At 43.2% G+C, this 71,564-nt stretch overlaps 4 protein-coding genes and 1 pseudogene across 8 annotated transcripts in view; 2 read left to right on the top strand and 3 right to left on the bottom strand.

Annotated features, from left to right (window-relative positions):
* LOC109891408 (serine incorporator 3) overlaps positions 1-10,350 on the top strand; it is a 46,107-nt gene extending 35,757 nt beyond the window's left edge. For all 3 annotated transcript variants that reach the window (XM_031825669.1, XM_031825668.1, XM_020483909.2), the window contains exons 8-12: positions 1,442-1,611; positions 4,979-5,069; positions 5,860-6,061; positions 6,962-7,189; positions 7,835-10,350. In XM_031825669.1, coding sequence (XP_031681529.1) covers positions 1,442-1,611; positions 4,979-5,069; positions 5,860-6,061; positions 6,962-7,189; positions 7,835-7,973 — 830 coding nt within the window. In that variant the 3' untranslated portion in view covers positions 7,974-10,350. The remainder of the gene's footprint in view (positions 1-1,441; positions 1,612-4,978; positions 5,070-5,859; positions 6,062-6,961; positions 7,190-7,834) is intronic.
* Positions 10,351-18,020: 7,670 nt separating this feature from the next.
* LOC109891407 (uncharacterized) lies at positions 18,021-27,256 on the bottom strand. The gene is made up of 8 exons (XM_031825667.1): positions 27,130-27,256; positions 26,344-27,084; positions 25,203-25,544; positions 24,419-24,763; positions 23,981-24,091; positions 21,296-21,637; positions 20,696-21,013; positions 18,021-20,154 (listed from the first exon to the last, which is right to left on the bottom strand). The coding sequence occupies exons 2-8, from the start codon at positions 26,405-26,407 to the stop codon at positions 19,835-19,837; spliced, it is 1,842 nt and encodes a 613-aa protein (XP_031681527.1). The 5' UTR covers positions 26,408-27,084; positions 27,130-27,256; the 3' UTR covers positions 18,021-19,834.
* Positions 27,257-27,797: 541 nt separating this feature from the next.
* LOC109891406 (EKC/KEOPS complex subunit TP53RK) lies at positions 27,798-34,782 on the bottom strand. Of its 2 annotated transcripts, none has more exons than XM_031825666.1 (2): positions 34,677-34,782; positions 27,798-28,388 (listed from the first exon to the last, which is right to left on the bottom strand). In XM_031825666.1, the coding sequence occupies exons 1-2, from the start codon at positions 34,693-34,695 to the stop codon at positions 27,895-27,897; spliced, it is 513 nt and encodes a 170-aa protein (XP_031681526.1). In that variant the 5' UTR covers positions 34,696-34,782; the 3' UTR covers positions 27,798-27,894. The 2 variants fall into 2 exon arrangements, with proteins under 2 accessions (XP_031681526.1, XP_020339494.1); XM_020483905.2 differs by lacking the exon at positions 34,677-34,782 and adding an exon at positions 33,887-34,139.
* Positions 34,783-37,984: 3,202 nt separating this feature from the next.
* On the top strand, positions 37,985-39,297 carry LOC109891650 (solute carrier family 2, facilitated glucose transporter member 10-like; annotated as a pseudogene).
* Positions 39,298-41,427: 2,130 nt separating this feature from the next.
* On the bottom strand, positions 41,428-54,229 carry LOC109891405 (casein kinase II subunit alpha). 2 transcript variants are annotated; one of them, XM_020483902.2, is made up of 13 exons: positions 54,082-54,229; positions 51,597-51,733; positions 51,315-51,426; positions 51,074-51,175; positions 50,928-50,978; positions 49,315-49,374; positions 48,920-49,003; positions 48,489-48,599; positions 48,067-48,168; positions 47,590-47,690; positions 47,319-47,467; positions 44,602-44,691; positions 41,428-42,904 (listed from the first exon to the last, which is right to left on the bottom strand). In XM_020483902.2, exons 2-13 carry the CDS (start codon positions 51,695-51,697, stop codon positions 42,786-42,788), a joined length of 1,182 nt encoding a protein of 393 aa, XP_020339491.1. In that variant the 5' UTR covers positions 51,698-51,733; positions 54,082-54,229; the 3' UTR covers positions 41,428-42,785. The 2 variants fall into 2 exon arrangements, with proteins under 2 accessions (XP_020339491.1, XP_020339490.1); XM_020483901.2 differs by having other exon boundaries at positions 51,597-51,872; positions 54,082-54,224.
* Between the last annotated feature and the right edge of the window lie 17,335 nt (positions 54,230-71,564).

Below are 71,564 nucleotides of genomic sequence, written 5' to 3'. Positions count from 1 at the left end.
GTCTGCATGCTACGTGTTGCTTGTCCTATGTTTCTCTGTCTGCATGCTACGTGTTGCTTGTCCTATGTTCCTCTGTCTGCGTGCTATGTGTTGCTTGTCCTATGTTTCTCTGTCTGCATGCTACGTGTTGCTTGTCCTATGTTCCTCTGTCTGCATGCTACGTGTTGCTTGTCCTATGTTCCTCTGTCTGCGTGCTACGTGTTGCTTGTCCTATGTTCCTCTGTCTGCATGCTACGTGTTGCTTGTCCTATGTTCCTCTGTCTGCATGCTACGTGTTGCTTGTCCTATGTTCCTCTGTCTACGTGCTACATGTTGCTTGTCCTATGTTCCTCTGTCTGCGTGCTACGTGTTGCTTGGTTTATGTTTCTCTGTCTGCGTACTAAGTGTTGCTTGTCCTATGTTTCTCTGTCTGCGTGCTACGTGTTGCTTGTCCTATGTTCCTCTGTCTACGTGCTACATGTTGCTTGTCCTATGTTCCTCTGTCTGCATGCTACGTGTTGCTTGTCCTATGTTCCTCTGTCTACGTGCTACATGTTGCTTGTCCTATGTTCCTCTGTCTGCATGCTACGTGTTGCTTGTCCTATGTTTCCCTGTCTACGTGCTACATGTTGCTTGTCCTATGTTCCTCTGTCTGCATGCTACGTGTTGCTTGTCCTATGTTTCCCTGTCTACGTGCTACATGTTGCTTGTCCTATGTTCCTCTGTCTACGTGCTACATGTTGCTTGTCCTATGTTCCTCTGTCTGCATGCTACGTGTTGCTTGTCCTATGTTTCCCTGTCTACGTGCTACATGTTGCTTGTCCTATGTTCCTCTGTCTGCATGCTACGTGTTGCTTGTCCTATGTTTCCCTGTCTACGTGCTACATGTTGCTTGTCCTATGTTCCTCTGTCTACGTGCTACATGTTGCTTGTCCTATGTTCCTCTGGCTGCATGCTACGTGTTGCTTGTCCTATGTTTCCCTGTCTACGTGCTACATGTTGCTTGTCCTATGTTCCTCTGTCTGCATGCTACGTGTTGCTTGTCCTATGTTCCTCTGTCTGCGTGCTACGTGTTGCTTGTCCTATGTTGCTCTGCATGTGCTCACTGCTCATTGTTTGTCTGTATTGTTATTGTAATAGTTTTTAATAACTTGCCCAGGGACTGCGGTTGAAAAATAGCCGCTGCTAAAACCCGCACTTTTACAGAAACGTTGATTCATGTGCACTCTACCTGTAAAAAATTTAATAAACTCAAACTCAAGTCCTGTTTTAGCAAGTATTCACTTGGTACTTTTTAGTAAAGTATGTAATATCAACTCAAGCAGGTAAATACATGGTGAACTGTATCATAAGGTCAGGGGTCAATAGTGCTGACACTATATAATGCTCTATGACAGAATCTGTCCTGCTTTATAAAAACAATGCAACTAGAATCTGATTCTCTCTGTCCTCTTCTGTCCAGCCTTGCTCGCTGTAACTGGACTCAACTACATCATGTCATTTATCGCCGTTGTCCTGATGTACCTGTTCTACACTCAGCCAAAGGGCTGTCTGCTCAACAAGTTCTTCATCAGCTTCAACATGATTCTCTGTGCTGTAGCCTCTGTCGTGTCCATCCTGCCCAGAGTACAGGTAAGCCCTCGTTCAGTGTTCATTAAACGCTCATTTAACGTTCATATTCATCATTTCATTTGTAGGTCAGTTTTTAGCATTTGCCCTTGTAGTGGTTAAGGTTAGCGTTTGGGGAGTGTAGGCTGAACCTTTATCTGCTAAATGTTACTGGTATGCTTTTGACATTTAACTTTAATCATGAGTGTGACCCACCTGTGTATTGATTTCCTGGTGACTGCTGAGGTTAACAGTGACGCCTCTGTGATAAGGATTGAAGTACGTCTTAAAAGACTTGTGTTTAAGAATAAATTCAGGCCCTAATTATAACACGTCTACCAGTGGGTGGCGGCTAGTGACTTCTGTATATTTATTCCTTGGAGGATTTTGAATCCATCCTCCCTTTCCTACCTGGAGAAACCTCCACTGATGCCTACTGAGATGTCACTTTCATCATGTTTTTTATTTATTTATTATATATATATATATATATATACAGTGGGGCAAAAAAGTATTTAGTCAGCCACCAATTGTGCAAGTTCTCCCACTTAAAAAGATGAGAGAGGCCTGTAATTTTCATCATAGGTACACTTCAACTATGACAGACAAAATTAGGGGGAAAAAAATCCAGAAAATCACATTGTAGGATTTTTTATGAATTTATTTGCAAATTATGGTGGAAAATAAGTATTTGGTCACCTACGAACAAGCAAGATTTCTGGCTCTCACATACCTGTAACTTCTTCTTTAAGAGGCTCCTCTGTCCTCCACTCATTACCTGTATTAATGGCACCTGTTTGAACTTGTTATCAGTATAAAAGACACCTGTCCACAACCTCAAACAGTCACACTCCAAACTCCACTATGGCCAAGACCAAAGAGCTGTCAAAGGACACCAGAAACAAAATTGTAGACCTGCACCAGGCTGGGAAGACTGAATCTGCAATAGGTAAGCAGCTTGGTTTGAAGAAATCAACTGTGGGAGCAATTATTAGGAAATGGACGACATACAAGACCACTGATAATCTCCCTCGATCTGGGGCTCCACGCAAGATCTCACCCCGTGGGGTCAAAATCATCACCAGAACCACACGGGGGGACCTAGTGAATGACCTGCAGAGAGCTGGGACCAAAGTAACAAAGCCTACAATCAGTAACACACTACGCCGCCAGGGACTCAAATCCTGCAGTGCCAGACGTGTCCCTCTGCTTAAGCCAGTACATGTCCAGGCCCGTCTGAAGTTTGCTAGAGAGCATTTGGATGATCCAGAAGAAGATTGGGAGAATGTCATATGGTCAGATGAAACCAAAATAAAACGTTTTGGTAAAAACTCAACTCGTCGTGTTTGGAGGACAAAGAATGCTGAGTTGCATCCAAAGAACACCATACCTACTGTGAAGCATGGGGGTGGAAACATCATGCTTTGGGGCTGTTTTTCTGCAAAGGGACCAGGACGACTGATCCGTGTAAAGGAAAGAATGAATTGGGCAATGTATCGTGAGATTTTGAGTGAAAACCTCCTTCCATCAGCAAGGGCATTGAAGATGAAATGTGGCTGGGTCTTTCAGCATGACAATGATCCCAAACACACCGCCCGGGCAACGAAGGAGTGGCTTCGTAACAAACATTTCAAGGTCCTGGAGTGGCCTAGCCAGTCTCCAGTTCTCAACCCCATAGAAAATCTTTGGAGGGAGTTGAAAGTCTGTGTTGCCCAGCAACAGCCCCAAAACATCACTGCTCTAGAGGAGATCTGCATGGAGGAATGGGCCAAAATACCAGCAACAGTGTGTGAAAACCTTGTGAAGACTTACAGAAAACGTTTGACCTCTGTCAATGCCAACAAAGGGTATATAACAAAGTATTGAGATAAACTTTTGTTATTGATCAAATACTTATTTTCCACCATAATTTACAAATAAATTCATAAAAAATCCTACAATGTGATATTCAGGATTTTTTTTCTTCTCATTTTGTCTGTCATAGTTGAAGTGTACCTATGATGAAAATTTCAGGCCTCTCTCATCTTTTTAAGTGGGAGAACTTGCACAATTGGTGGCTGACTAAATCGTTTTTTGCCCTACTGTATATATATATATATATATATTATTTTTAACCCCTTTGCCTAGAAGGCCAGCATCCCAGAGTCACCTCTTCACTGTTGACGTTGAGACTGGTGTTTTGTGGGTACTATTTAATGAAGCTGCCAGTTGAGGACTTGTGAGGCGTCTGTTTCTCAAACTAAACACTCTAATGTAATTGTCCTCTTCATCAGTTGTGCACCAGGGCGCCCCACTCCTTTTTGTATTGTAATCTGTATAATTATAATCTGTATAAAGACAAAAAGGCAATTTTTGTACAAAGGATGAGCCTTTCTTAATAATCTACTGGAGAACTATTTGGGGTTTAAGTATAATTTATCTATGAGTGAAGCTTTTAGTGAGAGGTTTAAAGATTTAATATTTAATAATTTTAGCTCCCCAAACTCATATTCATTATATAAGTAGGCATGTTTAATTTTGTCTGGCTTAGCATTCCAAATCAAATGTTTTTTAGTTTTTTTGCTCATATGATTAAAAAATGTTTAGTCTGGAGTAGGCAGTGGCATTAGTAAGTAAGTGAACAGTGATAGGACCAAAGAGTTAATCAAATCAAATCAAATGTATTTATATAGCCCTTCGTACATCAGCTGATATCTCAAAGTGCTGTACAGAAACCCAGCCTAAAACCCCAAACAGCAAGCAATGCAGGTGTAGAAGCACGGTGGCTAGGAAAAACTCCCTAGAAAGGCCAAAACCTAGGAAGAAACCTAGAGAGGAACCAGGCTATGTGGAGTGGCCAGTCCTCTTCTAGCTGTGCCGGGTGGAGATTATAACAGAACATGGCCAAGATGTTAAAATGTTCATAAATGACCAGCATGGTCGAATAATAATAAGGCAGAACAGTTGAAACTGGAGCAGCAGCACGGCCAGATGGACTGGGGACAGCAAGGAGTCATCATGTCAGGTAGTCCTGGGGCATGGTCCTAGGGCTCACATTAATCAATGTGATTTTTCCATAATTTGACAATGTCATCATGTTCAAGTTTCAACGTTTATTTGCCACGTGCACAGTATACAACAGGTGTAAAACAGTACTGTGAAATACCCAACAATGCAGTGATATTAATATAGAGAAGAGTTTCCCAAACGCGGTCCTGGGGCCTCCCAGGGGTCCCTAGTATTATACAGCTGGTTCAAATAATCATCAAGAATTGGACAAGGGCAAAAACCAAAACCTGCCCCAGGACCGCGTTTGGGAAACTCTGATATCGATCATAATAAAATCATGGAAGAAAATAAACACGTTTTTGGAATCCGTTTGTAAATCACAGTTTTGTTTAATTATTTTTAGAAATTCCAGCCCCGATCCGGTCTACTCCAGTCCTCCTTCATGACTATGTACACCATGTATCTGACCTGGTCGGCCATGACCAACGAGCCTGGTAAGAGACACTGTTATAGCTGCTACCCCAACAGCATGTAACGCTCAATGAGTGAATAGGTGTGGAGTCAGGCGCAGAGAGCAAAGGATGCTGGAAAAACACGCTTTAATGTCCAGAATAAATCACAGGAACAAAAATAGTATACCAAACCAGGTAATACTACAGAACAAACGTAACCTATCGTGAAAAATAAAATGACAGCGAGAAACCCAAATGATAACACTAACCACTCAAACACATACAGAATAACAAGCCCGCACAAACAGAAGCGGGCTGAACGAACTTAAATAACCCCACCCTAACAACCAAACAAGGAACAGGTGAAACCAATTAGACAAAACCAAACGAACACAGAACAAAGGATCGTGGCAGCTAGTAGACTGGCGACGACGACCGCCGAGCGCCACCCGAACAAGAAGGGGAGTCACCTTCGGTAATATTCGTGACACATCATCCTTTACCTGTTCATCTATTGTTCATTATTAATTCATACTTAATTAACCAATAGTTTAAATGCTTCTCTACATGACTAATTACTGGGTACTATCAAATCAATTCTCAATTACAAACACGTACTTGCTTAAACTCTACATTGCCCAAGCAAATTGTAAATTCACCTGTTCAGCTGGAGTCAAACTGAAAAATCACCACCCCCTCTCATGGATTAATGATATGATTATGCTTTACAACTAATTAAAATATATCTATGGAAATGAAAGGGAGAAAAATTTCATCTCAAAGTCTTACATTTTTTTCCCTGTTGGGCAACCACCACCCGGGCCCCCTTTAGACCGTACATGCAACCCCAGCCTGCTGAGCATCTTCCAGCAGACACTGGTGCCCACGCTGGCCCCACTGGAGATCGAGAACCAGACGACTGTGGTGATCATCGGCACTGAAGAGCCCATCCTCTCCTCCCCCTATCTGCAGTGGTGGGACACCCAGAGCATTGTGGGATTGGCCATCTTCATCCTCTGCATCCTCTATTCCAGGTGTGATTGGTCAGCAAGGCAGACTTGGGTACAGCTACAGCACATCGTGGTTTGGGGAATATAAGTCATGTACATTTGTCGGTCCCTCACAGTATTAGTGGATGTGGTGACTCCCTCATTCACATAATTAGAATTTCAGTTTGCAGTTTGAGCACTCTGAAAGCGCTAATGCAATCCACTTTGGTTATATTTTATTAAAGCATTACAATAATTAGAAATACTTATAAATGCTTACCCATGCTTATTGTTAGATTCTAAATAAACAGAGTAAAACAGACAACTAGGAAAAGCTCAAACCAAGTTTATTCCCCCAATGGGTCAGACAGCTGAACAGACAAAAACACATTTACACAAGAACTGGTATTTAAACCTTCCTCGTATGGTGAGACAGCCAATACATCTCTGTTGCTTGGCAGGAAGTTAAGGGATATGGGTAATAAACTGTTCCTTCATGTGACCTGACCTGACCTTAGCCCCCATTCCTCACTAATCCAGAGCTATCCACCCTTATCAGTGACCAAAACCATGTGATTGCCTTTTCATTTACTCAGTAACATTCCAAGCTCCTGGCTCATATCCAACCTCCATTGACCCCACCATATACATTCCTCCTACAGATAACCATTAACGTCTGGTGTGGCAAGTATTTCAAATTACAAACCAACAACTGAAACCAGACTGTTGCCCTTCTCCTCTCCATATGATACCTAATATCTAACAATAACATGTTCTGACAGAATGTTAACTCTCTGCATTCCCCTCTCAGTAACATGAATAAGGATATTTCATATTCAAAGTTAGTCAGAACCCATCATTATAAATGCTTTACATGTTATGTTATAATTGCTAATGAAATTATAGTGCTTATTATAATGCCTATAAATGTGTACTTCCTTGCAGCATCCGCTCGTCCAACACCAGCCAGGTGAACAAGTTAACCATGGCCTCTAACGACACAGTGATCCTGGAGGAGAGTAAAGCAGGCACCCCGGACGAGGAGGGAGGGACGGGACCCAGGCGTGTGGAGGATAACGAGAGGGACACGGTCCAGTACAGCTATTTCTTCTTCCACTTCATGCTCTTCCTCGCTTCGCTCTACATCATGATGACTCTCACCAACTGGTACAGGTCAGTACGGCCAAACTACACAGATGACCAACGTTGTGAAATGCTGTGTCTGAAAACGTTACTAGTTGTCAAGTCTTTGCTTCCTCCGTCCTTGTTTCCTTAATTCCCTTTGAGGATTTGTTCTTGGTACACCTTGGAGAGGATCCAAGGTTCCTCACTCTGAGAACCTCCTCCAATGAGCTTTGAGGATTTGTTCTTGGTACACCTTGGAGAGGATCCAAGGTTCCTCACTCTGAGAACCTCTTCCAATGAGCTTTGAAGGTAATTGAGAAAATAAGGACAGAGGGAGCAAGGATTTGACAGTTAGTGACATTTTCAGACACGGCCATGTTGTCAAGCTTGGTCGTGCACATTTTGAGGTGAAGTTGAACTCCTCTTTTGTGATCCCATTGTGTTCGTCAAAAATAGGGAGGAACCACAATGTTTTGACACGAAAGAGGAAATAACATGAATTACACATTGTGTTCTTTTATAGTTCAACATTTTATATTTCAATGGAGACCACTCCATCTCTCTAAAATGAAAGTGGCCACAAAGCAACGCTGCAACGCAATACTTCTTCCATGGATATTTCTCTTACAGATTCACATCGTAACAATTGTTCAGATATGACTATATATACAAATCTTATTTTTTCCCATGCAGTCCTGATGCAGACTACAATGCCATGACCAGCAAGTGGCCGGCGGTTTGGGTGAAGATCTCCTCCAGTTGGGTGTGCCTTACCCTCTATACCTGGACCGTGGTCGCCCCAATGATACTCACCAACCGGGACTTTAGCTGAGAACGGTTCCACCAACGCAGTATTTTCTTTTCACGTTCCTTATTGTGATTACTGATTTAGTAAAAAAGAACAGCTGAATTTAGCAAAGAGAAATGACAGTCCATCATTACTTTAAGACATGAAGGTCAGTCAATCCAAACATGTCAAGAACTTTGCAGTTGCAAAAACTATCAAGCGCTATGATGAAACTGTCTCTCATGAGGACCGCCACAGGAAAGGATGACCCAGAGTTACCTCTGCTGCAGAGGATAAGTTCATTAGAGTTACCAGCCTCAGAAATGGGCAATTAACTGCACCTCAGATTGCAGCCCAAATAAATTATTCACAGAGTTCAAGTAACAGACACAAATCAACATAAAGTGTTCAGAGGAGACTGTGAATCGGGCCTTTATGGTCGAATTGCTGCAAAGAAACCGCTACTAAAGGACACCAATAATAAGGAGAGATTTGCTTGGGCCAAGAAATATGAGCAATCGACATTTGACGGGTGGAAATCTGTCCTTTGGTCCAAATTAGAGATTTTTGGTTCCAACCGACTGGTACTGTATATTTAGCACTTATAATTACATATATATTGACTACGTCAGATTAATTGCTTCATATGAGTAGAATTATTTGTTTTAATGCATTGATTCTGTCATGACTGTCCACAAGAATCCAAATAGGTCAGATCAGGTTTGCAATGAATAACTTAAATCAGACCCCCTCTCACCCGCAGTGAGTGGGAAGGAAAGAACTAGGGGGGTTAACAACTCATGACCTGTTGTTAATCAAGGAGAGAAGATTCAGGTCCCTCTTCAAATTCACAATGTTCAAAATGTGCCTTTTTTTCAGAGACTTTTCCACGTTCAAATATCAAATACTGGAACAATATTTCTAACATATAACTTGGGAATGTTCACTTTGTTATTTTGTGATGTCATTAAATTGTTATAAAGGAAATAATGTAACTTGGAAAGTATACCCACTGCATATATGACGTGTCCATCCTATGTGTTGTGCATGTAATATGAAAAATGATGAAAGTATTTCTGTTAAGAGAGGGATTTGATTTTTAGGAGCCATTAGAGTTTTACATAAACCATTAGAGTTTTACATAAACTTTGCAGTGACAAGTCATGCATTCATAAGTAAGGCTCAGGTTTTTGCAGATGCAGGAGGTTACGACTGTTCAGAATGATGATATGATACAAGGTTATGATTAATAAGTTGACTGTTTAAGACCTTTTAGAGTTTAATTCAGGAGATGGTAACTCTTTAAACAACCGCTCTTGTGGTGCCTCAGATCCTAATGAGTTAATTGTTACATGATTAATTTAATCGGGTAACAATTAAGCATAGTTAGTTAGATAAATTAGATTAGATAAATAAGTCTTCCGATTAATGTTAAAGTCAAGTCAGGACAATTCTCTTTACCTTTATATTTAAGTCGCTTAGTATGAGACTAGGTGACATGATGTTCAGTAATTGTTTTGCTTCCACTTACAGTATGTCCTCAGTTCTGTATTACAGACGCTTATTTAGTTATAGCCAATTCTGTTCAGTAGTAATTGAGTTTGCATAGGTTTATCCTAACATGATTTAATAGTGTAGTAAGCTGCCATCCCCCTTCCAATGCCTTTCATACTGTATCTGTAAATTGTGTATTATGAATCTTTGAATTGAGAGCAACATGAAAGTGTAGTTATCAGTGTTTGTGGATTGCTTTCCAAAAACATCTATTTCAACAATCTACTTCAAGTGTTTATGCTTCTGCCAAGTATTTGTGTAATCTTTATAATGTTTGTTTAGTGTCTTGGAAATTGATGAATGTAAATGACAATCAAAAGGCTGAAGGCATGCTTTCTGAAGGAACTGAAGCATATTTAGCATGTTTCTATCGTGAGTGAAAATAAAGGTCTACAACCAAAACCCCTACATAGTAGGCCTATGGTTCAGTTCCAAATTGATTATGTGTTATATGCACACACCACAAATTGTTACCAGATATTTGGTGAAAATGACATAATTATGACCACAAATACGAAATATGTTGATGCACCTGATTGGAACATGATGGTTTATAGGTTAACATTGCCATTCTTTGTGTTGTTTTTTTCATTCAAACTGTAGTTGTGATGAGGGTCTGCTTGTGGAACATGCTTCAGTTCCCATTCAAACTGTAGTTGTGATGAGGGTCTGCTTGTGGAACATGCTTCAGTTCCCATTCAAACTGTAGTTGTGATGAGGGTCTGCTTGTGGAACATGCTTCAGTTCCCATTCAAACTGTAGTTGTGATGAGGGTCTGCTTGTGGAACATGCTTCAGTTCCCATTCAAACTGTAGTTGTGATGAGGGTCTGCTTGTGGAACATGCTTCAGTTCCCAGACTCTAAAAAATATTGTATGCTATGTAGGATAAATAAAGAGAATGTTTTGTTACAAAAGTTTGGTGCAAATGTATGTAATATTTCCTGTTGTTTAACAGTAATACTATTTCACCATTTTGCTATCAGACACACTACCATGTGCTATGGCAAGTATGTCTGTATTTCCAAATGTAAAGTGAATAGTGACTTGGTCGCAGAGTTCAATAAATAGTATATAAATATAATATATGCCACTGAGCAGACACATTTATCTAAAGCAACTTATAACAGTGAGTAGGCCTACTTACATTGTCTGTATTGGCAACCTCAGCAGGAATTAAACACAACCCTGGCATTCCGAGCGCCCAACCTTGAACTAACTTAGCCAGACAGGACAACGCAGATCACAGGACTACAGATGTCATTTCCGCCATATTCTGAATAAATGGAACAGTCAACGAAAGGTGCTCAGATTGCAATTGAATAAATTAAATGGTGTTTACAAATATATTTGAAAGAAAATGTTCTGTTGACCATCATTGACATTGCACTTACTCGTTTGCCTTCTGCTGAAAGTATGGGTAGCTGCAGCCCAGTATGGCAACTGGAGTATGGGTGAGAGCGTGTGTCAACAGGAGTGGGTGTATGGAATTCGAATCAGCTAATTGGTCAGATTTGTTGCCACTCAAGCCCGTTTTGCGCAGCCAAGTCTATAAGCCGGCAACCAGTGCACAGGTGTTGTATAGCCATGCCTGAGACCTGATCATATCACAGTCATGTTGTCGGCAGTAGCTAGTGTGGCCATTTTATTCCCTTCCATGATTTGATTTCAAGTAGGATAGCAGCCCACACAATCAATAACTAATATTGATAACCATCTAGACATCACCTTGTACATGCACATACAGTATATTCAATGTGGAGGGCATGAAGGGCAACAAACCCCCGGGACACAGAGCTGTTTGCGCTTGCGTGACAAGCACTACTGTCCAGCAACAGCGTGGGAAGTAGCTACCTAGTATCAAATCACATTTTATTGGTCACATACACGTGGTTAGCAGATGTTATTGGTCACATACACATGGTTAGCAGATGTTATTGGTCACATACACATGGTTAGCAGATGTTATTGGTCACATACACATGGTTAGCAGATGTTATTGGTCACATACACATGGTTAGCAGATGTTATTGGTCACATACACATGGTTAGCAGCTGTTATTGGTCACACACACATGGTTAGCAGCTGTTATTGGTCACATACACATGGTTAGCAGCAGTTATTGGTCACATACACATGGTTAGCAGCTGTTATTGGTCACATACACATGGTTAGCAGATGTTATTGGTCACATACACATGGTTAGCAGATGTTATTGGTCACATACACATGGTTAGCAGATGTTATTGGTCACATACACATGGTTAGCAGATGTTATTGGTCACATACACATGGTTAGCAGATGTTATTGGTCATATACACATGGTTAGCAGATGTTATTGCGAGTGTAGAGAAATGCTTGTATGGTGACAGTCATGGTAAACACATTCATACAACGCATGAACCAACAGTAATACACCAGTCATCAGTACTTTTAATAAAAGAAAATCTAAAATTATTTGTGTTAAACTAACAGTGAAAATGACTCAGACTCATCCTCTGGCTTCAAAGCACAAGTCCCAACTCTGGCAGTATGGTAGTTCAATGTACCGGTAATTGAGTGGTAAGAAACAGGAAAAAAACACCACTCAATTAAAACCAATAGCAGAGCGCTTTAGACACACCCCCTCCTTTCCACATGCCCACTGCTTTCCTTTAGACACATCCCCTCCTTTCCACATGCCCACTGCTTTCCTTTAGACACACCCCCTCCTTTCCACATGCCCACTGCTTTCCTTTAGACACACCCCCTCCTTTACACATGCCCACTGCTTTCCTTTCGACACACCCCCTCCTTTCCACATGCCCACTGCTTTCCTTTAGACACACCCCCTCCTTTCCACATGCCCACTGCTTTCCTTTCCACATGCCCACTGCTTTCCTTTAGACACACCCCCTCCTTTCCACATGCCCACTGCTTTCCTTTAGACACACCCCCTCCTTTCCACATGCCCACTGCTTTCCTTTAGACACACCCCCTCCTTTCCACATGCCCACTGCTTTCCTTTAGACACACCCCCTCCTTTCCACATGCCCACTGCTTTCCTTTAGACACACCCCCTCCTTTCCACATGCCCACTGCTTTCCTTTAGACACACCCCCTCCTTTCCACATGCCCACTGCTTTCCTTTAGACACACCCCCTCCTTTCCACATGCCCACTGCTTTCCTTTCGACACACCCCCTCCTTTCCACATGCCCACTGCTTTCCTTTCGACACACCCCCTCCTTTCCACATGCCCACTGCTTTCCTTTCGACACACCCCCTCCTTTCCACATGCCCACTGCTTTCCTTTAGACACACCCCCTCCTTTCCACATGCCCACTGCTTTCCTTTAGACACACCCCCTCCTTTCCACATGCCCACTGCTTTCCTTTCGACACACCCCCTCCTTTCCACATGCCCACTGCTTTCCTTTCGACACACCCCCTCCTTTCCACATGCCCACTGCTTTCCTTTAGACACACCCCCTCCTTTCCACATGCCCACTGCTTTCCTTTAGACACACCCCCTCCTTTCCACATGCCCACTGCTTTCCTTTAGACACACCCCCTCCTTTCCACATGCCCACTGCTTTCCTTTAGACACACCCCCTCCTTTCCACATGCCCACTGCTTTCCTTTCGACACACCCCCTCCTTTCCACATGCCCACTGCTTTCCTTTAGACACACCCCCTCCTTTCCACATGCCCACTGCCTTCCTTTCGACACACCCCCTCCTTTCCACATGCCCACTGCTTTCCTTTAGACACACCCCCTCCTTTCCACATGCCCACTGCTTTCCTTTAGACACACCCACTCACACATACTCCAGCCGCCATATTAAACTGCAGCTACCCACTTCTCCTCTGCTGGCAGAAATCACTGTTAAAACAGCATGGCCGCTATTGACCAATAGACATTCATGTCGGTGTGGTCTGGCACATAAATAAGTCACGGATATTCGTATTGTAACAAAAGTTGGTACACATGTTGCATACACTGTTCAGACTCAACATATGCAAGAACATTCATTTTCGACCACACGGTGGCGCTATAATGGGAACGTTTTGTTAGTATCAGTATAGCGTGCCACAGTATCATAATACCCATAAAACCTAGCAGTCAAACAATCATTTTTCCACCATTCATTTTAGAAACACTTAAAATAAAGGCTGTGTTTCATTTAGACTTACCCTGGCGTGAAATTTTGCTAACCATGTAAATCTCTCTAGGACAAGGTCACTTTTTATCACCTGTATTTACCCCAAAAAATGAAATAATATTTAGCTGCTAATGTGTCTATAATAAAGAACTACAAATGCCATGATGATCTGGACGAGACTGCCGAATCAAGGCAAAGGTAAGAATCTCTGGATTAACTATTTAATGTTAGTTAAATGTAGTAATGAATAAATTGTCTACATTTCTTTCAATGGACAATTCTGTGAACTGTCTTGTGCAAATTTTAAATTGACACAATACCTGCTAGCAAAGGTGTCAGCTGGAGATGACGTGCAGGAGCTTGCAGGGATTTGTAGTTTTGCATGATGTCTACTTTGATGCTAATTAGCATTTTCAAATCTGAGAGTAAATAAAGCCGACTATATTGATCAAAGTCATGCCAGGGTAAACGTACACAAAACAGACCTTATTTGAAGTGTTAAAAAAAAAAGAATAGTGGAAAAATGATTGGAACCTTTTCCCTGTTTGACCACTAGGATGTTATGACACCTCCACTGTGGGGCTCTATAGTCTAGTTTGAATTTTTGTCAGTATTTGGCCCAAGGTGGAGGGGAGACATGTTTACTGTTGCCTTGTTGTAGGTGTTTATTGTATGTACTGAACATGGAATAATAGAGATATTATAGATATTGACTGCCAAAATGCTGTTATTAATATAAATGACCAGATTTGCAAATGTAATGTATAACGATACCCAACTACATTGAAAATAGTAAGTTGACAAAAACATCTACTGACAGCAATTATATCATAAATATCAGTGGCCTGATTTGATCATAAATTGTGCATACCGATACGTTGAAATCAAAAAGTGATTTATATGCCTGGGACTTCATGTGAAACGTATTATTCACGTTGGATTTTGCATGAAAATGTAGAAAAAAATAAACATACAGTATTTTTAAAGAACTGAGTTATAAATTTCTATAAATTAGTTCCCAGATAAATGTAAAGGCACTGCTGCCCTGAACAAATCAATGGAAAAATGAATGCAGATTTTCCTGCTGGGATCTAGATTAGCTGGGAAGAGTTCAGCAGGTCTGCCATCCTCGGCAGAGATGAGTTTGACCTGAGGAGAGCTGCTCAGTGTGTGAAGAGACGTTGCAGGGAGGCAGGTCACTGTGGTCGACACTCCAGACTGGTGGGAAAATTACCCTGTAGTGTCCACTCCTGAGCTGGTTAAACAGGAGATTGTGCTCAGTGTGTCAGTGTCCCCCATGACCACACACTCTCCTCCTGGTCATACGGGGGGGATGATTAATTCGCAGAGGAACACAGAGAAGCAGTAGAGGACCACCTGGAGCTTCTCGGTGAGAGAGTCTGGAGTCACACTATAGCGCTGTTCACATATGGGAAAAGACTGGGACAAACGACCATTGAGCAGCATATTCAGAGAGAAGGGAAGGCCCTTCAGGGGCTTGTTGAGAAATGTGATAACAGGTATCATGTCCTTAACACTAAGAACAGGGGAGATGTCACAGCGCTGCTGGAGAAGATAGAGAAGATGGTGACAGTAAACAGAGGCCTTTATAAGCTAAAGAGAGGGATACTAGAAAAGATTGAAGACAGAAGGAAAACAGAGGATGAGGGAGTGAAACGAAGACTGATGACGGTGCACCAACAGAGAGAGATCATTGTGAGACTAATGGGGATGTTTATCTGAAATTAATGACATTTGTCAATTTTTGCCCATTTTATAGTTATTTAGCTGAAAAACTTACCTATTTTGCTCTGTGTCACAATATACTATAATTTCTGTCACAGAGCTAAGGCATATGCCTTACAACATACTGTATGTCTCATGTACATGGCAACAGTCAATGGAATATCAATTTAGCAAACAGTTTATTCCGAACAACGGCCATTTCATTCCTATAGTCATGTATGTCATCACATAAAAAGTCTGTGTTCTATCTCTCTGCCAGGTGACTCCGTCCATCTCTCAGTGCTGAGGATTGTGCTGCTCAGGGCTAGATTATCTGGGAAGAGTTCAGCAGGTAACACCATCCTGGGCAGAAAGGAGTGCCTGTGGGTAGCTGCTCGATGGTCAAAAGTAGCAGGGAGGCAGCTCCCTGTGGTCGACACTCCAGGCTGGTGGGGAAATCTCCACATAGAGTTCACTCCTAGAATGGTTAAACAGGAGATTATGCACAGTGTGGGTCAGTGTGTCCCAGGACCCCACACTCTCCTCCTGGTCATACGGGGGGGGGGGGATGTTTAATTCACTGAGAAAGAAAGAAAGGCAATAGAGGAACACCTGGAGCTTCTCAGTGAGACAGTCTGGAGTCACACTATAGTGCTGTTCACCTATGGGGACTGTCTGGGAAACACAGCCATTGAACAGCACATTGAAAGTGAGGGGAAGGCCCTCCAGTGGCTTGTTGAGAAATGTAGAAACAGGTATCATGTTCTTAACAATGCCAACGAGGATGATAGCACTCAGGTCACAGAGCTGCTGGAGATGGTGGCAGGAAACAGTGGAGATGTGTTTCCTGATCAGATCAAACAATCTGCACCAATCAGGAAAGCTGACAGTATGAAGTGGCTTCCTCCAAACAGTAAGAATAATTCTGACTAAGATGTACAGGGGTCTATGCAGAGTATATTTCTGCGACTCTGACATTTGATAAAAACATGTAGAATCTATCCAAAATTCAAATAACACAATTTTTCCAGCATGAACATTGTAATTTTGTTTACTTTATAACCATTGTGATTAGGTTGATCAACACTGGTTCAAATTACTGTTCTTGTTTTATTCCACAGTGAGTGGAGATGACAGATCTGACAGCCAGTCTCAGAGAACCTCTGCATATGGCTCCCTGAGCTCCATAGCTGAATCCGAGATAAGCTCAGGATCCACTGGAGGAAATGGATGACTGATGATGCTGACAAAACCAGGAAAGAGAGCAGAGAACTATCAGTGGCTTCCTCCTAACAGTAAGCTATAAGCTGGTAACTTAATTTCTATTATCTTACTCTGACTTCCGTTGTCCAACTCCCCATCTTGTTGTGTTGTTCCACAGTGAATGAAGATGACAGATCTCGTAGCCAGTCTCTGGGAAGCTGTCAAAAGAATTCTATGACTGAGTCTGAGACCAGCTCAATATCCAGAGGAAAATACAGCGGTCTGCATCAATCAGTAAAGCTGACAGTATGAAGTGGCTTCCGCCAAACAGTAAGAAGTATTCTGACTAGAATGTAGTACAGGGGTCCATGCAGAGGATAGTTCTGGTAATCTGACATTTTCTTAACATTTATACAATCTATCCAAAATGTATTGAGCATGAAAATTATATTTTTTATGTTTAGTTTATAACCATTGTGATTAGGTTGATCAACATTGGTTCTCATTTTGCTACATTTGGCTAAATATCTCCCTATTGGATTTCTAGAAAAACATTCCTTTGTCTGATCTTCCCCGTTTTAATTTTGCTCCACTTTCTGGTCTGCTTCCTGTCTTTCAGTTTGGTGTAGGTTTTTCTTTACATTGCCTCTTCTGCAAATTTAGTGGGTGCTCATGGTGGGTGTCTTAGGTTCCAGTTGTTGTTGCTAGTCAACTTTCAGTGGACACGCCCATGAGTCTTTCAGAACCCCTCCTAAAATAGTGGTGGAAAAGTACCCAATGATCATACTTAAGTAAAAGTAAAGATACCTTAATAGAAAATTACTCAAGTGAAAGTCACTCAGTAAAATATGAAGTAAAAGTCTAAAAATATTTGGTTTTAAATATACTTCAGTATCAAAAGTAAAAGTACAAATAATTTAAAATTCCTTATATTAAACAACCCAGTAGTACTTTAAAGTATTTTTACTTAGGTACTTATCACCACTGCTAAAATCCCACTTGTTTCATTTTGGTTGTGGTCAGTGACTTTTTGGTAGTTCCCCCTTCTGTTTGAGTGACATTATTTGGTTTCCTTGCTGGGGAAAAGCCACTACAAAATCCAGCTGATAGGGGCAACTGTGCAAGATATTTTATATTATTTTTAAGATAAAATATTAACTTAACAAAGGGGGAGTGGTAGGACCTGTGTTTTTAGATTTGCAACAAGTATTTTATACTGTAAATCAGTGTTCTACTTTCAAAACATTCAAAGTTTAATTTCTCTCCCAATGTCTTAACATGAATGGATTCATATTTAGCTGACAGAATTCAGTGTGTTAGAATCAATTGGAAAGACTCATTTTCTGGCAACTGTACAACCAGAAATGTCTAAACTTTCAAATATTTTAGGTCCATGTAAAATATATAAAATAAGATGTTTTAAATATAAAAATTAAAAAAATAGAATTACAACGCTGTAAAACATGATCAGGGTTTCAGGATGTTATTTATTTTACTATGACTTTGTTTTGGGGCCGAACTGGTGGCAGTTATGAAAAAACAAAACACTGCAGAGTTCATTGAAAATGTCGTGGTTGATTAGCTTTTTTCATTTAGGTAGGGTATTTTCTCTTGAACCATATGGTCTATCCACTACAAACCCATGGACAACATGTAAAGATAATTTTAAAAATGTATTTTTTAACCCCCTTTTTCGTGGTATCCAATTGTTAGTAGTTACTGTCTTGTCTCATCGCTACAACTCCCGTATGGGCTAGGGAGAGCCAAGGTCGAGAGTCATGCGTCCTCCCTCCGAAACACAACCCAACCAATCCGCACTGCTTCTTAACACTGCGCGCATCCAACCCGGAAGCCAGCCGCACCAATGTGTCGGAGGAAACACCGTACACCTAGCAACCTGGTCAGCATGCACTGCGCCCGGCCCGTCACAGGAGTCGCTAGTGCGCGATGAGACAAGGATATCCCTGCCGGCCAAACCCTCCCTAACCCAGACGACGCTAGGCCAATTGTGCCTGGGCTCAAACCCAGAGTCTCTAGTGGCACAGCTAGCACTGCCCTAGACCACTGCGCCACCCAGGAGGCCCGATTAAGACAATTTTTAAATTTTTTAAAAGTCATTCAAGTATAAATTACCTGTTTAATTACATAAATTACTGGTCGTTTTAGATTTTAAAAACAGATTAAAAACAGATTAAAAAACACCTTATGGAACAGCTGGGTCTGTGAAGCAACACAAACATTGGCACAAACACATACGATAACATACGCACTATACATGCACATGGATTTAGTGGTGGAGAAGGGGCCTGAGGGCACACAGTGTGTTGTGAAAATTATGAATGTATTGTAAAGTTTTTAAAATGGTATAAACTGCATTAATTTGGCTGGACCCCAGGAAGAGTAGCTGCTGCTTTGGCAGTTTGTTTTGATTTAGTTCTTGTTTTCTTGTCTTTTATTTACCATTTTAAAACCCATCTAGGTACTGATTGAGGATTTAATTTGTCTGTCTCTAATACATAAACTGACTTAATGTATGTTACTATTAAAAAATATATTATAAAAAATATTTATTAATATTTGTATTATTATTAAAATAATCACATTTAACCTTTATTTAACTAGGCAAGTCAGTTAAGAACAAATTCTTATTTACAATGACGGCCTAAGAACAGTGGGTTTAACTGCCTTGTTCAGGGGCAGAAAGACAGATTTTTTTGACCTTGTCAGCTCGGTGATTCGATTAACACCCTTTCGGTTACTGACCCAATGCTCTAACCACTAAGCTACCTGCCGCCCCAATTGAAGTGTTTATAGTGATCAATCTGCCATTTTCATACCGTATGCAGGATGTAAGTATATAGGGTTACGAACCTGTGTTTGTTCGATTAACTTACCTCAATATAAAAGGTGTAGTACTGACACTTTTTTCCTAGTTTAGGCCCCACATTTCATGAGCATATCTAGTATGCTACGACAGTTCAGAGCAAGCACCTTTTTCAGTTCAATATTTACAGTCTATCAGAAGATAAAGTGAACAGAATTAACAAAACAAGTATAAATGCATCAAATTAATTTACAAAAATAATCTTAGGTATACTATATACTTTAGCGGTAATATCCTTATATACATCCCAGACCTAGGTTCAAATACTACTTGAAATCATTTCAAATACTTGAGCCGTCCTTTATTGAGCTTTCCTGTTGTAATGGAACCAATAGAAAAGTCCCAAAAGTGCAAACACAGTATTTGATCAAAGGTCTGACTTCCCTTGACGAGGTGACTATGAGATCTGATGTGTGAACACCCTCTCCTCCGGTTCCTTCTGGGCACTGTGGACCACCCGGCACCTGAACTCTGAGCCGTAGTCCTCCGAGGTGTGGCTCAGTTTGAGGAAGCTCCACATAGAGTAGAGGCCATTGATGTTGAGGCTGGGTGGGGAGTTGAAGAACTGGCTGTTGGGGACCGTCTGTCCGTCCTTAAACCATGTGACAGACACTTGTTCAGGACAGAAGTCTTTGACACAGAGGTTGAGCGTGCACTCCTCATCCAGCAGAGGGAGTAGTGGCTCACACTTGATGAACATCACGCTTGGTGGAGTACCTGGTGAAGAAGACACATGGGTCCTATTCATTACAGTAGGCATCAAATGGAATAAATTGCCTGAAACAGGGAGGGAGTACTTGGACTTGTCTGAAAATAAATGATAATTTTCAGTTGCAAAAATAGTTTTGCTATGATAATCCCAAATGAACATAACTGATGACACACATCACGTTTGCGCAAAAAAGTTATCAGAAGACACTCAACTTATCAGAGGAAGACACTATCAACTTATCAGAGGAAGACTATCTTGAATAACAGCTCCATCAGTTATATTCTGTCTGTTGATGCCTTCTGAACAAAATTAGGACAACCAACAAATATGATTCCATTTCCAGGATGTAAACTTGCCCTATAACTCATATTTCATCTACACATTATGACAATTACCACCATATAGCCTAGCTTTGATTGTCTGAATACATTTGTGAGATAAATGTAGAAACGTAACTAAAATAGAGTTAGACGCCCCACCCAGTTTGAAAAAAAAAGAGTTTGTGACCCCTGTGCTAAAAAGAACAGCATGTCTTTGATTAGTTACCTTGTGTGTTAATATGATAGAGAACGTCTTTGTATCCTGGCCCGGGGAAACTGGAGTGATACAAGCGGCATGTGTAGACCGCCTTCTCGTCTTCCTGAGCTATTGTCAGTTCGATCTTACTCCACATGCTGTACATCCGCTCGTGGTCAGAGAACGGTCCATAGTTAGTGGCTGTCCTCACCTGCTCCCCGTCATTTCTCGACCACTCGAGATGGAGGTCGTCCGGGTAGAACTTCTCGACCCGACAGCAGAGCACCAGCAACCTCTTCACCTCTGGGATATGAGGCATGCTGGAGATGTGAAAGAACGATGGAGTCACTGGGGATAATGAAAAGGGAACAGTGTGTTAAGTCAAGTGGCACATTTCTAGATATTGGTACAGATTCAGTTGGGTGGACTTTTTTGGTTGTGTTTTATGAATGACAGTGTATATAAAATATTATATATAATGTTAATATGTCCACTCATTTGTATTGCTCTCAAGACCCACTTTAAGCTTGTACTACTACCCGACTTTGAACACAGAACAGTTCAGCATGACATACTGGTTACATTACGTTATTACATTATTATAGTTATTCCATGACATTATTACATTACCTTTTACACTCACAGTGGTCTCTCTGGTGATCTTCTTGCCTCTGTACAGCACAACACACAGGTACTTAGCCTGGTCCTCCCTAACTGACAGACAGACGGACAGGGTGGACACGTGATGCGTGCTCTCAGAGTGGATGTTAGCCTGGTCACTCAGGTCCTTGTGGCTCAACAGTGCCTTTGATTGGCTATTGGAAGCTGCGTTACAGTCCCCGTTGGCTGTTATCTTGTACCATTTCACTTTGAGCTCTCTCAGTCGTACTCTTTTAATGGTGCATTTTAAGTTGGTCGGCTTCATGGCATAAACGATGGTGGGTTTGATGATGTCAGAGATGCTGGGAGGAACTGAGGAAAAATACACAAATATTATGACAATGATCATGCTATGTCGGTAGTCACTGTGATGCGTCGGTAGTCACCATGCTGTCGGTAGTCACCATGCTGTCAGGAGTCACCATGCTACATCAGTATTCACCATGCTACGTCAGTAGTCACCATGCTGTCAGTAGTTACCATGCTACATCGGTAGTCACCATGCTACATCAGTATTCACCATGCTACATCAGTATTCACCATGCTACATCAGTATTCACCATCCTACATCAGTATTCACCATTCTACATCAGTATTCACCATGCTACATTATTCACCATGCTACATCAGTATTCACCATGCTACATCCTTATTCACCATGCTACATCAGTATTCACCATGCTACATCAGTATTCACCATGCTACATCATTATTCACCATGCTACATCAGTATTCACCATGCTACATCAGTATTCACCATGCTACATCATTATTCACCAGGCTACATCATTATTCACCATGCTACATCATTATTCACCATGCTACATCATTATTCACCATGCTACATCAGTATTCACCATGCTACATCAGTATTCACTATGCTACATCAGTATTCACCATGCTACATCAGTATTCACCATGCTACATCAGTATTCACCATGCTGCATCATTATTCACCATGCAACATCAGTATTCACCATCCTACATCAGTATTCACCATGCAACATCAGTATTCACCATGCTACATCAGTATTCACCATGCTACATCAGTATTCACCATGCTACATCAGTATTCACCATGCTACATTATTCACCATGCTACATCAGTATTCACCATGCTACATCATTATTCACCATGTTACATCAGTATTCACCATGCTACATTATTCACCATGCTACATCATTATTCACCATGCTACATCAGTATTCACCATGCTACATTATTCACCATGCTACATCATTATTCACCATGCTACATCGGTAGTCACCATGCTGTCAGTAGTCACCATGCTGTCAGTAGTCACCATGCTACATCGGTAGTCACCATGCTGTCAGTAGTCAACATGCTACATCGGTAGTCACCATGCTACATTAGTATTCACCATGCTGTCAGTAGTCACCATGCGACTTCGGTATTCAACATGCTACGTCGGTAGTCACCATGCTGTCAGTAGTCACCATGCTACATTAGTATTCACCATGCTGTCAGTAGTCACCATGCGACTTCGGTAGTCACCATGCTACGTCCGTAGTCACCATGCTGTCAGTAGTCACCATGCTGTCAGTAGTCACCATGCTGTCAGTAGTCACCATGCTACATCAGTAGTCACCATGCTACATCAGTAGTCACCATCCTACATCAGTATTCACCATCCTACATCAGTATTCACCATGCTGCATCATTATTCACCATCCTACATCAGTATTCACCATGCTGCATCATTATTCACCATGCAACATCAGTATTCACCATCCTACATCAGTATTCACCATGCTGCATCATTATTCACCATGCTACATCAGTATTCACCATCCTACATCAGTATTCACCATGCTGCATCATTATTCACCATGCTACATCGGTAGTCACCATGCTACATCAGTATTCACCATGCTACATTATTATTCACCATGCAACATCAGTATTCACCATGCAACATTATTATTCACCATGCAACATCAGTATTCACCATCCTACATCAGTAGTCACCATGCTACATCGGTAGTCACCATGCTACATCGGTAGTCACCATGCTACATTAGTATTCACCATGCTACATTAGTATTCACCATGCTGTCAGTAGTCACCATGCGACTTCGGTATTCAACATGCTACGTCGGTAGTCACCATGCTGTCAGTAGTCAACATGCTACATCGGTAGTCACCATGCTACATTAGTATTCACCATGCTGTCAGTAGTCACCATGCGACTTCGGTATTCAACATGCTACGTCGGTAGTCACCATGCTGTCAGTAGTCACCATGCTGTCAGTAGTCACCATGCGACTTCGGTAGTCACCATGCTACGTCCGTAGTCACCATGCTGTCAGTAGTCACCATGCTACATCGGTAGTCACCATGCTACATTAGTATTCACCATGCTACATTAGTATTCACCATGCTGTCAGTAGTCACCATGCGACTTCGGTATTCAACATGCTACGTCGGTAGTCACCATGCTGTCAGTAGTCACCATGCTACATCGGTAGTCACCATGCTGTCAGTAGTCACCATGCGACTTCGGTATTCAACATGCTACGTCGTTAGTCACCATGCTACATCAGTAATCACCATTCTACAAGGTGTGCAGGCTTTTGTTCCAGCACAACAGAACACACCTGAATCTAATAATCACTTCTTGGATGTAAACGTACCTGTGTAAAAATAACTGTAGAAGACCATTGCACCACCGATGACAGAGAAGACCAGAAGAACACTAACAAGACTAGTAACCACCATCAGCGTTACAGCATTAAACCCTGGATCTGATGAGAGAGGAGTTAGAAGTACATGTTGATAAAATACACTAGAAATACACTGAAATTGACTTTCAGTCCATTGAAATACACTATGTGTATAGTAGTGTTCAGTTGAATCCTTATTAAAACACCCAATTGCATTTATTTTATTTTATTCTCATTGTATTTATCTGTATTTGTTTTTTTATCTTTATGTTTTTATGTTTATGTATGCTTAATGAAATATTTTCATTTATGCTCAGAGGCGCAAGCTACATTTCCCCATGGGGAAAATCCAGTAGAATTTGTTATGAATCCCAATATAAAGCTGATAGAGTGGTGTTGGCTTCCCACCTTGCACGGTCAACAAGATGCTTTTGCTGTATTTTCCATCAGGGTAGGACCTATGTTCAATGTGACAGATGTACATGGCTCCTCCGCTCCCTACGGCTGAAGCCTGGACAGTGATGTGACTGCTGACACTGTAGGTGCCGTCTGGATTGGGCACAGCCATTCCAGTGCACACATCACGCGAGATGGCACCGCGAGCCATGCTCCCACGGGCCACCCGGGAGCCATTTTGGATCAGCCAGGTCACAGCCAGATTCTCTGGGTAGAATCCTGTGATGTCACACATCAATGTCCGTTCCTCCCCCTCCATCACCATGGCGGTCTCTGGGAGGGACACTGAGGGTCTGGCTGTAGGGAAAAGATGGAGTAAAGAGTGAAATAATTTCCCTCACTGTGGCCTAGTTCACACACAATTAAATACATTGTACACACAGAGTGTGAAGTTGTGAACTAGGCATGTGTGTGTAAGGTAAAGCCATGTCATTATGTAAATAATAAGATACATCCATTAGGATACTACTGGAGGCCTATTCTCAACAATTTCACTTACTTTCACAGCAATAACAAATAAGATTATAGCATCAGTGGAGGATGGTGTCAGTAAAATTGGAGGACCGGCTCATTGTAATGACTGGAACAGTAACAAACACATTCCATTCCACTCATTACTATGAGCCGGTCTCTTTTCAACAGCCTCCACTGCCTATCATTGCTTCATTTTCTGCTGGGGCTAAAATGTTCTGGTGATAAAATGTACAAAAGGGGCTAACAGAACGTCAGACAGCACCTGATACTTCCAGCTGTGAGGAAACTTTGTATGTGTTGGGAGTGATGATCACTCTGCAGCGGTAGAGTCCCTCATCAGCCACGGTCATGTTGAACAAACGAAGGGATGCATTGCCCTGAAGCAACCCCATTTGGTCGACTCGAGACCCTTCACGATGCACCTTGGCACTCTCGTTCTGGAACGTATACACTAGGTGCTTTATGGTCTCTTTATCCACCATCATCCCCCACTCGACCGTGATTTTCTTCAGCGGTACATGTTCAGGCTTCTTAAAAGAGCAGTTTAAGGTAACATCCGTGCCAGCTAAGATGGCGATCTTCTTTGTAGACTGGGCCTTTGCACCTACAGTCCAAAACACAAACCAGTTTGGGTAATATCTTTTTATGTCAGTCATGAGAGTTTGGGGTTGAGTGCCTTGCTGCAGTATTTGAATATTAAAAATGTTCACGAGACTGCAGCATGTAGCTGGCAGGTATTTTATGATATCACCCTGACTCACGATCAATACGTAGGATACAATATGTTTTTGGTCAATTTTCACTGATAAGCTTACTTTTTTTTTGATGCTGTCACCGTACCCAACCGGACACATTGGGAGTAGCACCCCTGGGAGCACTTAGGGGTAAAGTGCCTTGCTCAAGGGGTAGGTAGTATACAGGGATATGAGAGCCAACAACCAGATCACTTCTTGCAGATTTCCCCATAGGCAGCTTGGGGGTTCGACCACTGCCCCATAATTAAAACTGACATTTTTTATTTTATGTATTTCTTTAACTAGGCAAGTCAGTTAAGAACAAATTCTTATTTACAACGACGGCCTACCCCAGCCAAACCCAGACGACGCTGGGCCAATTGTGCGCCGCCCTATGGGACTCCCAATCACGGCCGGATATGAAACAGCCTATTCTCTGTTACATAAAAAAACACGCATAGCAGAAACAGCTACTGTAAGATATCTTCCCATAAATGTAGTAATGTTAAAGATTAGACGTGAAAAAATGTTTTAAGAACTTTTTTCGTAGCCAAGACACATACTATTGCTCTCTACTAGGACTGACTTTGACCTTTGTCCCACTACTCCGAAGAAACCTGTAGTTAGAATACAAAGACAATCAAAACACTGGCCAGTTTTTCCTCTTACCTTTACAATGCAAAATAATGAGCAGAATCGTAGTGACATTTTTAATATCCCAGCTACTATTCATTGGTAATCACTTTGTTTTTTTTTACTGTGACAAGTGCATTGAGACTGGAGAGTAATTCTGAAAGTAAACTTTGACACAGACCTCAGTCAAGTGCGTTCCAAAGCTCCAATTGAGTCACAGGAAAGCTCATAAGTTACCAAATATGGACATCATTACGTAACAGTGAATATTGTGATTGGCGCAATAGAAATAGTATTGAGAAATCATCGCCTGCATACTGTGTGGGGCTGACTGAGGAACCACATTCTAGATTCTCAGCATACTAAACTAAACTGAAAGAACACAAACCAATAAAAGCGAGCAGTCTTTTATTTCAAAAACAAATATTTCTAGTAACATAAAATTCTGGCACCGACAGTCTCTATGCTTCCATACAAATATCAAATAGAACTTAACAAATCAGTGCCAAACAGGGCATGTCATTATAAATGCATATGCAGATTATCTCGTAGGTTCCCTTTAACCTACCGTCGACCTTTCTATTCTCAACCGACCCACGGCCTCTTTCTCCCTCTCAACCGACCATCGGTCTCTTGCTCCCCCTCAACCGACCATCGGCCTCTTTCTCCCCCTCAACCGACCATCGGCCTCTTTCTCCCCCTCAACCGACCATCGGCCTCTTTCTCCCCCTCAACCGACCATCGGCCTCTTTCTCCCCCTCAACCGACCATCGGCCTCTTTCTCCCCCTCAACCGACCATCGGTCTCTTTCTCCCTCTCAACCTTTCTCCCCCTCAACCGACCATCGGTCTCTTTCTCCCCCTCAACCGACCATCGGCCTCTTTCTCCCCCTCAACCGACCATCAACCTCTTTCTCCCTCTCAACCGACCATCGGCCTCTTTCTCCCCCTCAACCGACCATCGGCCTCTTTCTCCCCCTCAACCGACCATCGGCCTCTTTCTCCCCCTCAACCGACCATCGGCCTCTTTCTCCCCCTCAACCGACCATCGGCCTCTTTCTCCCCCTCAACCGACCATCGGCCTCTTTCTCCCCCTCAACCGACCATCGGCCTCTTTCTCCCCCTCAACCGACCCTCGGCCTCTTTCTCCCCCTCAACCGACCCTCGGCCTCTTTCTCCCCCTCAACCGACCCTCGGTCTCTTTCTCCCCCTCAACCGACCCTCGGTCTCTTTCTCCCCCTCAACCGACCCTCGGTCTCTTTCTCCCCCTCAACCGACCCTCGGTCTCTTTCTCCCCCTCAACCGACCCTCGGTCTCTTTCTCCCCCTCAACCGACCCTCGGTCTCTTTCTCCCCCTCAACCGACCCTCGGTCTCTTTCTCCCTCTCAACCGACCCTCGGTCTCTTTCTCCCCCTCAACCGACCCTCGGTCTCTTTCTCCCCCTCAACCGACCCTCGGCCTCTTTCTCCCCCTCAACCGACCCTCGGCCTCTTTCTCCCCCTCAACCGACCAATGGCCTCTTTCTCCCCCTCAACCGACCAATGGCCTCTTTCTCCCCCTCAACCGACCAATGGCCTCTTTCTCCCCCTCAACCGACCATCGACCTCTTTCGCCCTCTCAACCGAACTTCGTCAAGCTTTTTGATGACAGCGTGGGACTTCTTGGATGAGGCTGCGTAGGCCTTCAGCAGCTTCTCGAACAGAGCCTCAGTGTTGGGGTGGGTGCTGAGGAAAGCTTTCTCCAGCACGTACATATCCACTCCCTTGTCCTCGGGCAGCGCTGATATGTAGCTCAGGCCAAAGTCAATGAGGACCAGCTCCGTCTCTCCGCTCTCAGTGCCCGCCTTCAACAGCATGTTGGAAGTGGTCAAGTCTCCATGGACAACGTCCTCATCGTGCATTTTGGCCAGAATCTGACCCATCTTCTTAGCGAGCTGGTCCAGGCGTTCCTCTGGGAGTTTCTGGGCAGAGGAGAGCGGAGTGGAGGCGATGTGGTCTCGTACGGTGATGGAGCCGACGATGTCTTCAAGGAAGATGCAGTGGGAGGTGTAGTCTACAAAGTAGACGACTGGTGCAGATATGCCTGAACAGAGAGAGAGTGATAGAGAGATATATTGGTGGGGATGAGAGAGAAGGGGGGGGGGGGTATAATTTGACACTAATACAGATCAGTGATATACAGGCTTGTATCTTATCTGATATGTACACTACATGGCCAAAAGTATGTGGACACGTGCTTGACCATCTCCTTCCTAAATCATGGGCATTAATATGGAGTTGGTCCCCCCTTTGCTGCTATAACAGCCTCCACGCTTCTGGGAAGACTTTCTACTAGATGTTGGAACATTGCTGCGGGGAATTCCATTCAGCCACAAGAGCATTAGTGAGGTCAGGCATTGGTGTTGGGCGATTAGGCCTGGCTCAGAGTCGGTGTTCCAAGTCATCCCAAAGATGTTAAATGGGGTAGAGGTCAGGGCTCTATGCAGGCCAGTCAAGTTCTTCCATACCGAATACCAACAAACCATTTCTGTATGGACCTCGCATTGTGCATTGTCCTGCTAAAACAGGAAAGGGCCTTCCCAAACTGTTGCAAGCACAGAATCTTGTAGAATGTAATATTATGCTGTAGAGTTAAGATTCCCCTTCACTGGAACTTAGGGGCCTAACCCGACCCATGAAAAACTGCCCCAGACCATTATTCCTTCTCCATCAAACTTTACAGTTGGCAATATGCATTCAAGCAGGTAGCGTTCTCCTGGCATCCACCAAACCAGGATTCGTCCGTCGGACTGCCAAATGGTCAAGCACGATTCACAACTCCAGAGAATGTGTTTCCACTGCTCCAGAGTCAACTGGCGGTGAGCTTTACACCACTCCATCCAACGCTTGGCATTGCCCATGGTGATCTTAGGCTTGTGTGTGGCTGTTCGGCCATGGAAACCCATTTCATGAAGCTCCCGATGAACAGTTCTTGTGCTGACATTTTCAGAGGCAGGTTGGAACTTGGTAGTGAAATCAAATCAAATTTTATTTGTCACATACACATGGTTAGCAGATAATGCGAGTGTAGCGAAATGCTAGTGAGTGTTGGAACAGAAGATGATTTTTACGCTCTACGTGCTTCAGCACTCGGCAGTCCCGTTCTGTGAGCTTGTGTGGCCTATCAGTTCGTGGCTGAGCAGTTGTCGCTCCTAGACGTTTCCACTTCACAATAACAGCACTTACTGTTGATCCGGGTAGCTCAAGCAGGGCAGAAATTTGACGAACTGACTTGTTGGAAAGGTGGCATCCTATGACGGTGCCACGTTGAAAGTCTCTGAGTTCTTCAGTAAGGCCATTCTACTGCCAATGTTTGTCTATGGATATTGCATGGCTGTGTGCTCAATTTTATAGACTTGTCAGCAACGGGTGTGGCTGAATTAGCCGAATCCACTAATTTAAAAAGGGGTGTCCACATTTTTTGTATATATAGTGTATGATCTGCGCTAGAACAGTATAGGCCTAGCAATCATCAACATCCTGTATTGGAAAGATTTGACAGCTGTCCAGTTCTGGACACCTGTGCAGTGAGAAGCAGCTCTGTAACTAACATATATTTCAAGATTAAAAATGATTGCATAGAACCCCTGTAGTCACTCACTACCTCTTGTCCAAAGATCGCTCCCTCTGATTTTCAGGTGAATCATTCATGGCAGTGCGGACTGCATACAACAGTTAATTTGGCCTATGCTGTAGGCCTGTTTTACATTCAGCAATTAGCAAGAGCAAGCCTGCTTCTCTCCCCGAATAAACCATTAGGTCTAGTAGAAAAATACATGTGCTATAGCTTTTGCTGGGATGTCATGAGAAGAGGAATTGCCTACTGCGGAGAGGCGTGCATAGGCCTATAGACTATTGCGCACGGAAACAGCTGGGAGAGAATAGTGATGTGTAACTGAAGTAAGAAGTTAAGTTAGTTCTTTCATTAGCTAAATATTAGTGCATAGGCTAAATGTTTATCTGTGAAAGTGCCTGAAAATAAAGTTGACAGATTATGAAATGGCAGATCTGAGAGTTCCTACAGGCCACTCTGGTCCCCGGGCAGCAAATCTCCACTTTTGAAGAACATTATTCTACCAGGGCTATAACAAAGTGAAATGAGGATTGTATTATTGTTATCAAGTGAGTGCACAATTGTCTATAGGCTATAAACTGCAGTGATGTAGTCTAATTTCAATAACCACTCAAACACCCTGTTTTGTTTCAGCCGAACTAACTGCATAGCCTACAGTCTAGGCCTGATTATGCAACAATTTGGGTCTATTCTTGACAGTTTAGAAGGTTTCAATGGTCCAGAAAAATACATTAGCAGGCCATTCATATTGTGTGTTTTGTCAGGATGTAATCGATCAGTGTTAAGACTGGATATAGGCCTATTCACGGCAGTATTAAGCCTAACATTGAGTTTATGAATTATGGGCTAATATGCATAAGATTCTAATTTAGGCTATTCATCTCGAGCCTATCAGTCTTCATTGTTCTGTTGCGCAATTATGCCTCTCCTCTGCCTCGGCTATTCCTCTTAAATCTTGTACAGTCCCAGGAAAAGCCAGACTTTACAAACACTTGTTGGACACTTATTTCGACAAATTTTCTTTAGCCTACGAATAGCCTATTGGAGGAGAGATGCAGGCTTGCTCTTGCTTGCTGAACCTGGCATGGTATAATTTGATATGGAATCTTTTCTTCATTTATAGACTAATCAACAATGATCATGCCCGGTCCTGGCCCACACACACACAACACCTGGCCAATATGCCGTTTTAGGCGAGACAAGAAAAATGCTGCCATCTGTCATGGAAATTCATACTGAGGGAGACATTTCTTCAAACAATCATCTTCATTTTATTGCGTTTATTATTGCAATAATGAAGCCTGCACACTCAAGTGATCTCTAGTGAAACCATACACCCATATTAGCTGCAGGGTGCTACAGTTGAGACCATAAAACACAGCATTAGTAGAACAGAAATATCTCACTGTTTGTTAAGTAAATAATTGTTAAATATCCAACAAATCAGGTAAATATGTAATTTTTCTGTCACACATCATAACCCCAGTATAATAGTAGCCTAGGCCATATACAGTGTTGGCACGCAATGCGCTTTTATGAATACCCATGTGGTAACCTACCATTTGTAAAAACAGACAAATTTACCATTAATCCCTGTCATTTGGTTAGCCTACATTAACTACAGTAATTTCTTTTTCATTTTCGGAGTGGAAACGTTATTTGCAGAGTGAGGAACCTGCTACACTTGTGAGAAACACGTGTTGGTTTATTTCAGACCATCATTTACGCGCTCCACGTCAGAAATGAGCACGTGTCTGGTTTCTCTGTCCTGTTAATGTAGACAGAGCGCGGGAGACTGAGTACCATAGAAGTAGGCCCACCTGAAATATAACATTTACATCAGTATGCAGACCCTTTACTCAGTACTATGCTGAAGCAACTTTGGCAGCAATTACAGCCTCAAGTCTTCTTGGGTATTACGCAACAAGCTTGGCACACCTGTATTTGGGAAGTTACTTCCATTATTTTCTGCAGAACCGCTCAAGCTCTGTCAGGTTGGATGGGGAGCATCGCTGCACAGCTTTTTTCAGGGCTCTCCAGAGATGTTTGATAGGGTTCAAGTCCGGGCTCTGGCTGGGCCGCTCAATGACATTCAGAGACTTGTCCCAAAGCCACTCCTTCGTTATCTTGGCTGTGTGCTTAGGGTCATTGTCTTGTTGGCAGGTGAACCTTCTCCCCAGTCTGAGGTCCTGAGCGCTCTGTACTTTGCGCCGTTCATCTTTCCCTCGATTATGACTCGTCTCCCAGTCCCTGCCGCTTAAAAAAAAGCCCCACAGCATGATGCTGCCACCACCATGCTTCACCGTAAGGATGGTGCCAGGTTTCCTCCAGATGTGAGACTTGGAATTCAGGCCAAAGAGGTCAATCTTGGTTTCATCAGACCAGAGAATCTTGTTTCTCATGGTCTGAGAGTCCTTTAGATGCCTTTTGGCAAACTCCAAGTGGGCTGTCATGTGCCTTTTACTGAAGAGTGGCTTCCATCTGGCCACTCTACCACAAAGCCCTGATTGGTGGAGTGAGGCAGAGATTGTTGTTCCTTCTGGAAGGTCCTCCCATCTCCACAGAGGAACGCTGGGGCTCTGTCAGAGTGACCATTAGGTTCTTGATCACCTCCTTGACCAAGGCCCTTCTCTCACGATTGCTCAGTTTGGCTGGGAGGCCAGCCTTCTTCCATTTAACAATGATGCAGGCCAGTGTTCTTGGGGACGCTCAATGCTGCAGACATTTTTGGTACCTTTCCCCAGATCTGTGCCTCGACACAATCCTGTCTCAGAGCTCTACGGACAATTCCTTCAATCTCATGGCTTGGTTTTTGCTCTGACATGCCCTGTAAGCTGTGGGACCTTATATAGACAGGTGTATGCCTTTCCAAATCACGTCCAATCAATTGAATTTACCACAGGTGGACTCCAATCAAGTTGTAGACATCTCAATGGAAACAGGATGCACCTGAGCTCAATTTCAAGTTTCATAAGAAAGGGTCTGAAAACGTAGGTAAATAAGGTATCTTTTTTATTTTTAATAAATGTGCAGACATTTCTGAAAACCTGTTTTCGCTTTGTCATTATGGGGTATTGTGTGTAGATTTGAGGGGGAATTTAAAATATATATATTTTAGAATAAGGCTGTAATGTAACAAAATGTGGAAAAAGGGAAGGTGTCTGAATACTTTCCAAATGCACTGTATAGGCTACATGTGAAGCATCCACTTGGCATTTCCACTCACTACAAAATATGGTGATGAGAGAAAGCTTAGTGGCAGGCAGTGGGAGAAGATGGAACGAGATGGATTTTGGCAGACACATTTTCTAAATTATTAAACATTTGATGTCGATACAGTTTTATATTTCCAAAACTACAATCTCCAAGACTTTACCCTTTGAGAAAGTTTTCAAAAATTACGTTTAGATGTGCAAGATCGAATTACGTTAATGCACACATGAACTTCAGACATTCCATAACGGAAATATGCAACTGAATGCTAGAATGCGCCCATAGGATCTCACAAACTCGCGCATGGCTCTGCCCAACTCCTTGCTTGTTCTGCCCACTATGATTCATATGCTACCATTTGACACGACATCCTATCGTCTAGGTCTTTCTTGGGTAAGTTTTTGTTTGTTTAAATCGTTGGCTAAAAGCTAGCAAGGTGGGGTCTGTGTACTTCCGTTTGTACCACAGCAAGGTAAAGCAACCCACGAGTTGAAAATACAGAACGCACTGCAGTACCCCATAACGTAGAGTTGCGGACTGCTCCATTGACAATTAATGACTTCCGAAGGAACGCAATACATCTGGTGGACATGAGGCGTTGGTCAAGGCCGCTACGTCTCCAAAAACGTATTTGGAACGTTTTTTAAATAAAAGTATGAATTTCGCGCGACCAGTTATCAATACTCAACTCCGCCTTGATATAAGAGAACTGAGTTGAGCTTTCCTCAGCTACATCTTGGGCTAACGCTACTCACCAGCTTTTCGACAGCGAAGTATTGAGCGCACCTCTTGCACGGTTCTGCGATGTGTGAGTTTTTCATCCAACAACGGGTGTCTATACAATTTCGGAAACCTTTCTTTTACAATGGTTGGCTTGCCCAAAAATGACCCTCGATATACACGAGCTTCTGCACCCTGTTTTATCAGTTCTATTTTCTTAAGAAACTGCGGTAGGGCCACGCTGTTCCCCTCAACAGCCATGTTTACAAATCGCTGTATCTTCCTGACAGTTGGCACAATTACATATATTTAAAACTGCTGCCACCTTCTGTTTCGGCGTAAAACTGACGAGGATCATAATTGATCATGTTCATGCTATCAGTCGAAATCCGTAAAAAGATTGGAGATAACGCAAGCCAGGTCACATCAAACATGTAATTCACAACTGGAAATGATAGCCCATACTGCCTACTGTGAGGTTAGTTATTAGACTGAACATTTTTATGTCACACAATACGTGTTTTCCCCTACTTCTGTCATTTATATGGGCTTTGCAGCCAATTTATTTACATATACTACTGTGAGGGTTTTTATTTAGCCTGCTTGTTGCTCTCAAGATCCCAAGGCATTAAGAAAGAATTCTTATCCCAAGGGTTCTCAGCTAAGCACTGCTTACAGTGGGTCCATGTGAACTACAATCCTGACGTTTCTAAATGTTAAAACAGATCATCAATAACCATCACTTGCAATACGGTTTTTGAAACATATGGAACTTATCTTTCATATTAGCAAAAATAGTATTTAAAATAAAAAAGATACACTTACTGTAAAAGGTCAGATCCATACGGCTGTGTGCCTCCACCCGACGAACTACACTTCCTCCCTAGTTACACTTACTCACAGGTGTTAGAGCACCATAGATAGCTAATTAGCACAGGTGGTTGCTTCCATCTGCCTTCCGTAAACAAGCACTGTAACATGGATACAGTGGCTTCGGGAAAGTATTCAGACCCCTTAACTTTTTCCAGTTTGTTACGTTACAGCCTTATTCTAAAATGTACTTAAAAAAATAAAATCCTCAGCAATCTACACACACTACCCCCTAATGAAAATGCGAAAACAGGTTTCTAGACATTTCTGAAAATGTATTATAAATAAAAAACAAAAATATCAAAGATATCTTATCTTAAAATATCTTATTTATGAGACTCTAAATTGAGCTCAGGTGCATCCTGTTTCCATTGATGATTGAGATGTTTCTACAACTTGATTAGAGTCCACCTGTGGTAAATTCAATTGATTGGACATTGTTCGGAAAGGCATACACCTGTCCATATAAGGTCCCACAGTTGCCAGTACATGTCAGAGCAAAAACCAAGCCATCAGGTCAAAGGAATTCATTAAAAAGGCACATGACAGCCCACTTGGAGTTTGCCAAAAGGCACCGAAAGACTCAGACCATGAGAAACAAGATTCCCTTGTCTGATGAACCCAAGATTACATTTTTTGGCCTGAATACCAAGCGTCACGTCTGGAAGAAACCTGACACCATCCCTACGGTGAAACGTGGTGGCAGCAACATGCTGTGGGGATGTTTTTCAGCGGCAGGGACTGGGAGACTAAACAGGATCAATGGAAAGATGAACGGAGCAAAGTGCTGAGAGAACGAACCTAAGCACACAGCCGAGACAACGCAGGAGTGACTTTGGGACAAGTCTCTGAATGTCCTTGAGTGGCCCAAATACAGGTGTACCAAGCTTGTAGCGTCATACCCAAGAAGACTCGAGGCTATAATCTGAATACTTATGTAAATGTGATAGTTTTTTTTATATATACATACATTTGCAAACATTTCTGAAAATATATTTTTACTTTGTCAATATAGGGTATAGTGTGTGGATTGAGGGGGGTGGGGGGGACAATTTAATCACATTTAAAATAAGGCTGTAACTTAACAAAATGTGGAAAAAGTCAAGGGGTCTGAATACTTTCCAAATGCACTGTACATACAAATAACTTTGCCTAAATAGATGACCACTAACAACTCTAACACAATTTAGAGCTCTGATAGATTGGAGGACGGAAGTTGTCATTATAACTGTGTAAGTCTATGGAAGAAGGTGAGAACAATGAGCCTCCTAGGTTTTGTAGTCAAAGTACCCAGAGACGGACAGAATTGACATGTGAATATATTTAGTATAGTTTTATCTAAAAAGGATAACTTTTTCCCTTTTAATTGTATGAATTTCACTGAGGATGGTCCTCCTTCCTCCTCTGAGGAGCCTCCGCTGATGTACAGTAGGCCTAAAAGAATATGCGATACTTATTCAATGTTTTAGTCTGCCATCTGCAGAACTGTAAAAAAGCCTGAATAATCATTAAAGATACCACATAGGGTTTACACATTATCCTGGATTTTTGCCAGATTCATTAGCAATATATTGCATATCAAACATGTATATATGTACAGTGCCTTGCGAAAGTATTCGGCCCCCTTGAACTTTGCGACCTTTTGCCACATTTCAGGCTTCAAACATAAAGATATAAAACTGTATTTTTTTGTGAAGAATCAACAACAAGTGGGACACAATCATGAAGTGGAACGACATTTATTGGATATTTCAAACCTTTTTAACAAATCAAAAACTGAAAAATTGGGCGTGCAAAATTATTCAGCCCCCTTAAGTTAATACTTTGTAGCGCCACCTTTTGCTGCGATTACAGCTGTAAGTCGCTTGGGGTATGTCTCTATCAGTTTTGCACATCGAGAGACTGAAATTTTTTCCCATTCCTCCTTGCAAAACAGCTCGAGCTCAGTGAGGTTGGATGGAGAGCATTTTTGAACAGCAGTTTTCAGTTCTTTCCACAGATTCTCGATTGGATTCAGGTCTGGACTTTGACTTGGCCATTCTAACACCTGGATATGTTTATTTTGAACCATTGCATTGTAGATTTTGCTTTATGTTTTGGATCATTGTCTTGTTGGAAGACAAATCTCCGTCCCAGTCTCAGGTCTTTTGCAGACTCCATCAGGTTTTCTTCCAGAATGGTCCTGTATTTGTCTCCATCCATCTTCCCATCAATTTTAACCATCTTCCCTGTCCCTGCTGAAGAAAAACAGGCCCAAACCATGATGCTGCCACCACCATGTTTGACAGTGGGGATGGTGTGTTCAGGGTGATGAGCTGTGTTGCTTTTACGCCAAACATAACATTTTGCATTGTTGCCAAAAAGTTCAATTTTGGTTTCATCTGACCAGAGCACCTTCTTCCACATGTTTGGTGTGTCTCCCAGGTGGCTTGTGGAAAACTTTAAACAACACTTTTTATGGATATCTTTAAGAAATGGCTTTCTTCTTGCCACTCTTCCATAAAGGCCAGATTTGTGCAATATACGACTGATTGTTGTCCTATGGACAGAGTCTCCCACCTCAGCTGTAGATCTCTGCAGTTCATCCAGAGTGATCATGGGCCTCTTGGCTGCATCTCTGATCAGTCTTCTCCTTGTATGAGCTGAAAGTTTAGAGGGATGGCCAGGTCTTGGTAGATTTGCAGTGGTCTGATACTCCTTCCATTTCAATATTATCGCTTGCACAGTGCTCCTTGGGATGTTTAAAGCTTGGGAAATCTTTTTGTATCCAAATCCGGCTTTAAACTTCTTCACAACAGTATCTCGGACCTGCCTGGTGTGTTCCTTGTTCTTCATGATGCTCTCTGCGCTGTTAACGGACCTCTGAGACTATCACAGTGCAGGTGCATTTATACGGAGTCTTGATTACACACAGGTGGATTGTATTTATCATCATTAGTCATTTAGGTCAACATTGGATCATTCAGAGATCCTCACTGAACTTCTGGAGAGAGTTTGCTGCACTGAAAGTAAAGGGGCTGAATAATTTTGCACGCCCAATTTTTCAGTTTTTGATTTGTTAAAAAAGTTTGAAATATCCAATAAATGTCGTTCCACTTCATGATTGTGTCCCACTTGTTGATTCTTCACAAAAAAATACAGTTTTATATCTTTATGTTTGAAGCCTGAAATTTGGCAAAAGGTCGCAAAGTTCAAGGGGGCCGAATACTTTCGCAAGGCACTGTACATGAAGAATATATATTGTTTATGACCTCTCTCCAAACATGAATGTAGTTTTTAACAGCTAATGTTTTATATGGGACATTGAATATATTTATGATAAACAAATTAGCATTTTCTTTTAGCTGCTTTACTATATACATTTCCTCCATATAGGCACACATATGAAAATAGACACAAATTAGTACATTCTGTTGCACCTTGACATTTTTACCTTAGGTCAAAACCATGATCAATTGTGTCACATCATCCAAGGATCATTCAAATGTAGACTAAATGAATCCTATACTCAAACAAAACATGTTAAACTCATATACTCCAAATGTTTTTCTTCTTCCCAAGGTTAAGTTTTATTGTAATGTGCACAAGTACAGTGAAATGCATTGCTCCAGGCCTAGTTCCAGCTCACCTGTGTCCAGCAGGAGGCGGTGGTCAGTACCCTTCTGATTGGGGCCTTGCAGGCTTCCCTGGTCGGCGGGTAGCTGATTGACCGCTATGGCCCGAAGGAATTCCATCATCCTCAGCAACGTCCTTATCCTGGCAGGGAGTCTGATCCTGGTTAGCACCTATTACTTAGCGCTGGTGGTGGGAAGAATCACGGTGGGCTTCGCCATATGCATCTCCTCCATGTCCTGCTGTGTCTTTGTGTTGGAGATGGTCACTGACAAGCATAGTTTTTTTTTGGGGACCCAACGAAGTCGGTATCACCGTGGGCATTCTGGGAGCTTATGCCATGAACTATATCCTGTCTGATACCAGACATGGATGGAAATATCTGTTTGGGTCAGCCATCGTGCTGACTTTGGCTCAGTTCGTCTCCATTTGGTTCCTCCCGTCCAATGCTGGAGCACCTGCAGAATGCCAAAGGGCAGGCGCTCAAAGCCAAAGAGGCCTTATTCGCTTCATTGAGGATCACGAAGTAGAGAATTCAGCAACCGTTTCCAACAGACTTGATAACGCACAGTACAGCATTGTGCACCCCTTACAACGGCTGGATAACATGAGGATCAGGACTATGATAGGGCCGGGCTTGGTGATCTTTCATCAGTTCACCGGTCAGCCCAACGTGCTCTTCTACAGCTCAACCGTCTTTCATTCAGTGGGCTTTGAGAGTAATGCCTCAGCAGTGCTGGCATCCGTGGGCATGGAGGTAGTCAAAGTGATCGCCACCTTGGTCTCCATGGTGTTTGCCAATAGGGTTGGCAAGAGGCCTCTGCTCATCGGTGGATGTACAGTAATGTCTGTGTGTTTGATCACCATAAGACTTCTGAGCAGGCGTTCGGTGGTCAACACCAAGACACCCTGTAGTGCTGGGGATAACGTTTTCACGGATGAAAATGCTAATAAAGCACAATAGTTTTAAAAGGTATACAGCCATCCTACTAACTTTCAAATCTGCATGAAAAATAATTTGCGTTTTCCATTTAATCCAAGAGACATCGTACACAGGGGTCAGGAAGCTGAAGCTCCTCAGCAGATGGGGTTTAAATACTCATTCTTGGCAATCTCAGTTAATCAGTCATTCAATGTTGTTAAACTTGCACATTGACTAGAATTCTAAACAGGGCACATTCTGCACTACATTATAAAACTCTGAAATTGTCGTTATCTACACTGAACAAAAATATAAATGCAACATGTAAAGTGTTGGTCCCATGTTTCATGAGCAAATTTGTTTACATCCATGTTAGTGAGCATTTCTCCTTTGCCAATATAATCCATCCACCTGACAGGTGTGGCATATCAAGAGGCTAATAAACAGCATGATCAATACACAATACACCTTGTGCTGGGGACAATAAAAAGTCACTAATATGTTCACACAACACAATGCCACAGATGTCTCAAGTTGAGGGAGCATGCAATTAGCATGCTGACTGCAGAAATGTCAAACAGCTGTTGCCAGATAATTCATTGTTCATTTCTCTAACATGTCGTTTTAGAGAATTTGGCAGTACGTCCAACCGGCCTCAACTGCAGCCCAGGACCTCTACATCTGGCTTCTTCACCTGCGGGATCGTCTGAGACCAACCACCCAGACAGCTGATGAATCTGTGGGTTTCCGCAACCAAAGAATTTCTGCAAAAACTGTCAGAAATTGTCTCAGGGATGCTCATCTGCAGCAGCTAATGGACTACTGCAGTTTGGCGTCGTAACCAACTTCAGTAACAAATGCTTACCTTCGATTGCCATTTGCACGTTGGAGAAGTGTGCTCTTCACAGATAAATCCCGGTTTCAACTGTACCGGGCAGATGGCAGACCGCATGTATGGTGTCATGCGGGCAAGCGGTTTGCGGATGTCAACGTTGTGAACAGAGGGCTCCATGGTGGCGGTTGGTTTATGGTACGGACAACAAACACAATTGCATTGTGTCGATGGCAATTTGAATGCACAGCTACCATGAGATCTTGAGGCCCATTGTCATGCCATTTATCCGCCGCCATCACCTCATGTTTCACCACGATAATGCACAGCCCCGTTGTCGCAAGGATCTGTACACAATTCCTGGAAGCTGAAGAAATCAGATTTCTTCCACGGCCTACATACTCACCAGACATGTCACTCATTGAGCACGTGTGGAATGCTCTGGATCGAAGTGTACGACAGCGTGTTCCAGTTCCCGCCAATATCCAGCAACTTCACGCAGCTTTTGAAGAGTAAGACAACATTCCATAGGCCATAATCAACAGCCTGATCAATTATATGCGAAGGAGATGTGTCGCGCTGCATGAGGCAAATGGTCACACCAGATACTAACTGGTTCTGATCCACGGCCCCATTTTATTTTAAAGGTTTGTGATCAGATTCATAAACATTTTCCCAGTCACGTGAAATCCATAGATTATGGCCTATATTAATGTATTACAATTGAATGATTCCTTATTTGAACTGTAACTCAGTAAAATCTTTGAAATGGTTTTATGTTGCGTTTATTTTTGTTCAGTATAAATGCTAGGCTGGAAGCAGGGGGAAATTATGTGCGAGTTGAGCTAAATATAGGAGATGATTCTGACAGCAACATAAACATGATATTCTTATGGAGAGGCAGTGGTCATTCAGATGGAACTGTTAGCAGGCAAAGGTGTGTGACGGCCAACACGCTGCTCGTCCAATTTATTTGAACTAGGCAAGTCAGTTAAGAACAAATTCTTATTTACAAAGACTGCCTACCCCGGCCATACCCTAACACGGACGACCCTGAGCCAATTGTGCGCCGCCCTATGGGACTCCCAATCATGGCCGGTTGTGATACAGCCCAGCATCGAACCAGGGTCTGTAGTGACGCATCTAGCACTGAGATGCAGTGCCTTAGATCCCAATCAGCATCCAAACAACCAGTTATCACCGTTACAATTCATTTAAAAACATAGCAAAAACGCATACTGTAGAAGTGACGTCAAAATAATACAATAATTAAGGAAATAGATTTTTGTAAAACCTTACAATCAGGAGAGAATCTGTGTGAACATACCAACTCAATCAGATATACTTGATAAAATGTGTTTATTTACACAAATATTTTCAAATACTAGTCTACATACGGACAAAAATATATACAGTGATGTAAGGACTCATACAACTTCATTATGTCGATGTATGCATGTATTTCATACGTTGTGAGATTACAAATGAAAAAAGGATGCATATGTACAGCTATACTCAAACAAGAGTCCCATTTCTGGCACTAACACAGGAAAAACTCAACCGTTCAATACATCCTTCAGTGTTTAGCCAAACAGATGATCGATCAAAAAAACTTAGCCTCGAAACAAACTAAATACAAAAAAAACTATTCCTCAGGTTCGAACAGCAGAGAAAACATTTCAAGCCAACTTAACCAGGACTCCGGTGCTTTCGTATTCTGTTGTGATCAAACAAATATTTTCTCCCCCATATTATCTCCACATAACTCAGTGTAACTCCAAGAAAACAAAAGTTTGGTCAGTCTCCTCTTTTTCCAAACGATTGAGTAAACTTTGGTTTTTTTACAACTTGAATTAATTCAAGGAACTGTAAAGCAGCAAGTTTGAGAGAAACGTTTCAAATTAACAAAACGGATGGCTTTGTCTGGATTTCGAATGGTTTGGATGACAATACTGACATCAAACCGTTTCCACAGCAAATTAAACCCACCCAGCACCATAGCATTTCAGTACAAAAAAAGAAAACTGTCAGGGAACCCTTACATCAAAAAGACTAGGTATCCAGTTCGGTAGAAAGGCAAGACATACTATTCAGACTAAAGTGTCATTAGTATAGGTGGAGTGAGGCGGCTTCAGTGTTTCAACACACGACTGGAGCACAGAACAGCACCAAACACTTTCAAATGCCGTGGGGAAGAGTCTTTAATGGTGGTATGGAGTTCTGGATTGACCTAAACACAGGGGATTGCTTAAGGTGTTCTAGCCAGGTCTTGTTTGACAACATTGCATTAGTAAACTACAGATTCTGCTCCTTTTGGTATGAATGTTACCGTCCTTTCCTGTTGCCTTCTGCTAACTACTTCGCGTGACCATTGTCAGTGATGTACAAACAAAACGTGTTGCAAGGGGAGGGACCCCCATCACCAGTGGATTCATAACTTGTTATTGGCTTGTGAACATAAGACACAGCCACACCGTCACTTCAATATGAAAGTAATACCTGTATGTGTCAATTACACAGAACATTCATTTCATATGTCTGTTTACCTCAAGTTCATTAAAGGAGATACAAACTAACATTGTTCAGATGAGACTGCCTTCAGAGGTTGGCATTCCTGGATCTCAGGGCAGTTGGACTGTGTGAGTGAGTAGAGGTGGTGGCGCGGGCCGGCAGAGTGAGTGGCTCCTGTTGGTGGCAATCACTGGGGGGGACCAGCAGCGGCGGGCACGGGGACGCTCAGGGCGTTGGTGGCAGCAGAGAGAACGGGCGAGCCGGTGAGGGTGACCAGGGCAGTAGCGACTGGCAAGGCAGAGATGCCTAGAGAGAAAGACAGGGAATTTAGCTTAACTAAGCATGCAGGTTACTTAGAAAACACTCCAAGGGAGTTCTGATGATGCAGTGACTACATTAACCAATGGGTTACATAGGAAAGATAACAATGGATGCACTCACATATGGTGAGAGTTGAGCTCTTCTGAAATGTATTGCATTAAATTACAGTATGTCAATGTGATAGTCATTATTTTACTACCCATCTTTAAAGGCCTTTGCTGAAAATACGATTTTAGCCATCTTATGCCACCCCGGAAAAAATGTGCACGCCGCGGGCAAATTCTTAGGTCATAAACAGTCGGGTGTCTTGGCTTGATCAGTGTGACAGGGTCTATGTCTGCCGATCGTGCATACATTTATTTTGTCCCCCCACACCAAACGCGATCACGACACGCAGGTTAAAATATCAAAACAAATTCTGAACCAATTACATTCATTTGGGGACAGGTCAAAAAGCATTAAACCTTTATGGCAATTTAGCTAGCTAGCTTGCACTTGCTGGCTAATTTGACCTATTTTGCTAGCTTGCTGTTGCTAGCTAATTTCTCCTGGGATATAAACATTGAGTTGTTATTTTACCTGAAATGCACATGGTCCTCTACTCCGACAACTTTATATTGCGATTGGCAACTTTCATAAATTAGGTGCATTACCGCCACTGACCTCGTTCGTCTTTCGGTCACCCACGTGGGTATAACCAAATGAGATGGCACATGGGTACCTGCTTCTATAAACCAATGAGGAGATGGGAGAGGCAGGACTTGCAGCGCGATCTGCGTCGGAAATGGAACTGACTATTTTAGCCCTTGGCAACAAGACACTAATTGGCGCACGCGAGCAGAGTGGGTGCAATAATTGAATAATAAAGATATCTAAATTTATTTTGCAGCACACGCCACAGGAGCAGTGTAGTCAGCCTGTAATTAACACTACGTGCAGTCGTAGTCATGTGTGGCCGGTGTTGAGCCGATCCCAGTAACTGACCAATTAGAACACAGCCGGCACACAATAATACGATCATTGTGAATAGTCCGATTAATTGAAACGTTTCCATGCTGTGAAAGAAGAACGATTTCCCTAATAATCTTGCTTGCATTTTATCTGAAATCAGCTTACCTGATTGGATTTTGAAAAACTCACCAATCAAAATAAACATTCTACCACAGCGACCATGTTATTTTGGGGAAGGTGCTTCTGAACTTGGACATACAAACTTTATATGTGAAAGCTATTTTTAAGATGCATACTTCAGTTTACTTCAGGCTTGCTCTGCTGGCAGATGCACAGATCAAACACAGCAGCAGTTGACCTAGCCTCTCAAGCCAATTGCATAATGTGATGACAGAACTAGATCAAATCGTACAATCTGGCCAGGTTGATGAAGATATTAATTTTGTGTGACGTTATAATCGTAAAAAATAGAATCTGACGTACAGTCTACAAAAGCCTTTAGAGGAATGACTAACATCAATGACAGCATACTGAGGACATTTGCCTGGAAAAATATAGCAGGTGACCAAGCTTCATCAAATCTTTACACAGACCAAGTTCGCTTCTTGAATCCATTACATTTCCGAGCTCGGCCTCCCACTGACAAAACATCCTCCTCAACACTGAGTAATGGGAGATCAGGCAAGAAGCCGGGAGGGCATTCAGGCTGATTGGTGTGTGTGTGTGCTCACCAGTGATCATGTTGGCTGTGCTCACGGCTGTATTTCCACAGGGTAGGTTAGCCGACCCTGGCATGCGACCCTGCTCTTTCACAATGGGATCTGTGTGGACAAGAAAACACATATTGAACAAACCTCTAGTGTCATGACTGTCCTGTGAGGATCCAAATAGGTCAGATCAGGTTTGCAATGAATGACTTCAACCCCCCCCCCCCACACAACAACTCACACCCCGTTGTACATCAAGGTAGAAGATTCAGGTCTCCTTCAATGTTCACCAAAGGAACGTCCTTTGTTTCAACAGACCTTTTCCCGCTGAAACTAACATGTTCAAAAGCAAATACTGGAACAATATTTCTAAAATAGAACGTAGGGAATGTCAGAGGTGATCTATAGAACACTAATGCCATTTTGTTTGTTATTTTGTGATGTCATTAAAAATGTTAAAGGAAATACTGTAACTTGGAAAGATTACCCACTACATGTGTGAAGTGTCCATCCTATGTGTTGTGCATAAAAAAAAGTGTTTTTGTTCAGAGAGGGATGTGATTTTAGGAGCCATAAGATAATTGTTTTACAAACTTTGCACAGTAACAAGTCACGCCCGAGTAAGGTCAGAGAGCATGTCAACCAGACGGAACGGCGCTTTTGAACAAACTGTATAGAATTATGGGCTAAGAATGAACCTACTAGACCAGAAAAGCGTGAAGCCGCACTTTGGTCTGAACTCAATCTCAACACGAGGTAGAGACGATAAACTCAACTCCCGGACAATCACTGGTACGGCTGATTAGCTGTCCTAAGTAAAATTATCTTTGAAATCTAATTTGAGTAGGACAATCCTACTCTCTGCTCAAACCATCGTATTACGCTACTCTCACCCCCCCACTAGGAACCATCGACCCGGCCGGCTAGCCCATCTTCTACGCATCATCTTCAGAAGCGAATGGAAGGAAACTAAACTGTAGTTCTGTTCAGTACTACACAACAAGTCATCAGATACCAGACAACTACAGAGAAAAACAGAAGAAGACTTGTTGGAACCATTTTTGGACAATCAGTGCCTTACAAGCGTGCCGTGAATAGGCCCAACCCCCTTTCCAAGGCGGCCCGGTTCCGAGAGAGATACTCGACGAACCAAGGCATGTCACGTAAACACATTCATGACTTCTTACTCAAAGGAGGCAATTGTGTGCAAAGTTTATGATTACTGTAATTAAAAAAAGATGTAACCTTTAGTTAACTAGACAAGTCAGTTATTTTACAATGACGGCCTACCCCGGCAAAACCCTTCCCTAACCGGAATGACGCTGGGGCAATTGTGTGCTGCCCTATGGGACTCCCGATCACAGCCGGTTGTGATACAGCCTATATGTACCAAAGTTAAGTGTGTCTGTCCCTCTCTGCCCCCCCATCCCATCTTTTGTAACAAGCAGCCATATTGTTGTCATTCCACTAGAGACCTGTTTAACATATTAAGTGTGTATGTTTATTCTGTGTTACCATTTCATTTGCTAGTAAATAAATAAACCAATTTGTGTAGTACTGAATCACAAGGCTCTGGTTTTTGCAGATGCAAGGAGGTTACGACTATTCAGAATGATATGATACAAGGTTATGATTAATAAGTTGACTGTTTATAGATGTGATAGGTAAAGACCTTTTAGAGTTTAATTCAGGAGATGGTAACTCTTTAAACAGCCGCTCGTGGTGCCTCAGATCCTAATGAGTTAATTGTTATTTTAAAATTGGGTAACAATTAAAGTTAGTTGATTAGATAAGTAATCAGATTAATATTAGTCAAGTCACGACAACAGTCGAGTCCCTAGACTCCAGCTACTGCAAGTAGATAGTCATAAGCAACTACTAATGACCACCTTGAACTGGGCCATGTTCATTAGATAGAAAATGGATTAAAACTGAGTAAAACGAGGTAGAAGAAACATTTGTTTTTCTTTGCCACTGCAAAACGTTTTGCTAGTGTGCCCTAATGAACACGACCCTGATTAGCACAAACAAACGATATCAAAGACAACTAAATGTGAAGAGACCAGAACATCCGTCTCCCTTAAAAAAAAAACTGTTTAAGCTGTGAGTTGCTTTTAAAGAGAAACCTTGTTGCAATGCGAAGTAACCCCAGTTATAACAAGCCTTTTATTTGCTGTTGTAACTGCAGCTTGGCCTATAGAGACATATAGAGGACCACAGGTTCAAAGACATAATAAAAACACCACAGAACAAAGCACACAGGGTTACAGTTGGGACCATCTTTCCTGTCAGCAGCAGCCACAACTAAATCATTTTCTCATCTAATCAACAAACCCACAGCAGTTCCATTCCAATCATTATGTGGGCAACTTTCCGAGAATATTCTAAGATCATCACCAACCTAGAAATTCGTCTCACAGAATGTGAGATTTTTTTTTTTTTTTTTTAAATAAATTAAGTTTCTCAACTTTCCGAGACTCAGCATTATGACATTGTCATGAACAGCACCGCAGACATTCAAATGAGCGTGATGTGAAACTGTGATCTCATACAGCCAGACATATTATCTGGCCATGTACGCTTCACGTCATTACAACGTGGTATCTACGGTACCAGAACAGCGAAGGAATTTAGCCTTGCACTTCAACACTCTTAGTTGTTGCAGAAATCAACCCGATATTGCTGTTTACTTTCATGCATCGCTGAGTCTACCTTTAAAAACCTTCAACATCCACACTCACAGAAGTAGGGGTGATCCATGGCCTCGCGGGCAGTCAACCGGGCCTGATGGTCATAGCGCAGAAGCTTGTCCAGAAAGTCCAGACCCTCAGGACTGATCAGTTGCTGGTTCTCACTGTGGACGAAGCGCTCCCACCGCTTACGAGAGTGTCTGGAAGGGGAGAGCTGGTTAAGAGCAGCTGTGTGTGTGTTTAGATTCAGGAGTTGGTTTTACTAAGTGCCCAAAACAAGTGCAGAAAACCACACATTAGTAAAAGACAGACAACCACCTACCTTCCCAGAATGTCATTGAACCGAGGCTCCAACTCTATGTTGTACTTGTCAATGTAGTCGTACAGGTCTTCCGTTCCCAACACCTTGGCTATTCTCACCAACTGACAAAGGGGGAAAAAAACAGGAATACACCATTCATGAATAGAACTGACAGGATTCCCTATAGTACCTGACATAATCAAATCTGTTGTATACAATCCATTTCCATCGGAATGTTCTGGAACCTTTCACCCTCCTGAACAGGCACAAGGTTATTCTCGTCACTTGTAATGAATGGGGCCCATGCGACATGGCGGACAACGTTTGAGTGTTTACCTGGTCGTAGTAGACCATTGAAACATGGTGTACAACGTATTGGATAGTGTTTACCTGGTCGAGGTAGACCATTGAAACATGGTGTACAACGTATTGGATAGTGTTTACCTGGTCGTAGTAGACCATTGAAACATGGTGTACAACGTATTGGATAGTGTTTACCTGGTCGTAGTTGTCGTGGCCGTGGAAGAAAGGCTCCTTCCTGAAGACCATGCTGGCCAACATGCAGCCCAAGCTCCACATGTCCAGACTGTAGTCATACATCTGGAAGAAGAAGACAGTCAAATCAGTGAGTTAGAGAAAAGCCAAGATGTCAGAATTTAAGAGGTGCTTGCAACAGCCCCTTAGGGAAATAATGGGACCATCTAATGAAATGGATTTGAATGACCAATGGCAGATTTGCCTGTTTAGTTTTCACATTGCCGTGTTGAGCAAGGTTCCAGTAACTACGGTGGATGCTTAACCAGCTCAGCAGTTTGGTTCAATGGTGTGAAAAGGGTATGTGTGCATGTAGCTGTGATCTACACAACAGAAAATAATATGGACTGAGCTTGACAATTAAGAACAGTAGCTGGACAACATACCTGATAATCGACCAGAAGCTCAGGTCCTTTGAAGTAGCGAGAAGCCACTCGGACATTATACTCCTGTCCCGGGTGGTAGAACTCAGCCAGACCCCAGTCAATAAGGCGCAGCTGGAAGAACACAAACACAGACAATCGATACTGAGAGGAGCAGAACAGGGTTGTGTTCATTAGGACAACAAACATAAATAAAAGAGACAAACGGGGAGGGACTACTTGGGCATTGTAATGTTGTTGTGCAATATCTGCTTGTAATACAGCTCCAATAATACATCATAACATGATTCATCAAGAGTTAAAATATTTCCATTTAAACTAGCGTATTTTATTTTGTCACATTAAATGTTAAAATGACAAAAGGTCTTGTCTATGGGTAAATCGGATGGAGGGAAAATAACCATGCCTCTGCCGCATTGGTCATAAACACTCACCTTGCGGTGTTCGTGATCAATCATCACGTTGTGGGGTTTCACGTCCCTGTGCATGATTCCCATGCTGTGGGAGTAGTCCAGGGCCTGCAGACAGAGCCAAAATGGCTGCATGTTAACAACAAGGAGGCTAGGGATTTAATCAACAAAGAAATGCAGATGACAAAACAGACGTTTTCTTCCTGTGTGGGCGCACAAACATGTTGATGGGCAAATAGACGGTTAATATGTAACCGTCAGACAAACAAGGGGCTTATACTCTAAGCACCCGAATGGTCTTGTTTTGGGAGAGGAAAATGCTGACTCATGTCTAGCAGTCTCTGGGCCTTCCAATACATTTTGAGAGCACAAATGAAAATGGGGGTAGTACACCCAAATTACAACATTACGAGACCCACCTTGAGGATCTCGAACATGTAGAACCGGATGTCATAGTCCGTTAGGGTCTGGTACAATTGCTGCAAGTAAAAACAGATGAATCAATACCGTGATTTAACCAAAACCTGAAGAGTCAATGCAAATATCTGTCTAACCAACCTGAACCCATCATCTAATACAAAGAGTTCACATATTATTCAAATCACAAGCTATCAACTTGGGCATCTGACTGGTAACACTTAGGCCTATTACGGAACACCAAACTTGACGCAACCATTCCAATGGATCATCGCGTACCAGTGATTGAGGATAGAACCACAAGACATTAAACATCCTGGCCCCCGAAGACAGCACTGAACCTGTTTACATACACTGATGTTGGAGTCATTAAAACTTGTTTTTCAACCACTCCACAAATGCCTTGTTAACAAACTATAGTTTTGGCAAGTAGGTTAGGACATCTACTTTGTGCATGACAAGTAATTTTTCAAACAATTGTTTACAGACAGATTACTTCACTGTATCATAATTCCAGTGGGTCAGAAGTTTACATACACTAAGTTGACTGTGCCTTTAAACAGCTTGGAAAATTCCAGTAAATTATGTCATGGCTTTAGAAGCTTCCGATAGGCTAATTGACACCATTTGAGTCAATTGGAGGTGGAGGTCAATTGGGGGTGTACCTGTGGATGTATTTCAAGGCCTACCTTGACATCATGGGAAAATCAAAAGAAATCCACAAAGACCCCCCCCCCCCCAAAAAAAAATGTAGACCTCCACAAGTCTGGTTCATCCTTGGGAGCAATTTCCTAACGCCTGAAGGTATCACGTTCATCTGTAAAAACAATAGTACGCAAGTATAAACACCATGGGACCACGCAGCCGTCATACCGCTCAGGAAGGAAGTGCGTTCTGTCTCCTAGAGATGAACGTACTTCGGTGAAAAAAGTGCAAATCAATCCCAGAACAGCTGCAAAGGACCTTGTGAAGATGCTGGAGGAAACCGGTACAAAATCATCTATATCCACAGTAAAACGAGTCCTATATCGACATAACCTGAAAGGCCGCTCAGCAAGGAAGAAGCCACTGCTCCAAAATCGCCATAAAAAGCCAGACTACAGTTGCAACTGCACATGGGGACAAAGATCGTACTTTTTGGAGAAATGTCCTCTGGTCTGATGAAGCAAAAAAAAGAACTGTTCGGCCATAATGACCACGGTTATGTTTGGAGGAAATAGGAGGATGCCTGCAAGCCGAAGAACACCATCCCAACCGTGTAGAACAGGGGTGGCAGCATCATGTTGTGGGGGTGCTTTCCTGCAGGAGGGACTGGTGCGCTTCACAAAATAGATATCATAAGGCTGGAAAATATGTGGATATATTGATGCAACAGCCGTCAGGAAGTCAGGTCTTCCAAATGGACAATGACCTCAAGCATACTTCCAAAGTTGTGGCAAAATGGCTTAAGGACAACAAAGTCAAGGTATTGGAGTGGCCATCACAAAGCCCTGACCTCAATCCTATAGAAAATGTGTGTGCAGAGCTGAAAAAGTGTGTTCGAGCAAGGAGGCCTACAAACCTGACTCGGTCTAATGAATACGACCCCGGGGTTAAAACGGATGCTCCATCTTACCTTGAAGTCTGTGTTGTTGACATGTTCAAAAACCAAGGCCGGAGTCCGAGACTGAAAGAAAAGGGGTTGTTGCATTAAAGTCATGGGAGCCCCTCTAAAAAGCGTAATACAGTTTTCACACCTCTTTCCCCACCATTCCTACTCACCACTGGGTCTTTGACGATGTCTACAAGGGAGATGACGTTGGGGCCTCCGCGGAGGTTCTCCAGGATCTTAATTTCACGCTTGATTTTCTTCTTCTTGACAGGCTATGGACACAATTAAAGACCAATTGTATTGATTGTCGGGGTGGTTTTACTTCAATATGATTCCAACAAGCCAATGTGAGTCTGTATCAAATGGCAAATCTATGATCTGAATGATACTGATTTCTCATCGTGGCCTTACCTTGAGTATTTTCACCACAACCTTCTCATTGTTGGTGATGTTGATTGCTTCAAACACTTCACTGTACTTTCCACGTCCCAGCTTCCGCACCAACTGGAAGTCATCTTGATTTCTGAGGTCAGAATTGTTTTTGTCAATTACACAATTCAAGGATATTGGAATTAAACCGCAGAGTTTCAATGTGCAAAGAAGAGAAAGTCATCCGTTTGTTTAGCAAGCACCGACCAACATTTTCGGACTTAATTTAGAGACTGGGAGTTTGTGTGTGTGGTCGCTGCATACCCCCATTCCACCACATGAGACTCATAGTCCCAGTACTCCCTGGGCCGTTGTGTGTTGACATCGGTGTACACGCGGGCCCGACTCGGCACGGGTCCTGACATGTCCGACAGCTTGGCAGAGGAGAGGGGGTGCACTTACTGCAGAGAAGGATGAGGAGGGAAGAGAGTAGGCGGGAGAAGAGGGAAGGTGGGGTAACAGGTCAGGGGCCTCTTCCTGGCAGGGCAGGGGGTAAGGGGGGGCTTTGGCTGTAGGGTGGGGGGCACCAGGGGAGGACAGCTGAGACAACAGGGGGATAGGGGGGGGGACAATGTCAGTTATATTTGAGACCATCACCTAGGCCAGATCAAATATGTATCATTGACATGGGTGTAAAAACTCCCTGCAGAACTGATGACCAGTGCAGACAATCAAAGTCTCTACAGGTGTGTGTGTGTGTGTAATGCAATGCAATTTGATGCACTGTTACAACACTGCATTTGTTGTTGCAAACTAAATTAAAGGCCTGATTACCAGCAGGCTGTTTTAATATGTGTCACTGCATCACCCATAAAGTATTGACAATGTTTAATTACTAAAGCTGGTGGGGATAAGCTATGCAACTATTGATTTAGTTTAAAATACAAAATCCATTCTCTTACTGCCCTGATCATCAACACACAAAAAAAGGGGTGAAAATATTTGACTTTTTATACACTAACAGAAGGTCCCATTTGTTCAGAAAAATGTTCATACATACTCTTATATAGGCTTATATTGATAAATGATGAGATCTATCCATATGTCATGCCAATAGACCATTTCCTCTGCAATAGTCAAGCCTTCGCTTATCTTTGCCAACAACAAACGGTCATAACTCTGGTGCCTGTCAAAGATATCCTCTAGCTCTGTATAGAGGTTGGCATAGGTATGCTTTTTCATTTATTTAAACCTTTATTTAACTAGGCAAGTCAGTTACGAACAAATTCTTATTTACAATGATGGCCTACCCAGGATGACGCTGGGCAAATTGTGTACTGCCCTATGGGAATCCCAAATGAGGCCGGATGTAATATAGTATGTAGCTGACCTAGGCTTAAAGTAAGTGCTTTTTAGCAACTATCCGTGGGAAGCCAGAAGTCATATACACTTCCATTTCAACTTATTGTGCTGGTGGGCAGGATGGTTGGTCATTATGAAGTGACACGAGGTATGCAGAGGCAGTGGGTCTACAACAGACCCACATTTGGAAAGTATGTTTAATAATATGATCCTTTAGATATTTTGTCTCAAACTCCCACCCATCATAAAGACCAACCTCCTACTCCTTGAAGTTACCTCAGCAGCCGGGCAGAGCCCAACTGTGGATCCGGGTCACGACACCATTGTAACGGAGTGCATTTGTTCTGCTTCGAGCAACTAGCAACCACTGAGTGACAGTTGCCTTTAGATTTCAATTTAATATTAACCTCAACCAACATGCTACAGGCGAGTTCCACATCATTCTAAAGTTAGCATAGTTTAATTCGAAAAAGATGTAGCAATAAATAATCTTCTCTGCAATGGATGCAAGACACCTTTGGGGAAAAGTGGTGTTGCTACCCTCTGGCTAAGATATAGCTAGCTAACGGTAGGTAACAGTATCTAATGCCAGGTTTGACAACAAACATGTGTATCTAGCTTTTGAGGAATAATAAATGTTTGTTTGCTCAGTGCCTCATGAGTAGTTACGATAGTTAGCTAGACTAACGTCTCCCGAGTGGCGGTCTAAGGCACTGCTAGAGGCGTCACTACAGACCCGGGTTCCATCCCGGGCCGTATCAATAACCGGCCGTGATCGGGAGTCCCATAGGGCGGTGCACAATTGACCCAGCGTGGTACGGGTTAGGGGAGGGTTTGGCCGGAGGGGCTTTACAAGTAGGCTTTCATTGTAAATAATCATTTGTTCTTAATTAACTGACTTGCCTAGTTAAATAAAAACATTAAAATAAAAACGTTAACGAAATCAATGTAACAACTGTAGGTTGCAGCGTATCCCCAAACTCGTTCCTGGCCATCCTAAGGGATGCACGTTTTGATTTTTCCCTAACACTACACAGCAGATTCAAATGATCGAAGCTCAACGATCAGTTTATTATTTGGATCAGCTGTGTGGTGCTACTAGGGCAAAAACCAATAGGTGCACCCCTTGGGGTCGCCAAGACCAAGATTAGGAAACGCTGAGGGGTTGCTTCAAAGATTAGCTATACTAGCTAACGTTAGCACTTTCACATATCTAGCTAGCTAACGCATGGCTGGTTTGCGCAGTTTGGCAGCAATAACTACATTGGACAGTTGTGTTATCCAACTACAGTAGCTAGCTACCGGTAGTCTCATCTAGCCCAGCGAGCTAACGCGTTAGTCACCAGTCCCAATGGCAAGCTTGAAAACTAGCTAGATAGCTAACTGACTGCTTGTTTCATAAAATAATTTGAACCAGAGTCCAAACTTCCATTGTATAGTTAGTTACCTCTTTGATAAAATCTGTGACCCGCCTCCTCTTTTAGGAGCGGAATGAAGGCAGGATCCCTTCCTTTCCTCTCGCCGGTGTACTTGCGTATGATTTTTGCTGTCTCAGGGACAATATGGCCGACTACCGCCACTCACGGCTGTTCTTCTTCTTTTGGCGGATCGCAACCAACTTAAAGGTGCATATGCCGCCATCTACTGTACTGGAGTGTGAGGCTGGTCTCCTTATTCTGTGGATTTTATATGGCAGTTGGCAACCAACTTTAAGGTGCATAACCGCCACCATCTGGACTGGAATGTGGACCAGAGACAGCGATGGTCTAAATCCAACCCAATAATCTCATTTCCCTAAGGAAACAAAATACATAATTAAATACTACATCCCCTGAAGATTTCCCCAGCAGTTCACTTAATCCTGGCTCTTCAACCACATTACTCCTCACATCAAATAATAATCGCTCCCTTTCTCTCACATATTTCTGGCACGGAAATAGAACATATTCCACTGTCTCCATCTCCTCTTGACAATGATCACACCTCCCAATTGGATGTTTCCCCAGCCATTTCAATGTACTTGTGTGTCCCAGTCTCAGCCTTGTGACTACACTTTCCTCCCTTCTCTCTGAGGACCTCCCTGCCCCCACCTTTTCCTGGATCTTATATAGGTGTCTTCCCTCTCTCTCCCTGTTCCACAACTCTTGCCAATTATTTTGAACCACTGTTCTTATTAAAGCTTGAAGCCCCACCTGAGGGACCACTGCTCTACTTCACTAATCGATTGAACTATTCTGGCTGTATGGGTAATATTTCTACCTCTCTTCCACATCGCTCCATCATCCGCAAACAATGACCTCACAATATCAGGTCTCACCTAAGAACACATCATCAATCATAATAGAGAACAAAAAGGGACTAATGAGACTTCTCTGGGGGATACCTCATAGCTTTCTGACATAGAGCTCTCCACCCTCACTTGTATTGATTGCACCCAAAAAGAAATCCTTTATCTAGTTAAAAACCCTTCCTCCTACCCCCATGTTATCCAGCTTGATAAATAGGCCTTCCTTCCACATCATATCATAAGCCATCTCTACATCAAAGAAAATGGTTACCACCACCACCTTATTTGCCTGTGCCTTCCGTATGACTGACTCAAGGCACAGTACAGGATCCATTGTTCCCCTGCCTTTCCTGAACCCACTTTGATCAGGTGACATTAGTCCTCTACTCTCCAGAAAGTACGTAGGTCTTTCCGTTATCATCCTTTTCATAGTTTACATACGTGAGAGGTCAACGCTATCGGCCTATAGCTTAAAGGACTAGTAGGGTCTTTCCCAGGTCTCCGTATTGACACCACTACCACCTGCTTCCAATAGTGGAAGACACAGTGACTTGTAGTAAAAACTACTACAGACTCCCTCGACACCAATTCTGACTGACCTCCCGGCATTGACCTGAAAATTACCCGACTACGTCAGACTCATTCTGAACAAGTTGTAATCTGCCAGGATACTTGGTTTTCTTCCCTTGACATGCGCGCTTGTGAAAGCATAAAGGCACATGCACAACGGAACATCCAATTAGGATTTATGCTAGGATCACTTAAGGATCCAAGCAAAATACCAGCCTTAGTAAAGTTGAACATTTACCTCTAGGCCTTTGACTCTTCAGCACTCACCAGTTTTCTTCCCATAAGTCCATAGGTCATCCCTGTAGACTGCCCAAAACTAGTGCCTTACAGCTGTAAACTTATCGTATAGTTATCAACTTAGGATAGTGCCTAAGCAACACACCAAGTAGGAAAACCCTAGATATGACATTAGAGACAATGCCATGATAGTCATTTTGCCAGAACATTGGACATATATAAAATACAGTCCAATTAGATGATTTTTGTGTGAGAACTATATTTTGTATATCTTTTGTTTATGTTTTCATTCCTTTTCGGTTCAGTTCCTTTGACACTTAGGAAGTGATAGAGCCATAAACAAAGTCCCCATACAACCATCACTTAGTGCCACAACGCCACTCATTGTGGAATGAATGTAATTATATATATTTCATGAGTGTGTGTGTGTGTGCATTGTTAACATCTGCCTTAGTTACTGCCCAGATCTTCCAGTCTGGACGACGACGGGTCCGGAACGGCGACCCCAAACCCAGACACCCACGGCCCATCCTTGTGGCGGCATGCCCCGCTGTCAGAGAGCCTACCAAGGTAAACCACCAGAGGGGGAGGACCGCAACGGCGATCACCAACCAGGACATCCCCTGGCACTCCCTGGGGTACTTTGCAGCTTCCAGCGAACCTACCAAGGTAAACCACCAGAGGGGGAGGACCGCAACGGCGATCACCAACCAGGACATCCCCTGGCACTCCCTAGGATACTTTGCAGCTTCCAGGGAACCTACCAAGGTACATCACTAGAGGGGACCGCAACAGCGATCACTAACCGGACATCAACTGCCATCCTTGTGGTGGACTGCTCCGCTTTCAGAGAAGCCTACCAAGTTCAACCACCAGAGGGGACTGCAACGATGATCTACAAACAGGACATCACATGTTCATGATTTTATGTTGTTTTGTAACTTGCAGGACAAACAAGATCCAAACCACCAGGGGGGGTATGCCATGACGTTGCCCTCTTTGGGTACAGCAAGCACCATCCCCCTCTCCCTGCCTCCCCCTTGCCTCCTTCAACTAGGCTGCTGTGGTCAGAGAGAGGTTGTAAATTCCTGATGAGAGGATATCCTCATGGCCACGCAGTATAGAGATAGAGTGAAGTTTCATAGAGAACAAAGGAATTTCTTCCACCTCACAGAACTTGAGGTCCGAACGAATTTCATGTTCCGGAGAAGGTTTAAAAGATCGGTGAAAAATCCAGCTACGGACTGGTCCGTTTCTAACAACTTGGGGAAGCTCATGGGAGACGGTGTGGCCACATTACCATAATGCTGTTTATATAATAGCCTCAGATTTTAGGTTTACATCTATTGTATAAGATGAATGAGTGAGTATAATACTGTTTGTAAAATTGTGTAATGTGATTTTGGACTGTTTAATGAAGGAAACTCCAATTCCCTTTTGAGTTTAACTAAATCAGAGGACCGCCCATGAGCCCAGTTAGGGTCAGGCATCCTGGGACAGCCCCTTTTCTGCAATTCCGAATAAAACCCAACTTTGAGAAATTCTCCGTAGACCATGTTTCTTTCAATCACGGGAGTAGAATGGTTGCAGACCATTGCTGAATCGTTTAACCATACCACGTGGTTAAACTCTTAGACTATCGATACCGACAGAATAAAAACAAGTCTTTGATATTAATTACTAGTCTGCAGCTAGGAATTCGGTATCATTGTCATTTATATCAATGATGTCGTCCTGCAGCTGGTGATTCTCTGATCCATCTCTACGCAGACGACACCATTCTGTATACATCTGGCCCTTATTTGGACACTGTGTTAACAAACCCCCCAACGAGTTTCAACGCTATACAACACTCCTTCCGTGGCCTCCAACTGCTTTTAAATGCTTGTAAAACTAAGTGCATGCTCTTCAACCGATCGATGCCCGCACCCACCCACCCACCCACCCGACTAGCATCACTACTCTGGACAGTTCTGACCTTGAATATGTGGACAACTACAAATACCTAGGTGTCTGGTTAGACCGTAAACTCTCCTTCCAGACTCACATTAAGCATCTCCAATCCAAAATTAAATCTAGAATCGGCTTCCTATTTCGCAAACAAAGCCTCCTTCACTCATGCCGCCAAACATACCCTCGTAAAACTGACTATCCTACCGATCCTTGACTTTGGCGATGTAGTCTATCGATGTAGTCTATCACAGTGCCATCCATTTTGTCACCAAAGCCCCATATACTACCCACCACTGCGACCTGTATGCTCTCGTTGGCTGGCCCTCACTACATACCTGTCACCAAACCCACTGGCTCCAGGGCATCTATAAGTCTTTGCTAGGAAAAGCCCCACATTATCTCAGCTCACCATAGCAACACACACCCATAGCACGTGCTCCAGCAGGTATATTGCACTGGTCATCCCCAAAGCCAACACTTCCTTTGGCTGCCTTTCCTTCCAGTTCTCTGCTGCCAATGACTGGAACGAATTGCAAAAATCTCTGAAGCAGGAGTCTTATATCTCCCTCTTTAACTTTAAGCATCAGCTGTCAGAGCAGTCTACCAATCACTGTACCTGTACACAGCCCATCTGTAAATAGCACACCCGACTACCTCATCCCCATATTATTACTTACCCTCTTGTTCTTTTTCACCCCAGTATCTCTACTTGCACATCATCATCTGCACATCTGTCACTCCAGTATTAATGCCTAATTGTAAATTATTTTTGCCTTTATGGCCTATTCATTGCCTACCTCCCTACTCTTCTACATTTGCACACACTGTACATAGAATTTTCAATTTTTATTTTCTTTTGTGTTATTGACTGTATGTGTGTTTATGTGTAACTCTGTGTTGTTGTTTTTGTTGCACTGTTTTGCTTTATCTTTGCCAGGTAGCAGTTGTAAATGAGAACTTGTGCTCAACTGGCCTACCTGGTTAAATAAAGGTGTTCTCAACTGGCCTACCTGGTTAAATAAAGGTGTTCTCAACTGGCCTACCTGGTTAAATAAAGGTGTTCTCAACTGGCCTACCTGGTTAAATAAAGGTGTTCTCAACTGGCCTACCTGGTTAAATAAAGGTGTTCTCAACTGGCCTACCTGGTTAAATAAAGGTGTTCTCAACTGGCCTACCTGGTTAAATAAAGGTGTTCTCAACTGGCCTACCTGGTTAAATAAAGGTGTTCTCAACTGGCCTACCTGGTTAAATAAAGGTGTTCTCAACTGGCCTACCTGGTTAAATAAAGGTGTTCTCAACTGGCCTACCTGGTTAAATAAAGGTGTTCTCAACTGGCCTACCTGGTTAAATAAAGGTGAAATAAAACATGTCAATAAAAAGAGGCAGCTGGACATGTATCATCAACTAACAGACAACAGTCAAATGGTAATTCATTCAAAGAGCAATGAATAAAAACAGCATTCTAATATAGTTACATTAAACAGACGTGCAATTTTCTTTACACCACACTCCAGAGTATAGACAGATGTTATATATAACACTACAGAAACTTTATTTAGGCTACACCACAAGGGGGCAATATGTAACTTGCATCTGTGAATGCTCTGCCAGTGAGTTATAAGTAGGCTACAGTCGGCCTACTGAACCTAGCTGTGCCCACACACAGTTGTAAATGTGTGTTGTGTTGCTGTCCCCTTTTGGTTATGATGGCCACTTCCCACTTCAAAATGGTTAGGTTAGACTGGATCCATGTGAAATGTCATCATGCTGCTTGCAGATGTTTCAGATATACGTCTAGACGTTTGGCCGGACAATTCTTAAGAACAACAATAAGCACCCTCACAGCAATTATCCCACATTATGTAGGGTTTCATTTTGTTTCTGTAAGTGAGGCTATTCATTGCGGTCTTTGGGTCCTTGGGGTCTTTGATTGAGGATATCCTCCTAACAATTGCTCCTGGTGTTAAAATAAATTGTGTCCCACCTTACTTTACGTTTTAGATGTCTAGTCATCTACCTAGCCAGAAGAGTTTCCAAGCTACTGTAAAAACAAAAATAAAACACACACATTCTCACACACACATTGGAACTGGTGGGAAAGAGTCAGCCATCGCTGTCCTGAGTGACAACAAAAATATCAGATTTATAGGCTCTTAGACCTCATTTTACACATTTAAGTCATTCACACCATCTAATGTCGAAGTTAGAATATACAGAAAATAGTTGGTCAATGAGTGTACGGCACAGAGTTACATTTTTGTGGTGATGCAACCATTAGATACACTTAAAGTTTACAAGAGAGGAAAAGTACGCTGAATAACATGATCTGCATTCCATTTCCTGATTTATTCATTCTGACATTGAGATGTATAGAAGACTCATAACATTAAGTTCATGGTAGATGGAGGTCAAGGCCCGTATTCATAAAGCGCCTCAGAGTGCTGATCTAGGATTAAAACAAATATTTTAGATCGTAATGAATAAGATGGCATGGAAAGGAGGGACCTGACCCTCCTGTCCCAGCACTCCTACTCTGAGAGGTTTTGTGCCTAGTGTCTGGTATTATACAAGCAGGCCTGATGGTTGGGCAGCTCCACTTGACCCCCCAGTGAGCCCATGCTCATGTGCAAGACAACGATGAATGACTACGCCGTGATGGATGGTTACTCTAATGACTGCCTTGCCTGGTACACCAACTACTTTGCAGACAGAGTTCAGTGTGTCAAATCAGAGGGCATGTTGTCCGGTCCTCTGGCAATCTCTATGGGGGTGCCACAGGGTTCAATTCCCGGGCCGACTCTTTTCTCTGTATATATCAATGATGTTGCTCTTGCTGCGGGCGATTCCCTGATCCACCTCTACGCAGACGACACCATTCTGTATACTTCTGGCCCTTCCTTGGACACTGTGCTATCTAACCTCCAAACGAGCTTCAATGCCATACAACATTCCTTCCGTGGCCTCCAACTGCTCTTAAACGCTAGTAAAACCAAATGCATGCTTTTCAACCGTTCGCTGCCTGCACCCGCACGCCTGACTAGCATCACCACCCTGGATGGTTCCGACCTTGAATATGTGGACATCTATAAGTACCTAGGTGTCTGGCTAGACTGTAAACTCTCCTCCCAGACTCATATCAAACATCTCCAATCCAAAATCAAATCTAGAGTCGGCTTTCTATTTCGCAACAAAGCTTCCTTCACTTACGCCGCCAAACTTACCCTAGTAAAACTGACTATCCTACCGATCCTCGACTTCGGCGATGTCATCTACAAAATAGCTTCCAAGACGCTAATCAGCAAACTAGATGCAGTTTATCACAGTGCCATCCGTTTTGTTACTAAAGCACCTTATACCATCCACCACTGCGACCTGTATGCTCTAGTCGGCTGGCCCTCGCTACATATATTCGTCGCCAGACCCACTGGCTCCAGGTCGTCTACAAGTCCATGCTAGGTAAAGCTCCGCCTTATCTCAGTTCACTGGTCACGATGGCAACACCCACCCGTAGCACTCGCTCCAGCAGATGTATCTCACTGATCATCCCTAAAGCCAACACCTAATTTGGCCGCCTTTCCTTCCAGTTCTCTGCTGCCTGTGACTGGAACGAATTGCAAAAATCGCTGAAGTTGGAGACTTTATTTCCCTCACCAACTTTAAACATCTGCTATCTGAGCAGCTAACCGATCGCTGCAGCTGTACATAGTCCATCTGTAAATAGCCCACCCAATTTACCTACCTCATCCCCATACTGTTTTTATTTATTTACTTTTCTGCTCTTTTGTACACCAGTATCTCTACTTGCACATGATCTTCGTTAATCTGCTAAATTGTAATTATTCGCTCCTATGGCCTATTTATGGCCTACCTCCTCATGCCTTTTGCACACAATGTATATAGACTATTTTTTTTCTCTACTGTGTTATTGACTTGTTTATTGTTTATTCCATGTGTAACTCTGTGTTGTTGTCTGTTCACACTGCTATGGTTTATCTTGGCCAGGTCGCAGTTGCAAATGAGAACTTGTTCTCAACTAGCCTACCTGGTTAAATAAAGGTGTTCTCAACTAGCCTACCTGGTTAAATAAAGGTGTTCTCAACTAGCCTACCTGGTTAAATAAAGGTGTTCTCAACTAGCCTACCTGGTTAAATAAAGGTGTTCTCAACTAGCCTACCTGGTTAAATAAAGGTGTTCTCAACCAGCCTACCTGGTTAAATAAAGGTGTTCTCAACTAGCCTACCTGGTTAAATAAAGGTGTTCTCAACCAGCCTACCTGGTTAAATAAAGGTGTTCTCAACTAGCCTACCTGGTTAAATAAAGGTGTTCTCAACTAGCCTACCTGGTTAAATAAAGGTGTTCTCAACTGGCCTACCTGGTTAAATAAAGGTGTTCTCAACTAGCCTACCTGGTTAAATAAAGGTGTTCTCAACTGGCCTACCTGGTTAAATAAAGGTGTTCTCAACTGACCTACCTGGTTAAATAAAGGTGTTCTCAACTAGCCTACCTGGTTAAATAAAGGTGTTCTCAACTAGCCTACCTGGTTAAATAAAGGTGTTCTCAACTAGCCTACCTGGTTAAATAAAGGTGTTCTCAACTAGCCTACCTGGTTAAATAAAGGTGTTCTCAACTAGCCTACCTGGTTAAATAAAGGTGTTCTCAACTAGCCTACCTGGTTAAATAAAGGTGTTCTCAACTAGCCTACCTGGTTAAATAAAGGTGTTCTCAACTAGCCTACCTGGTTAAATAAAGGTGTTCTCAACTAGCCTACCTGGTTAAATAAAGGTGTTCTCAACTAGCCTACCTGGTTAAATAAAGGTGTTCTCAACCAGCCTACCTGGTTAAATAAAGGTGTTCTCAACTAGCCTACCTGGTTAAATAAAGGTGTTCTCAACCAGCCTACCTGGTTAAATAAAGGTGTTCTCAACTAGCCTACCTGGTTAAATAAAGGTGTTCTCAACTAGCCTACCTGGTTAAATAAAGGTGTTCTCAACTGGCCTACCTGGTTAAATAAAGGTGTTCTCAACTAGCCTACCTGGTTAAATAAAGGTGTTCTCAACTGGCCTACCTGGTTAAATAAAGGTGTTCTCAACTGACCTACCTGGTTAAATAAAGGTGTTCTCAACTAGCCTACCTGGTTAAATAAAGGTGTTCTCAACTAGCCTACCTGGTTAAATAAAGGTGTTCTCAACTAGCCTACCTGGTTAAATAAAGGTGTTCTCAACTAGCCTACCTGGTTAAATAAAGGTGTTCTCAACTAGCCTATCTGGTTAAATAAAGGTGTTCTCAACTAGCCTACCTGGTTAAATAAAGGTGTTCTCAACTAGCCTACCTGGTTAAATAAAAATAAAATAAAAAAACTTCCTCCTGAAGGGCTGCTTGTGCACTCATATTTTTTAAACAATTTGACAGGGAAGAAATCAGGCTAGAAATTAGCTGCCTTTTCACCTCTGCATTAAGGACCCCACCCTGGGTCTGAGGCCCAGCGGCAGAAGCGGGAGCCAGGGACACATGGCAATCAGGGCCTGGCCCCGGTAGAATGACATTGTCTCTGGGCTAATGTCTCAGAGCATTCATTCCCTTCCTCACACTGTAGAGAAACAATAGCCCACAGGGTGTCCGTCGGGTGGAGAGTGTGTCAACAGTATCGCTTCTACGATACGCGCACACACACAGCCACGCACACACACACATGCACGCACACATTGTATCCCTCCCTCTGTCTGGCTCTGGTTGGGACTGCTTGGCTGGATTGGGTGGCTCCCCACCCTCCTACCATGGAAAAAGGATCATAAAAACTCGGAAGCAGAGTATCCAAAGCCATGTCTCATGAAAGCGCCGCAGTGCCGTGTCTGATGGCGATTAGCTCTCCTGACATGCAAGTTGGCCAGGAAGCTTTAAGTTGAATGGGGGGGGGGGGGGGGCAAGCTCCCTGCTCGATTGTCTGAGATACAGCAGCATAAGTGTTTGTTTTGGTTGAAGTATGGTGGAGGGCACTGAATCACAATATTAGCCCCATGTATTTGTCCCATGGTTTCCTTATCAAATGTCTAGCAGATGGGAATTGATGCATTGGGACTTGTTGACAAGACAATTTACTTCTAAATGTACATGGTCAGGGCGTGAGTTGGGGTGGGCATTCTATGTTGTTTTTCTATGTTTTTCTATATTTTGTTCTGTGGTTATATTATATTATATATGTGTTTGGCCTAGCATGGTTCTCAATCAGAGGCAGGTGTCAGTCGTTATATTTAGGTAGCCTGTTTTCTATTGTGTTTTGTGGGTTGTTGTATCCTGTGTTAGTGTTTTCCAACTAAGCTGAGCGGCGGTCGTATGAGGAGGCAGCACGGCAGCGCGGCTGGGATGAGAGGCAGCCCCAAAAATGTATTGGGAGGGTCACACAGGGAGTGTGGCTAAATCAGGTAGGAGACCTGAGCCAACTCCCCGTGCTTACCATGGAGAGAGGTGGACCGGGCAGGCACCGTGTTATGCCGTGAGGCGCACTGTGTCCAAGGTGCGCAGGCATAGCCCAGTGCGTTACATCGCAGTGCCTTATATCGGCCGGGATAGAGTGGGCATCGAGCCAGGTGCCATGATGCCGGCTCAGCGCATCTGGTCTCCAGTGCGTCTCCTCGGGCCGGGGTACATGGCACCAGCCCTACGCATGGTGTCCCCGGTTTGCCAGCACAGCACACTGCGGTCTATTCCACCTCGCCGCACTGGCTACGGGGAGTATCCAACCAGGTAGGGTTGTGCAGGCTCGGTGTTCGAGACCTCCAGTGCGCCTCCACGGTCCGGTCTATCCGGTGCCTCCTCCATGCACCAGGCCTCCGGTGGCAGCCCCCCGCACCAGGCTGTCTCTCCGTCTCCTCCCTACAGGTGCTCCCTCCTGTCTAGCGCTGCCAGAGTCTCCCTCCTGTCCAGCGCTGCCGGAGTCTCCCTCCTGTCCAGCGCTGCCGGAGTCTCCCTTCTGTCCTGAGCTGCCGGAGTCTCACTCCTGTCCAGCGCTGCCAGAGTCTCCCTCCTGTCCAGCACTGCCGGAGTCTCCCTCCTGTCCAGCGCTGCCGGAGTCTCCCTCCTGTCCTGAGCTGCAGGAGTCTCCCTCCTGTCCAGCGCTGCTGGAATCTCCCGTCCATTCGGGACCCGTTGCTAGGGTCCCCAATCCGGGGTCGTGGCGAGGGTTACATCGCAGCGCCTCGTATCGGCCGGGCTAGAGTGGTCATCGAGCCAGATGCCATGAAGTGTTGTGTTGTGCAGGCTCGGTGCTCGAGACCTCCAGTGCGCCTCCACGGTCCGGTGCATCCGGTGCCTCCTCCACGCACCAGGCCTCCGATGGCAGCCTCCCGCACCAGGCTGTCTCTCCATCTCCTCCCTACAGGTGCTCGGGGTCCCCAATCCCGTTGCTAGGGTCCCCAATCCGGGGTCGTGGCGAGGGTTGCCACTCCTAAGGTGCCACATAAGTGGGCCGAGACTACGGTGGAGTGGGGTCCACGTCCCGCTCCAGAGCCGCCACCGCGGTAAATGCCCACCCAGACCCTCCCCTATAGGTTCAGGTTTTGCGGCCGAAGTCCGCACCTTTGGGGGGGGGGGTACTGTCATGTTCTGACCGTAGTTCCTTTTTTATGTATTTATTTTAGTTGGTCAGGGCGTGATTTGGGGTGGGCATTCTATGTTGTTTTCCTATGTTTTGTTCTGTTATATTTCTATGTGTTTGGCCTAGTATGATTCTCAATCAGAGGCAGGTGTCAGTCGTTGTCTCTGATTGGGGGCCTTATTTAGGTAGCTTGTTTTCTATTTTGTTTTGTGGGTGGTTGTATCCTGTGTTAGTGTTTTCACCATACGGGACTGTTTCGGTTGTTTGTTTGTACTTTTGTTATTTTGTTCTGTTGATTTATTAAATATATCATTATGGACACTTACCACGCTGCATATTGGTCTGATCTTTGCTACTCCTCCTCTGAAGAAGAGGAATTCCGTTCCAGTTCCTTTTATTCTGTCTTAACCCCATGGCAGTTAAATGTTCTGTTCTCAACGACGTACAGGTTGCTGCTGTAAATATCTGCTCTTAGTCAACTTACTCGGTAAAATAAAAGGAAGTAACAATAAAAACAACAGCCTCCATGTCTGGCGGTATTACAGTACAGGTTGCCATACTGTTACAGTGTAACATCTTTTCTCCTGTAACCTTATCAGCTGGTAGGGACTTGGTGTTACAGTTTATCCCTCTAGACTTGTATAATACATGATGGAATGCCAGGTTTTCCCACCCAGGAATTAAAATTAGAAGCTGGACATCTGGACCCCAGCTCGGCAGGCTGATGTCAGTACTGGCACTGACCCAGCACTTGCTGGCCCCACAGGGAGGGCCTCTGCCGTGTTGGCTGCTCCGGCTTTTCCTTCCTGTTCCTCCGTGACATCTTCCTGCCTTGGGGCCCTCTGGGAGCCATTTGAAGGGGCCCTTGTGGGCCCAAGACCCAGACTTTCAGGATAAGCTCAGGCAGCAGCAGCTTCTATTTAGATTTGTTTTGACAGCATATCAGGTTCAAATACTATTTGCAATTGTTCATATATTTGAGCGTTTGCTTTAGTGTGCCAGGTGGGCGTGGTTAATGACGCTTCCATTGGTTCCATTGCAACCAGGCAAGCTCACTTGAGCCCAGCTACAGTATTAGACATTTGTTTGAACTCACGTCTGTTGGACAGCAGATAGAGAGGGGAGTGGGACTGGCTGTAACGTAACGCACCACTGCAATGTCACTTTGTGACACCTGTCATTTACAGTAATGTAGTAATTTTGGTGACATGACAACATTCCAAATCTGATAACAGCAACTAACTAACTGCAAATATCAACAAAAAAAATTGTCCTTATATTATCAGAGTTGAGGTAACCAACTATTCAAACAAGATGACCTCATGTGTGTTATGGAGAAAATACATATAAGTCAATATGACAGCAATAAGTTGTCTTTATGACAGATGATTATAAAAAAAAGGGGCTAAATCACAACTTGCACCAGTTTAGAAGTGCTTACAAAGCAACTGCCCCCCACCCCATCCCCCCATACCGCTCCAGCTCCGGGGACTAGAGTTGTGATTTACACCATTAATATATCAGCAGCTGTGTTTTGCTCGACACAGGCTGCTAGGTGATATTAGGTGTGACTGATCAACAGCACATGTGCATGAAAAGCCCATGAGATTCACTGAAACACACCAGTGCCAAAGAACACCATGCAACTTACTGCTTACTTGGATCCTTTGCAGCTCTTGAAATGCAGCTTCAATACATTCTAAGCTAAAATCATTGAATGGTTTTCTACTCTAAGTACACTGTACTGCAGACCTGAGAATTGATAGACTTGTGGATCTGTAACTCAAACATGTCATTTGTTCAGTTAATAACACTTTACTTAAAGGAAAGTTCCACTCAAAAACTATATTTTGGTATTTGTTTCATTAGTCCACTGTTGATATAGTCCCAACAAATGTTGCATGTTTCCAAGATATAAGACTTTCAAAATACAGAAAGGCACAATGCTATGGAAGAAGAATGGGGAAGTAACAGTGGATGTGCATTGATACTTGAAATGGAATTATGGCATTATGACATTTTTCAGGAATGGATGCTATCAACCAATCAGCATCCAGGATTCAACCAACCCGTTTTATAATGGCCATCATAAACCGGGCCATTCGAGCCCTGGAATGCCGATTGGCTGAAAACCGTGGTATACATGTAACCAGGTCAAAAATTCCGACCTTTGGTTCACAAAGAGCCCTGTGGCTTCAGGCTATTCGGGGTGGGAGAGTGGGAAATGTAGGGACCCAGTGCCCAAGTAGTCTACACGTAGCTATGTGTATGGGAAACATTTCATCACAGGTAAGACGTTTAACTTGTTTAGTATAGTCCATTTGGAACTCCACTCACTACGTGTAGTTGTATAGTCCGTTTGTTTGTGTTGTTGGTCTTGTCTAGCTTAATGTTCTGGCGGTAGCTAGCAAGGACTCACATGGCTGCTAGCAACATCATGAAAATGGGCATGAGAGAAGCTACAATATTATGTTTTTTCTAAGTAGTGAGAATGCTCTGCAGAAGGCAAAGTTGAAAAGTCATCTTTAGACATATTGTACTTTTTTAAAATGTAGTTTTGTAATTGGCTAAAACAAGCATACAACAAAAAAAATGGGGGTCAAGGCCCGTATTCATATAACCTGAACTTGAAAAAGGTCAGGTTTTTGCTGAGGAAATGGGGTAACCTGGGTAACCACAGGTTGTTTTCCCCACAGGCGGGTGTTCTATCTACCGACTGGGACTATATCACCCCTAAGGGTTGTTCTTATGCACAATGCGAAACTGAGTTATTATACCACATACCCTCGAAGTGCCTTCTTGCATTAAGATTTTTAAAATGTCACCTTGTCGGCTTGGGTTTTCAAACCGGCAAGCTTTTGCTTAGTGGCCAAACTCTAACCATAAATAGAACAGTAAACAAGTAGTTTTGGTCATACCCAGTTTATAAAAGCAATAAGGCACCTCAGGGATTTGTGGTATATGGCCAACATATACTCTGCGTTGCGTCATGCATAAGAACAGCCCTTAGCCGTGGTATATTGGCCATATACCACACCTCCTTGAGCCTTATTGTTTAATTGTACCTCCAAGATTGAACTAAGTAAGTAGCCTTGCACGAGTGAGCTGGAATGGCTGATAGGAGCACAAGCCTCTCCTGTTTCTGTAGCATGTGGCAGCTTCATGTACAAGTAATCAAATCAAATCACCTTTTATTTGTCACATGTGTATAACAGGTGTAGACCTTACTGTGAAATGCTTACTTACACGCCCTTAATCAACAATGCAATTTTAAGAAAATAGAGTTAAGAAAATATTTACTAAATAAACCAAAGTAAAAAATAAATGAAAAGTAACACAATAAAATAACAATAATGAGGCTATATACAGGGAGTACCGGTACAGAGTCAATGTGTGGGGGTACAGGTTAGTCGAGGTAATTTGTACATGTAGGTAGGGGTAAAGTGACTATGGATAGATAATAAACAGCGAGTAGTAACAGTGTAAAAAGAAAGGGGGGTGGGGGTAAATGAACCCCTACTTGCTAACATGCAATCATTGGAAAATAAAATGGAAGACCTACTATTATCCTACCAACAGGACATTAAGAAGTGTAATATCCTATGTTTCACGGAGTCGTGGCTGAACGACGACATGGAGAATATGGAGCTGGAGGGATATTAAATGCACCGGCAGAACAGAGAAGCTATGTCTGGTAAGACGAGGGGTGGTGGTGTTTGCCTTTTTGTCAATAACAGCTGGTGCGCAATGTCTATTATTAAAGTCTCGAGGTATTGCTCGTCTGAGGTAGAGTGCCTTATGATAAGCTGTAGACCACACTCTCTACCAAGAGAGTTCTCATCTCTATTATTTGTAGCCGTCTATTTACCACCACAGACCGATGTTGGCCCTAAGAGCGCACAAAACCAACTCTATAAGGCCATAAGCAAACAAGAAAATGCTCACCCAGAAGCGGCAGGGGACTTTAATGCAGGCAAACTTAAATCAGTTTTACCACATTTTTACCAGCATGTCACATACAGTATGCAACCAGACTCAAAAAACTCTAGACCACCTTTACTCCACACACAGAGATGCATACAAAGCTCTCCCCCGCCCTGCATTTGACAGATCCGACCATAATTTTATCCTCCTGATTCCTGCTTACAAGCAAAAACTTCCACAATACAGAAGTGGTCAGATGGCGCGATGCTACGCTACAGGACTGTTTTGCTAGCACAGACTGAAATATGCTCCGGGATTCATCCAATGGCATTGAGGAGCACACCACCTCAATCATCGGCTTCATCAATAAGTGCATCGACGACGTCGTCCCCACAGTGACCATACGTACATATCCCAACCAGAAACCATGGATTACAGGCAACATCCGCATCGAGTTAAAAGCTAGAGCTGCCGCTTTCAAGGAGCAGGACACTAATCCAGACGCCTATAAGAAATCCTGTGATGCCCTCAGATGAACCATCAAACAAGCAAAGAGTCAATACAGGATTAAGATTGAATCCTACTACACAGGACCTGACGCTCATCGGATGTGGCAGTGCTTGAAAACTATTACGGACTACAAAGGGAAACCCAGACGCGAGCTGCCCAGTGACGCGAACCTACCAGACGAGCTAAATGCCTTTAATGCTCGCTTCGAAGCAAGCAACACTGAAGCAATCACGAGAGCACCAGCTGTTCTGGATGACTGTGTGATATCGCTCTCAGTAGCCGATGTTAAATCAAATCAAATGTTATTTGTCAGATGCGCCGAATACAACAGGTGTAGATCTTATAGTGAAATGCTTACTTACAAGCCCTTAACCAACAATGCAGTTTTAAGAAAATACCAAAAAAAAAAAGAAAGATATAAGAAAAACAAATAATTAAGAAGCAGCAGTAAATAACAAAGCGGGGCTATATACAGGGGGTATATACAGGGGGAACGCTCTGAGCGTTCAACACCATAGTGCCCACGAAGCTCATCACTAAGCTAAGGACCCGGGGACTAAACACCTCCCTCAGCAACTGGATCCTGGGCTTCTTGACGGGCTGCCCCCAGGTGGTAAGGGTAGGTAACAACATGTCTGCAAAGCTGATCCTCAACACTGGGGCCCCTCAGGGGTGTGTACTTAGTCCCCTCCTGTACTCCCTGTTCATCCACGACTGCATGGCCAAACACGATTCCAACACCATCATTAAGTTTGCTGATGACACAACAGTGGTAGGCATGATCACCGACAACAATGAGACAGCCTATAGGGAGGAGGTCAGAGAACTGGCAGGGTGGTGCCAGGACAACAACCTCTTCCTCAATGTGAGCAAGACAAAAGAGCTGATCGTGGACTACAGGAAAAGGCAGGCCGAACAGGCCCCCATTAACATCAACAGGGCTGTAGTGGAGCGGGTCGAGAGTTTCAAGTTCCTTGGTGTCCACATCACCAATGATCTATCATGGTCCAAGCACACCAAGACAGTCGTGAAGAGGGCACAAAACATTTTCTCCCTCAGGAGACTGAAAACATTTGGCATGGGTCTCCAGATCCTCAAAAAGTTCTACAGCTGCACCGTCGAGGGCATCCTGACTGGTTGCATCACCGCCTGGTATGGCAACTGCTTGGCATCTGACCATAAGGCGCTACAGAAGGTAGTGCATACGGCACAGTACATCACTGGGGCCAAGCTTCCTGCAATCCAGGACCTATATAATAGGCGGTGTCAGAGGAAAGCTCAAATATTGTCAGAGACTCCAGTCACCTAAGCCATAGACTGTTTTCTCTGCTACCGTACCCGGAGCGCCAAGTCTAGGACCAAAACGCTCCTTAACAACTTCTACCCCCAAGCCATAAGACTGCTGAACAATTAATTAAATGGCCACCGGAGTATTAATTTGACCCCCCCCCCCCCCCCCCCCCCCCCTCCATTTGTTTAGTACACTGCTGCTACTCGCTGTTTATGCGTAGTCACTTCACCCCTACCTACATTTACAAATTCATTCTAACCTGTACCCCTGCATACTGACTCGGTACCGGTACCCCTGTATATAGCCTTGTTATTGTTATGTTTTTGTGCTAATTTTTTTATTATTTTTTTTAACTTTAGTTTATTTGGTAAATATTTTCTTAACTCTTCTTGAACAGCACTGTTGGTTAAGGGCTTGTAAGTAAGCATTTCACAGGAAGGTCTACACTTGTTGTATTCGGGCGCATGTGACAAATAAAGTTTGATTTGATAGGACGCTAGTCTATCGCAGGGCCTTACCCCCAATCTCCTTAATGCTGAGCGCCCGGCAAAATGCATCAAGTCCCAT

Source organism: Oncorhynchus kisutch, linkage group LG5, assembly GCF_002021735.2.
Source record: "Oncorhynchus kisutch isolate 150728-3 linkage group LG5, Okis_V2, whole genome shotgun sequence".
NCBI lineage: Eukaryota > Metazoa > Chordata > Actinopteri > Salmoniformes > Salmonidae > Oncorhynchus > Oncorhynchus kisutch.
Note: the sequence above shows the minus strand (reverse complement) of the source record. Positions and strands in the feature narration are given on the sequence as shown.

What these genes read in the sequence shown, in the direction of transcription:
- LOC109891407 (XM_031825667.1), bottom strand. Translation starts at nt 26,407, where the DNA reads ATGAATAGTAGCTGGGATATTAAAAATGTCACTACGATTCTGCTCATT. An exon ending in CTACAGTTATTTTTACACAG is followed by an intron (nt 21,638 to 23,980) that starts GTACGTTTACAT and finishes ATTTTTCCTCAG; the next exon opens with TTCCTCCCAGCATCTCTGAC. An exon ending in GACCACTGTGAGTGTAAAAG is followed by an intron (nt 21,014 to 21,295) that starts GTAATGTAATAA and finishes CATTATCCCCAG; the next exon opens with TGACTCCATCGTTCTTTCAC.
- LOC109891406 (XM_020483905.2), bottom strand. Translation starts at nt 34,112, where the DNA reads ATGGCTGTTGAGGGGAACAGCGTGGCCCTACCGCAGTTTCTTAAGAAA. An exon ending in ACTTCGCTGTCGAAAAGCTG is followed by an intron (nt 28,389 to 33,886) that starts GTGAGTAGCGTT and finishes CTCTCTGTTCAG; the next exon opens with GCATATCTGCACCAGTCGTC.
- LOC109891405 (XM_020483902.2), bottom strand. Translation starts at nt 51,697, where the DNA reads ATGTCAGGACCCGTGCCGAGTCGGGCCCGCGTGTACACCGATGTCAAC. An exon ending in TCAACAACACAGACTTCAAG is followed by an intron (nt 49,375 to 50,927) that starts GTAAGATGGAGC and finishes TTTTACTTGCAG; the next exon opens with CAATTGTACCAGACCCTAAC. An exon ending in CACAGCCAACATGATCACTG is followed by an intron (nt 42,905 to 44,601) that starts GTGAGCACACAC and finishes CTTTCTCTCTAG; the next exon opens with GCATCTCTGCCTTGCCAGTC.